This window comes from Ovis canadensis, chromosome 18 (genome assembly GCF_042477335.2).
Source record: "Ovis canadensis isolate MfBH-ARS-UI-01 breed Bighorn chromosome 18, ARS-UI_OviCan_v2, whole genome shotgun sequence".
NCBI lineage: Eukaryota > Metazoa > Chordata > Mammalia > Artiodactyla > Bovidae > Ovis > Ovis canadensis.
Genome location: NC_091262.1, coordinates 38,343,708 through 38,415,245, shown reverse-complemented (window position 1 = coordinate 38,415,245; position 71,538 = coordinate 38,343,708). Strand labels below are relative to the sequence as shown.

Sequence of the window (71,538 nt, the reverse complement as noted above, 5' to 3'; positions counted from 1 at the left end):
TTCATTTTTCTTGTTTCCTCTCTGATTCATTTATTTCTACCATTCTATCTTCTATTTCACTAATCCTATCTTCTGCCTCCGTTATTCTACTATTTGTTGCCTCCAGAGTGTTTCTGATCTCATTTATTGTGTTATTCATTATATTTTGACTCTTTTTTATTTCTTCTAGGTCCTTGTTAAACCTTTCTTGCATCTTCTCAATCCTTGTCTCTAGGCTATTTATCTGTGTTTCCATTTTGATTTCAAGATTTTGGATCATTTTCACTATCAATATTCGGAATTCCTTCTCCGGTAGATTCCCTACTTCTTCCTCTTTTGTTTGGTTTGGTGGGCAACTCTCCTGTTCCTTTACCTGCTGAGTATTCCTCTGTCTCTTCATCTTGGTTATATTGCTGCATTTGGGGTGGCCTTTTTATATTCTGATAATTTGTGGAGTTCTCTTTATTATGGAGCTTCCTCACTTTGGGTGGGGTTCTATCAGTGGCTTGTCAAGGTTTCCTGGTTAGGGAGGCTTGTGTTGGAGTTCTGGTGGGTGGAGCTGGGTTTCTTCTCTCTGGAGTGCAGTGGAGTGACCCGTAATGGGTTATGAGACATCAAAGGTTTTGGGATAATTTTGAGCTGCCTGTATATTGAGGCTCAGGGGGGTGTTCCAGTGTTGCTGGAAAATTTGGCTGGTATGTCTTGTTTTGGAACTTGTTGGCCCTTGGGTGGAGCTTGGTTTTGGTGTAGGTATGAAGGCATTTGATGAGCTCCTATTGCTTAATGTTCCCTGAATTCAAGAGTTCTCTAATGTTTTCAGGCGTTGGGTTTAAGCTTCCTGCTTCTGGTTTTCAGTTTTATTTTTACAGTAGCCTCTAGACTTCTCCATCTATACAGCACCGATGATAAAACATCTAGGTTAAAGATGAAAAGTTTCTCCACATTGAGGGACACTCAGAGAGGTTCACTGAGTTACAGGGAGAAGAGAAGATGGAGGGGGTAGTTAGAGGTAACTGGAATGAGATGCGGTGAGATCAAGAGAGGAGAGAGCAAGCTAGCCAGTAGTCACTTCCTTATGTGCGCTCTATAGTCTGGACCGCTCAGAGGTATTTACAGAGTTATACGGGGAAGAGGAGAGGGAGGAAGTAGACAGAGGTGACCAGGAGGATAAGGGAGAGGAACGAGTAGGAGAGAGACAAATCCTGCCAGTAACCAGTTCCTTAGGTGTTCTCTACCGTCTGGAACACACAGAGATTCACAGAGTTGGATGGAGAAGAGATGGGGGAGAAAAGATACAGAGGCCACCTGGTGGAGAAAAAGGAGAGTCCAGAGGAGGAGAGAGTGGTCAAGCCAGTAATCTCGCTCTCAGGTAAACTTGGGTAGTGAAGTTTGGGTTTTTAAATGTACAAAATTGACAACAAATACCTAAGAGCAAAGATTAAAAATCTGGAGTAGAGGTTGGATTTTCAAAGATACAATATTAAAGAAAAGCAGAAGGAAAAAGGAAGAAAGAAAAAAAAAGAATTATTAAAAAACAAACAAACAAACAAAAAAAACCACCAATAACCATCCAAAGAGTATATATGGTGTTTGCCTTAAAAAAAAAAAAGTCTTTTTTTTTTAAAAATAGTAATAGTAGGTTATAGAAATAAAAATAGAGGAGAAACAGAAGACTTAACAATTAAAAAAAAGCTCGGAAAAAAAAGAAAAAAAAGAAAAAAAAGAAAAAAGAAAAAAAAGAATGATTTTAAAAATATTAAAAAATTAAAAATATATCTGGCTCTTCTCTGATGTTATGGGCCATGTGGGCTCACTTCCAAGGTGGTTCCCTCTGTTTAACTTCTTCTGTTTGCTGGTTTTTAGGCTCACTAGTTCAGTCGCGCTGTGGGGAGGGGGGATGCTGCAAACAAATAGCACTGTCGTGTGTACACAGTATCTCTGCCCCACTTGACCTGTCCTTTCTCGCGGCGCACAAACCGCTCCGGCTCTACAATGCTCAGCCGGGAACCGTCCTGGGCTGGCCCTAGGCTGCGTGCACTTCCCCGGTCCAAGCCGCTCAGGTTCGGCCCTCAGGCAGCCCTCAGAGGCACAAATGCGGCTGGGACTGCGCTTTGTGCCCTTCCCAGGTCCGAGTAGCTCAGGAGTTTGGCGAGCGCGATCGCCGCAGCTTGTCACCTTTTCCGCCGCTGCCGCTCAGCTCTCTGGGTGGACCGCTGGCGCACCCCGTGAGGCAGACTGTGACTGTCCAGCACCCCCAGAAGTCTTAGCAAAGGAGCCTGCTTGCAGTTAGGTAAGTAAAGTCTCTCCGGGTCTGCAATTGCCCCTTTCCAGTCCTTACGGCTCTGGCTGCCTGTCCCCGGCGGGGAATGGTCTGCAGCCGGCTTTTTCCGCTCTGTCCTTTGTTCTGTGCTCAGTCCTGGCGGTGTCTTATGTTCGAGCTTTTCGCGTGGTAGCTATCCCACAGTCTGGTTTGCTAGCCCAAGTTAGGTCGTTCTGGTTGCGCGTGGGGCGTTCCTGCCCGATTCTTACAAAGCTCTGCAGCCCGCGCCTCCCGCGCGTCCCTGCACTGCCCCCACTTCCCAATGGCGGATGCAGGCGTCCGTGCTGCTTTTCCGCTGGGGGAGTTACTGGTGGGCTTGTAATCTCTTGGTTTTAATTATTTATCTATTTTTCCTTCCTGTTATGTTGCCCTCTGTGTTTCCAAGGCTCGCCACAGACTCGGCAGGGAGAGTGTTTCCTGGTGTTTGGAAACCTCTCTTCTTAAAATTCCCTTCCCGGGACGGGCTTCCCTTCCCGGGACGGAGCTCCCTCCCCACCTCCTTTGTCTCCTTTCTCGTTTTTTATATTTTTTCCTACCTGTTTTTGAAGACAATGGTCTGCTTTTCTGGTTGCCTGATGTCCTCTGCCAGCCTACAGAAGTTGTTTTGTGGAGTTTGCTCGGCGTTGAAATGTTCTTTTGAGGAATTTGTGAGGGAGAACGTGATCTTCCCGTCCTATTCCTCCGCCGTCTTTCTGATCTTCCCTCGGGTTCATTTTAATACTCGTGGACAAGGGGGCAGGCTGGGACTGCCCTGGGGGCTGACCCTGACTCGCTCAAGCCTGCCTTCCACCTGGATGACTCCCGAAGCAGACAGCAAAGTGCTCAGTCGCTGGGAAAGGGTCTGCAGGGAGGCATTTCTGAACCGTGGTTCCTGCTGACCATGTCTGCACCGCCAGAAGGAGTGGTCACATGGGGTGCTGGCATAAGCATGCTTTCTCCACATCCTGGACATCGTACCCTTGACTGTCTCCAGTGAGCCAGGACCCAGAACGCAGTCTCTCAGATAGCGGGGGCTGTAGGACTGGCTGGGGCAGATTTACCCCTCAGCTTCGGCATAGGGTCTGGCTCTAAGGCCTGGCTTGTTGAAGGAATAAAAGACATGTATTCATTCACAGTCCTGCTTTGATGATTGGTGGGCAGGTTACTCAGATCCACCCTCTCATAGAAAACAAAAACAATCAAAAAGTGTCACGCCTTAAAGTTACTGAAGACCTGAGAAGACCCAGAGCAGCAACTGCCCAAGAGAAGGAGTCCAACAGAAGACCCCTCTCTCCCCATGGAGCTGGACTCCCAGGAGACGACGCTTTCAGGTGACCCAGAAAGGACCTCCCTCCTCCAGCCTCGGGAATGACAAGGAAGGTGGTTCTGGTGCCGAGCAGGAGAAGGAGCAGGTGAGGACCCCAGTGGGTCCAGGCATGTCAGCCCATGACCTTGGTTCAAGGTGACCCTATCCAGAACACCCTCAGATGAGTGGAGAATGTAAGTGCCAAGTCTTTCCGGATAAGGACACCTTCTTCCCAGGCTTGGGAACTCCCACGGGTTATGGAAGAGCGTGGCCGTTATGGAAGAGCGCCAGGCACACCAGGATGAAAGACACCTGGAGGAGAACCAGCAGAAGTGACCCCCTCAGCTTTGGGATTCTGAGAGGATTTGATGGATAATAAATCTAATAAATCAGCTAAGCTCATCTCATTTAGAGAAATGAACCTCAAGATAGAAAGGTCCTGCAAAGGACAGGAAAGCATTAAAGAAAATGACACAGCCAACTTGGAAAAGAACCAAACAGAATGAGCAGAAATAAAACAGTGTCATAATGAGAAGCGAAAATACAACAGACACATTTGAAGACACTTGGCCTCTTCAGGAAAAGGAGACACGTGGCCACTCAGCAGGGGCATGCTGGTAATGTATGCAGCCCCCTGCCCAACCCCCTGCTCTCCAGGAAGAAACCCTGATCTGTAGCTGCATCATTTGCCAATTTCCGTGGTGTAAATACTCTCGCCGTGGCCTGTTTCATGTACCAAAGGGTTAACACCCGGCTGGCAGAATTCCCGATGAGCCAGAGAGAGCTGACTCTGGCACACAACCGGCCTAGAGACATGGGAGGACATCAAAACCGCAACCAGAGGGACACAGATTTCAGCCCGACTACCTGGCACCAGGGAAGAGCTGTCCTTGCGGAACTTTAAAGACAAGACTCTTCAAACATGTCCAGAATTCACTTGATAACTTTGCCATTTCCTTCTCCAGTTTAGAACAAGTACGCTTCCACAAAACCAAGAGAGGCCCAAAGGGAGCCAGGTGGGGTGTAGAAAAGCCTCAACACTTAAGACTCAAGAGACATAAAAACTTTACAGCCAAAGAAATGAATGTGCAATGGTGGAATTATGACTAGAGATATGAATAGCTTCGGGACTAGACAATGGCCCCTGACACCTTACTGAAGGAGAGGCTCATGGCATAGGCACTAAGCCTGGGGGTAGGAGTGAGATGGCGGCTGAAGACCACATTTTGTTGTTGTTCAGTCACTAAGTCACATCCGATTCTTTGAGACCCCATGGTCTGCAAACACACCAGGCTTCCCTGTCCTTCACCACCTCCCAGAGCTTACTCAGACTCATGTCTATTGACTCCATGATGCCATCCAACCATCTCATCCTCTGATGCCCCCTTTCCCTCCTGCCCTCAATCTTTCCCAGCATCAGGGTCTTTTCCAATGAGTCAGCTCTTCACACGGGTTGGCCAAAGTATTGGAGCTTCAGCTTCAGCATCAGTCCTTCCAATAAATATTCAGGGTTGATTTCCTTTAGGATTGACTGGTTTGATGTCCTTGCAGTCCAAGGGACTTCTCCAACTCCACAGTTCAAAAGCATCAATTCTTTGGCACTTAGCCCTCCCAACAGTCCAGTTCTCACGGTTCAGGGAAAAGAGTCTGACATGAGAACCCAGCACCCACGTTCAACTGCCCCTGTTGGGCCCAGTGGCCTTGATCTCCTTGCCCCACCTCTCAGAGCCTCAGTTCCTTCCTTTGGTAAAGGGATCTGACCCTTTTACCACAAGCCAGTTCAGGATACCCACAGAAGGTGGGGTGGGGATGGGGCTTTGCATCCAGGCTGACAAGTCCCTGAGAACATCTGTTGCTGCATTATCCTTACATATGGAGTTGTTGAAACTAGACCTGAGGTGCCTCTAAGTCGAGAACCCCCACCCCAATGTCCAGGCTATGAGGAGGGACCCCCACCCCTCAACTCCATGCTCATCACCACACTTAGCCAAGTCTGGGAACTGTCTCAGACACCAGCTCATGCCCACAAAGCCTCAGCTGGAAACTGCAAGAAACATGCCCCTCTCCCCTGTCCTGTGTCCATGGCAACCCTGCCCACCCCCCAGCAGGTGAAAGCCCCTCCATTCTAAGGTGGAAAAACCAAGGTCCCGAGTAGGGAAGCCACTTGCCTGAGGCTGCTCAGCCTTCAGGAATTGGCCGGGCTGGGTCTGGACCTGCACACATGGCCACACGGGCTGTGTGCAGTCTGAGCCTCTCTGGGAGCTGAGGTACATTCACCGCCTGACCAGCCATCCTGGAGTCTGGTGTGGAGGTGGCTCCCATCCTCCAGCAGGCAGTTGCTCGCTTGCTTTTCAAAAAGCAATATCCACGAAGACGCGAAACAGATACCGCCCCAGCCCACACCAACTCCAGGAAGCAATGAGGAGAAACTACACCCCCCAGCCCTGGGGGGCGGTGGCGAGCCCTGAACGGCAGCTTGAAAGCAAACTGACCTTGTAGGGTTCACATGTCTGCAGCCTTAACAATTCTGCCAAATCCGGAGTCAAGTTCAACATCAGGGAGGTGTGGGCTTGGTCACCCCCAGTACACAGCCGGAATTTTCCTGTGTGGCCTTTTCGGCAATTACCAGTGGACATAAATAATGCCCTGGCTTTGAGTTTGCCCTTGAAAAATGCTGATGGGTTTCAGTTACAAGGAAACATGTTGGCCAACAAGCTGCTCTTGTCCATTTCCTGGGAACCCTGGCCGCTAACCCCACAGCCATCAGAGGGCCAGAGCAGTGGGGGATGGGCGGAAGAGGCGCTCCTGCAGAAGGCAGGCCTGGGCCACCTGCCTCCAGGACCTTTTCCTACCATTTCCATCCTGTCTGCTGTCCCAGGGGTCTCTGACATGACACCCCTCCTGGACCATCATGTGTGAAACTGACTTCGGGGGTCGTCTCTGGATCAAGGGGCCTGATTTGACAATGAGGGCCCCTCTTGTGGGTGGCTGGGGAAGCAATTTTTAAGCTGAGGTCCTCTGGGCCCACGGTGGCTGGCGGAGGGTTGGGGGGCAAGTGGGTCACCTGTGGTCACAGCCAGTTGGCCAGGCTCAGCCTCCATCCATCCTATATGCAAAGTTATTAGCATATTTCTTCCAGACCCACCACTTCCCCTTCCACTGGGTTCCTGAACCAGGCACACAGTGTTGTGTATGGGTCTCTGTCTGGGGTACATCTGGGGCACTGGACAGGGGATTGGGGACTTGAGTAGACACTGGAGGAGGGGGGACTTCCTTGGGGAAGTTTCTGACAGTTCCTGGGAAATAGGCCTGCATGCTCCTCGCACCTCTAAGCATGGACCAGGGTCAGCAGTTCATACACCCTGGGAGCAGGTGAGAAGTGCACTGTGGGGCACTCCTGGACCTGCTAAAAGTCAGAACCTGCATCTTGACGACCTCACGGGCTTCTGTGCACACCTCGGGAACCTACACCGAGTCAGCCAGGCCAAGGCTTGGTCCCCACCAGATCACCTGCCCTGCTCAGCTCTCCAACCACATGCCATGCCTTCCCCACCCATGGCTGTACTCGAGGGGTCCTGCATGAGCTCCACCCACTCCTGGGATAATTGCTCATGTGTAAAGGCTCAGCTTTGTGGCGGGGTGAATGGTGCCCTCCAAAAGAGACACCCACATCCCAACTCCCCATATTTGCCAGGGGGCCTTTATTTGTAAATGGGGTCATTGCACATGAAATCAAGTTCGATAAGGTTACAGTGGATTAGGTGGGCCTTATGCAGAATGATGGGTGTCTTTATAAGAAGAGGAGAGACACACAGAGAGGAGGAGGCCATGTGAGGAGGAGGCAGAGGCTGGGGGGATGTGGCCACAACCCAGGAACACCTGGAGCCCCAGAAATGGGAAGAGCTGGGAGTGACGCTCCTCCAGAGCCCAGGTCGGGGGGCCGGGTCCTGCTGACCCTTGACTTTAGACTTCTGGCCCCCAGAACTGGGAGAGAATCGATTAGTATTGTTTTAAGCCTCCCCACCACCCCAGTTTGTGGCCGTCGGTATCAGAAGCCCCACCTGGGACACTCAGTGTTCTGTGTCCCTAAGATCCACCAATCGACTGCTACCTCAGCCAGGCCAGTCTTTCCCCGGTCATCACGGGATGTCTTCTCAACAATAAACCTCCTGACTCGGGAGAAAGGCTCACGCTGCACACAGGGGCCCCATCTGTGTGGGGCCAAAGCGCATGTTGCCTCAGAGCGGCTCAGCCTCACACACCTGCTGGCCCAGGGGGAGCAAAGAGGGTCACACACCTCTGAGCCCCTGTGCCCTCCACACCCTGCCCAGTCATAACTGCAGACGACCAGGCCAGCAGACATTTCAGGAGGGCAGACTTGCTTATCTGCCCCCATTGCTCTTGCTTCACTGTCCTTTTGCATTCCCCCACCCCTGCTTCTGGGCTTCCCTTGGGCCTCCCTTGGAGCTCAGCGGGTAAAGAATCTGCCTGCAATGCAGGACACCTGGGTTCAGTCCCTGCGTTGGGAAGATCCCTGGTGAAGGGAAAGGCTACCCACTCCAGTATTCTGGCCTGGAGAATTCCATTGACTGTATAGCCCATGGGGTCGCCAAGAGTTAGACATGACTGAGCAACTTTCATTTCCTTCATCCTTGCTCCTGGTCCAGCCTGTCCAGCTGGCCCTCATGTTTGGGCCCGGGGGACACCGGTGACATCTGGGGACATTTTCAGTTGCATTTATGAATGCTGCAAGATAGTAAATGCCAACAACACCAAGGCTGAGAAATCCCACTTTAAGACTCTTCATCTTTTGGGGGTCATTGCTTGAGTATCCAATAGAGTCCATGGATTTCTTTCTCCCTGGGGAAGCACGCAGAAGCCCCAATTTTGTTTCACAGTGGGCAAGGTAGTGTGGCTGGGCTCTCTCTGAGGCTATCTTGTTCCCCAAACCTTCTCACTTCTTGTAATCTGAGCATCCCCAGGAATGAGTCTTCCTGACATCTCTCCACTACTCAGGCTGGTGTGGACCCGCACACACCCTGTACGCTGCCTGTGCCCAGTGGCCCCTGAATAGACTCTGGTCTCGAGCAGGGGCAGGCAACAGGCTTCCTGGGGCCTGACTCATCTCAGGGGAAAGCTCAGGGTTGCAGGGGCCATGGAAAAGTTGGTAACGATCTGAAGACACCACAGGAAGATGGCTCATGCTCAGCTCCAGCGTTTTGAAATCTTGAACCGTTTAGTTTATGCCAATAACACTTTCACCTGAAAAGGGCCCAATCAGAGACTTCCCTGGTGGTCCAGCGGTTAACACTCTGCCTTCCAATGCAGGGAGTGTGGGTTCAATCACTGGTTGGGGAACTAAGATCACCGCATGCCTCGAGGTGTGGCCCCCCAATTTTGTTTAAAAAAGCCATTCACTCATGAAGGCAGCTCAGGTGCTATCGAGCCCTGCCTGCCTGTCTGGCTCGTCCATGAGCTGTGACCACCTCCAGGGAAGGACTTCACCTTCTCTTCTCTCTGCACCATGAACCTGCACACAGGGGGCCTTCAGAACCTCAGGAGACTCACCCCACCCGCACTATAGCCAGAACCCTCCCCAGGCATTAAAACAGCTGTGGAGTCACTTTGGCCCAAGCCCTGGTTACGGATCCCTGCAACCTACTACAGCCTCTACAGCGTGAATGATCAGGTCCTTTATACACAGATTCCCGGCTGTGAGATCCGAGCTTTGAATTCATTGTCAGCTCTGTCCCTCCCGTGGCAGCCCGGTGGGCCGGGATGCAGACAAAGGAGCTCATGAGCTGAGTTTCAAGGGAGGCATTGAAAGGACAGCGATGGATGCAACCTGTTGCAAACCTAGGCAGGGTCCCTACATGTCTCAGAAAAGGCCTCTGGTGTGCAGGTGTGGAGGAGGGCTCCCACGATGCAAAGGAAAGAAGGTACTCAGGGGCAAAGGCTCATGGCCTCTCCTGTAGCAGCTCCACTTGGTAGCTCGTGAACAGTGGACAGCCAAGTGGTCACATGAGTGTGACTCTTATTCCCTCACAAAGCAAGAGAAAGGGGGCAGGGTATGGGAGTGCCCTGAGGGTGTGGTGGGGCGGATGAAGGGAGGTGTCCTTCCTCTCTTCAGTGCAAATTGCTTTTGTGAGTCTCGGAGCTTCCAGATGGCAGTTACCAAGTCAGGTCCCCACAGGATCCAGTGTGGGCTGGGTGCCTTAGCCCCTGTCACATGGATGAGCCACACCATATGGTTTCCCTGGGTTCTAACAGCAGGATCTGGGGATTTTGTCTAGGTACACACTTCCTTGCTGTAGCTGTCTTACCTGTTACCCGCTTCTCTGAGCCCCAGTTTTGTCCTCTAGATAAAAAACATCGATTGCTACCTTAGCAGGTTGCTACCTTAATCCTGTGAAGACTAATTAGGGTAATCCTACAATTAATAGCTGGCCTTAAGAGATATCAATGAATAGCTGGCCTTAAGAGATACTGGGCTTCCCTGATAGCTCAGCTGGTAAAGAATCCTCTTGCCATGCAGGAGTCCCAGGTCTGATTCCTGGGTTGGGAATCCTGATCCTGATCCACTGCAGAAGGGACAGGCTACCCACTCCAGTATTCATGGGCTTCTCTTGTGGCTCAGCTGGTAAAGAATCTGCCTGCAATGCAGGAGACCTGGGTTCAATCCCTGGACTGGGCAGATCCCCTGGAGAAGGGAAAGGCTACCCACTCCAGTATTCTGGCCTGGAGAATTCCATGAACTGTATAGCCTATGGGGTCGCAAGAATCATACACGAATGAGGGACTTTCACTTCATTTTCAAGAGATATGACCTGAATCCAGATTAAACTGGCGTCTCCAAGTGTCATCTGGCATTTCTTCCCTGAAGCCAGCCAAAACCCACACAGCTGCATTTCCAGGGTCTCCACTTAGCCAGCTGGACAGAAAACCCAACGTGGTTCAAGCAAGCTGACAGACAAGCAAGAGAGGACTCACAGGCATACCACTTCCCTCCGGTTTCAGAACCGGCACTCTCAACCCCTGGGCTCAGGAACGCCCTCATTCTCAGGCCAGCAGCTCTGCCCTGATGGGCTCAGGAAGGTCACCAACTGCCCCAGGCTGACCTCACGCCCCTCCCACTGCTGGAGCCTGACCTCACCCAGCTCCACCCCTTCTGGCAGAAGGCGAGCTCCTCTTCCCTTGATTCCAGCGAGAGGCCCAGTCCTGGGCCCCAGTTGGCCACCGCACCAGTCCTGAGCCAATCACGGTGGCCAGGAGGGAGAGAACACACCGATTGGCCAGGTTCAGGTCATGTGACCATACTCTCCAGGACACGGGTGAGCTGCTCCCCCTGTGTCAGCGGTGGAGACAGTGCGATGCCCAAGAGCAGGGCTGAGAGTCCAGTCACTGTGTCCGTGTGCTCAGTGTCCTGGGACGTGCCTGCGCATCCTCTCTACACACCACTTTGTCCTCCGCAGGCAAAATATTCATGACACACCTCTTTCCTTCCCAAGCGCTGTTTCACATACCCACATTCCAGGGAGCAGGGCCTCCTGTTTGAAGATAGGTTAGGAGATCCTCTCTTGACCTCTGGGCTTATTTCTTGTATCATGTTAGAATAATTTATTCGGTCTAAAAACCCCTACAAGCACCACCACATGCTGCTTTGCGTATTCAGGATTCTTAGCTGTTCTGAGTTGAGGGCATGGCCCACGGGCCTCCCAGAGGGAATGAATTTTGTCCAAGGATGCACCTGAGAGGCTGAATCACTGAATCACTTTGCTGTAAATGTTAAACAAACAAATTATTGTAAATTAACAATACCTCGACTTAAAGAAAAGATATTCCTTCATCCAAAATTGTTCAAAATTTTGTAAAATTTCTCTCTCAATCGTTGGTTCTTCAGTTCAGTTCAGTTCAGTTCAGTCGCTCAGTTGTGTCCAACTCTGCGACCCCATGAACTGCAGCACGCCAGGCCTCCCTGTCCATCACCATCTCCCGGAGTTCACTCAAACTCACATCCATCGAGTCAGTGATGTCATCCAGTGATCTCATCCTCCGTCGTCCCCTTCTCCTCCTGCCCTCAATCCCTCCCAGCATCAGGGTCTTTTCCAAAGAGTCAACTCTTCGCATGAGGTGGCCAAAATACTGGAGCTTCAGCTTTAGCATCATTCCTTCCAAGGGACTCTCAAGAGTCTTCTCCAACAGTCTTCTCCCCAGTTCAAAAGCATCAATTTTTCAGCTCTCAGCTTTCTTCACAGTCCAACTCTCTCACCCAGTACATGACTACTGGGAAAACCATAGCCTTGACTAGACGGACCTTTGTTGGCTAAGTAATGTCTCTGCTTTTGAATATGGTATCTAGGTTGCTCATAACTTTTCTTCCAAGGAGTAAGCGTCTTTTAATTTGATGGCTTCACTCACCATGTGCGGTGATTTTGGAACCCAAAAACATGAAGTCTGACACTGTTTCCCCATCTATGTGCCTTGAAGTGATGGGACCAGTTGCCATGATCTTCGTTTTCTGAATGTTGACCTTTAAGCCAACTTTTTCATTCTCCGCTTTCACGTTCATCAAGAGGCTTTTTAGTTTCTCTTTACTTTCTGCCATAAGGGTGGTGTCATCTGCATATCTGAGGTTATGATATTTCTCCCAGCAATCTTGATTCCAGCTTGTGCCTCTTCCAGCCCAGCGTTTCTCATGATGTACTCTGCATAGAAGTTAAATAAGCAGGGTGACAATATACAGCCTTGACATTCTCCTTTTCCTATTTGGAACCAGTCTGTTGTTCCATGTCCTATTGCTTCCTGACCTGCATATAGGTTTCTCAAGAGGCAGGTCAGGTGGTCTGGGATTCCCATCTCTTGAAGAATTTTCCACAGTTTATTGTGGTCCACACAGTCAAAGGCTTTGGCATAGTCAATAAAGCAGAAAGAGATGTGTTTTTTTGGAACTCTCTTCTTTTTCGATGATCCAGTGGATGTTGGCAATTTGATCTCTGGTTTCTCTGCCTTTTCTAAAGCCAGCTTGAACATCTGGAAGTTCACGGTTCACGTAGTGCTGAAGCCTCACTTGCAGAATTTTGAGCATTACTTTACTAGTGTGTGAGATGAGTACAATTGTGCGGTAGTTTGAGCATTCTTTTCCTTGCCTTTCTTTGGGATTGGAATGAAACTAACCTTTTCCAGTCCTGTGGCCACTGCTGAGTTTTCCAAATTTGCTGGCAACTTGAGTGCAGCACTTTCACAACATCATCTTTCAGGATTTGAGATAGCTCCACTGGAATTCCATCACCTCCACTAGCTTTGTTCATAATGATGCTCTCTAAGGCCCACTTGACTTCACATTCCAGCATGTCTGGCTCTAGGTGAGTGATCACACCATCATTTTTATCTTGGTCGTGAAGCTCTTTTTTGTACAGCTCTTCTGTGTATTCTTGCCACCTCTTCTTAATATCTTCTGCTTCTGTTAGGTCCATACCATTTCTGCCCTTTTTTGAGCCCATCTTTGCATGAAATGTTCCCTTGGTATCTCTAATTTTCTTGAAGAGATCTCTAGTCTTTCCCATTCTGTTGTTTTCCTCTATTTCTTTGCATTGATCCCTGAGGAAGGCTTTCTTATCTCTTTTTGCTAATCTTTGGAACTCTTCATTCAGATGCTTATATCTTTCCTTTTCTCCTTTGCTTTTCACTTCTCTTCTTTTCACAGCTATTTCTAAGTCCTCCGCAGACAGCCATTTTGCTTTTTTGCATTTGCTTTCCATGGGGATGGTCTTGATCCCTGTCTCCTGTACAATGTCACGAACCTCAGTCCAGGGTTCATCAGGCACTCTATCTATCAGATCTAATCCCTTAAATCTATTTGGTTCTCAGTATGTGTCTAATTGGTTTGGTGGTGTTTTGTGAGGTAGGGATCCAACTTACTTTCCCATATGGATACCAAATTGCCCCAGTGGGGTGATTCTTTTGTCCTTTCTCCTGGAAATGTCCTTTCTGGGTTTACCTATTAAAAAGCTTTTTTAAAAATGCCAAGTATCAAGCACTTCAGATCTTCTTAATTTATAGAGCTCCCCAGAGGCATGTTTCCATTTCTGTGTCTTCTTTGCATTTCACCATTGCCAGTTTCTAGTATACACAAGTACCCTCAGAGGGTTCTCTGTAGTGAACCGTGTATGTTTCTGTGAGAGCAGAGGATGTGAGCATGGAGGAGGGTCTGAATCCATAGTGACCATGTGACCATGCTCAGCAACCCCAATATTAAGTCTGGCTGAGACCTCCTAAGACAAGGTCTGTGTTTCGTCCTCTTGGTGTCTGGATATGCAGAACGATGTCGGTGGATTGGGACTTGGATCTCTGGGTCCAGCAGTGTGGAGATATATCCATAGCCTGCTTTTCCATTCTATTTTCCTCCTATAGGCTCTGCTGAGCTGGTGTGGAGATATTTCTGCTAAAGGTTGAGAGGTCGTCAGTCCTTCTGCTTCTCATCCCCTGCCTCGTCTGTACTTCTGTCACTTTTTAAAAATATAGCTAGTTTTCAACGTTGTCCATCCTTGTGTCATTCTGACCCTCAGGCCCCTGTGGTTTAATAGACCTCCAGCTCCCAAGAGCTCTTTGCCTGGTGGAGACGTGGAGAACTCAGGGAGCAACACTACATCACACTGGAGCCTGGACCAGAGAGAAGGTTCTTGCCAGGAAGGCTCCATCCCTGCTGTGGGGGGTTCGGAGTTATCACTTCTGACTGTGCATGGCCCTCGGTGCAGGCCCCACTCTGAGATCTGGAAAGGAGGTGGCTTCCCTCATTGACACAGAACTAGTATTTTTTTGTCCTTGTCCTTGTCCAGTCCTGCTTGGCTCCCAGGCTCCACCTTTGACCCTCGCCCACAGGATCAGGAGAGCCCAGTTCTAGAGGAGTTTCATACAAGGAGAGGCTCCTGGAGACACTCCAACCCCTCGGCCTAAATAAGCATTTCCTTGGAGTTTCACAGCCCTGGGAGGAGACACTGGTTTTGTGTTCACTTTACAGTTGAATATGTTGAGCCTCAGATCATTGTGTGATTTGCCCTGGGTCACTCTGCAGGTCAGAGGGTGAGCTGGGATTTGAACCCAGACTCTAGGTCTTGGAGCCGTGACTGTACAGGTATTTCTGCCCCTCAGTTAAATTCATTTCAGGGTTTGTTGTTTTTTTTGCATGCCTTTGTATATGGGACTGTTCTGTTCTCTCTCTGATGGTTCATATCTTGCTATATTGCTGAGTTTATTGGTTTTAATAGTTGTTACTTGGTGGAGTTTTTAAGGTTGCATATAAATCCTGTTGTAATCGAACAGTGACAGTGTAACTTCATCTGTTCTGATGGGGATGCCTTTAATTTCCTTTTCTCGCCTAGTTACTCTGGGAAGGACACTTCCACTGCTATGATGAGCAAGATAGGTGAGAGTGGGCATCCTTGCTCTTTCCTGATCTTTTAGGAAAACCTCTGGTGGCTCAGATGGTAAAGCATCTGCCTACAATGTGGGAGACCCAGGTTGGATCCCTGGGCTGGGAAGATCCCCTGGAGAAAGAAATGGGAACCCACTCCAGTACGCTTGCCTGGAAAATCCCATAGACGGAGGAGCCTGGTAGGCTACAGTCCATGGGGTCGCCAAGAGTCGGGCACAGCCGACAGACTTCACTGTCACTTTTCACCTCTTTACCACTGAGTTGGATGTTACCCGTGGGCTTGTCTTGTATACCCTTTAGTATGTTCCATGCATAGCCACTGTACTGTGAGATTGTATCCAATGATGTTACCCTTTGCCGAAAGCTTTTTCTGCAATTATTGAGAAGATCATGTGATTTTATTCTTAATTTTGCTCATATTGTGTATCACAGTGATTGATGTGCAGATCATAAATCATGCTTGCAGGCACAGAATAACTACATTTTATTATAGTGTATGATTCTTTTAGTGTATTCATCAATTTGGTTTGCTAATCTTCTTTTAAGGATTTTTACATCCATGTACAGCTGAGTCAGGGTTCTCTGGTGGTTCATATGGTAAAGAATCTGCCTGCAATCCAGGAGACCTAGGTTTGAGCCCTAGGTCAGGAAGATCCCCTCGAGAAAGGAATGGCTACCCACTCCAATATTCTTGCCTGGAAAATTCTCTGGACAGAGGACCTGGTGGGCTACAGTCCATGGGTCACAAATAACTGGACATGACTGAATGATTCACACTTATAAGACTACTTCTTGACATTCGTAATATCTAAATTTAAGATTTTATCTCAGTCAAAAATTACAGTCAAATGCAAAATGTCAAAGTCCAAGAGTCCTTAGAAATAGATGACAATAAGGCATAACAGATGAAAGCAAAAAGGACACCACATAATTTACTTTTCATGAGAATTTTAGATCTTCAGAGGAATTCTCATTAAGCGAAATTAAAATGCAAGCTTTAGTTTAGACTGGAAACCTTTTTTGGTATTATGTTTCTATCTTCAGACTGAAATTTCATTATTTATGTATGATGTATTAAGCAATACTGTGTGGATATTAAAATCATATTTTCAAAACCTTTAATGATATTTATAAGTACTTATAGTGGAAAAACAACTAGGAAGAGAAGATGATCCCATAAGGTTTAATGACATTGCATATGTGTTGAATGATAGTTTTCAGATTGTATTTATTTATTTTTAATTGAAGAATAACTGCTTTACAATGTTTGGTTGGTTTTCCTCATACAACAACACAAATAAGCCATAAGTATATTATCCACTCTTTGGTGAGCCTGGCTCCCACTTCCCACCATCCCACCCTCTAGGTCGTCACAGAGCTCCCTGCTGGGCTCCCTATGTTATACAGCAACTTCCCACTAGCTAGCTATTTTGCATATGGTAGTGGCTATGTTTCAATGCTACTCTCTCAATTGGTCCCTCCCTCTTCTCCAGCTGAGTTCACAAGTCCTTCCTCTACATCTGTGTATCTATTCAGTTCAGTTCAGTTCATTTCAGTGGCTCAGTCGTGTCTGACTCTTGACAACCGCATGAACCCCAGCACGCCAGGCCTCCCTGTCCATCACTAACTCCCGGGCTTTACCCAAACTCATGTGCATTGAGTCGGTGATGCCATCTACCATCTCATCCTCTGTCATTCCCTTCTCATCCTCTGTCATCCTCTTCTCCTCCTGCCTTCAATCTTTCCCAACATCAGGGTCTGTTCAAGTCAGTCAGCTCTTCACATCATGTGGCCAAAATATTGGAGTTTCAGCTTCAACATCAGTCCTTCCAATGAACACCCAGGACTGATTTCCTGTAGGATGGACGGGTTAGATCTCTTGCAGTCCAAGGAACTCTCAAGAGTCTTTTCCAACACCACAGTTCAAAAGCATCAATTGTCTGCTCAGCTGTTTTTATAGTCTGACTCTTACATCCATACATGACTACTAGAAAAATCATAGCCTTGACTAGACAGACGTTTGTTAACAAAATAATGTCTCTACTTTTTCATATGCTGTCTAGGTTGGTCATAACTTTCCTTCCAAGGAGTAAGCATCTTTTAATTTCATGTCTGCAATCACCATCTGCAAGGAAAGATAGAAGCATCTGAATGCAGAGTTCCAAAGAAGAGCAAAGAGAGATAAGGAAGCCTTCCTCAGCAATCCATGCAAAGAAATACAGGAAAACAATAGAATGGGAAAGACTTGAGGCCTCTTCAAGAAAATTAGAGATACCAAGGGAACATTTCATGCAAAGACGGGCTCGATAAAGGACAGAAATGGTATGGACCTAACAGAAGCAGAAGATATTAAGAAGAGGTCGCAAGAATACACAGAAGAGCTGTACAAAAAAGAGCTTCACGACCAAGATAAAAACGATGGTGTGATCACTCACCTAGAGCCAGACATGCTGGAATGTGAAGTCAAGTGGGCCTTAGAAAGCATCACTATGAACAAAGCTAGCGGAGGTGATGGAATTCCAGTTGAACTGTTTCAAATCCTGAAAGATGATGCTGTGAAAGTGCTGCACTCAAGTTGCCAGCAAATTTGGAAAACTCAGCAGTGGCCACAGGACTGGAAAAGGTTAGTTTTCATTCCAATCCCAAAGAAAGGCAATGCCAAAGAATGTTCAAACTACAGCACATTTGCACTCACCTCACAGGCTAGTAAAGTAATGCTCAAAATTCTCGAAGCCAGGCTTCAGCACGTGAACCATGAACTTCCAGATGTTCAAGCTGGCTTTAGAAAAGGCAGAGGAACCAGAGATCAAATTGCCAACATCCACTGGATCATCGAAAAAGCAAGAGAGTTCCAAAAAACCCCATCTATTTCTGCTTTATTGACTATGCCAAAGCCTTTGACTGTGTGGACCACAATAAACTGTGGAAAATTCTTCAAGAGATGGGAATCCCAGACCACCTGACCTGCCTCTTGAGAAACCTCTATGCAGGTCAGGAAGCAACAGTTAGAACTGGACATGGAACAACAGACTGGTTCCAAATAGGAAAAGGAGTCTGTCAAGACTGTGTATTGTCACCCTGCTATTTAACTTCTATGCATAGTACATCATGAGAAACGCTGGGCTGGAAGAAGCACAAGCTGGAATCAAGATTGCTGGGAGAAATATCAATAACCTTGGATATGGAGATTTGACCACCCTTATGGAAGATAGTGAAGAGGAACTAAAAAGCCTCTTGATGAACGTGAAAGAGGAGAGTGAAAAAGTTGGCTTAAAGTGCAACATTCAGAAAACGAAGATCATGGCATCTGGTCCCATGACTTCATGGCACATAGATGGGGAAACAGTGGAAACAGTGTCAGACTTTATGTTTTTGGGTTCCAAAATCACTGCAGATGGTGAGTGAAGCCATCAAATTAAAAGACGCTTACTCCTTGGAAGAAAAGTTATGACCAACCTAGATATCATATTCAAAAGCAGAGACATTACTTTGCCAACAAAGGTCCGTCTAGTCAAGTCTATGGTTTTCCCAGTAGTCATGTATGGATGTGAGAATTGGACTGTGAAGAAAGCAGAGTGCCGAAGAACTGATGCTTTTGAACTGTGGTGTTGGAGAAGACTCTTGAGAGTCCCTTGGACTGCAAGGAGATCCAACCAGTCCATTCTGAAGGAGATCAGCCCTGGTGTTCTTTGGAAGGAATGATGCTAAAGCTGAAGCTCCAGTATTTTGGCCACCTCATGTGAAGAGTTGACTCATTGGAAAAGACTCTGATGCTGGGAGGGATTGGAGGCAGGAGGAGAAGGGGACGCCCGAGGATGAGATGTCTGGATGGCATCACTGACTTGATGGACGTGAGTTTGAGTGAACTCCGGGAGATGGTGATGGACAGGGAGGCCTGGCGTGCTGCGATTCATGGGGTCACAAAGAGTCGGACACGACTGAGTAACTAAACTGAACTGAACTGAACTCAACGGGTCTAGAACAAGCTTGACTTTCGGTCAAAGCACCTCATGTTATTTTCAACTATTATGAAAGGAAATGAAAGGGAATAAGATGCAGTGTTCTGGTGCTATACTCCGTTTTTTAAGAGCAGGATGGTGATGCTGAGTCTTTGAGCACAGCAAACAGGTTTATTTTTTTATTTGTTTTTCCTCCTCCTATTTATACACAGATGAAATTCTTGAGAAATCTAGGTAAGGGGCCGAAGTTGAGGTTAATTGGTGTTAAATCCAGGAGAACTGGAAGAAGCCAGGAAGATGGAAGAAGAGGTGGATGGGGCTGCCGTCAATAAAATCGGCACCTTCCCTGCATCACACCCCTCTGCAGTGTAACCCATGGCACTTTGTCTTCAGTCAGTCCCTCCCGCTAGCCCCATGGGGACAGGAGAGCGACTCAGCTTTGCCCACTGAGCACAGGGGTGGTGGGCCCAGTTCATCTGCCCTGTGTTAAGAAATTGGGCCTGCAGCCCAGCACACAGGGCACCAGACCCATCCATTCTGTGTGTTTAGGCAAAAGTGGCTGAGGATCACAGTCCAACAAATATCAAAGCTGCTTCTGATTCCAGACTCACTCCTGAGTGCCTTTTCTTTTAAAGTCTAATCAGGCTCCCTCCTGATTGCACTTTGTCTCAGATTGCATAATAAACATGCTTTTGTTTAAAAATTTGTTTTGCATTGTCCCTTCTGAACTGTGTTGATGATATCGTATCTGACATAGCGACAGAGTTTGGTTTTTTGTTTTTATTTTCACTCAAGCAGGGTAGAAGACAGAAGAACGATCTGAGAAGTGTCACTCTTTCGGAGGCCAGCGCTCAGGTGAAGGATATCGCAATATCCAGGGAGAGGATAATTCTAAAAGGTGAACTTCAATAAGGTGTTTTGAGCATATTTTCCATGGGATCTTAGTAGATGAAAAAGATCCAAATATGGAGAAGGGATGGCAACCATTCCAGTACTCTTGCCTGGGAAATTCTTGCCTGGGACAGAGGAGCCTGGTGGCCTACAGTCCATGGCATCACACAGAGACAGACACAGCTTAGCGACTGAACAGCAACAGTGCACAGCCAGGCAGACTGTGATTCGGGGAAACACTGCTTGACGGAAGCGTGGAATAAAACGGAGAGTGAAGCGACTAGCAAACGCGGAGCATAGAGTTTTGGAAGACATTAAAAGTGTATAGAATAACAGCTGCACATATTCAAACAATAAAGTCTGTGGCTAAAGGAGAAAAGGAAAAAGATCCAGATAAAGAAAAGCAAGGATTTGTAAAAACGGATAAAGATCAAGCTTCTGAAATTCGGGTGACAACGATGCTCACTGAGAGCTGTAAGCTGTGCGGTCTTCATCACAGAAATCTTCTTCCTGTCACCAGGGTGTGTATAGAAGGAGAAAAGCCCTTGGGGATATTGGCTTACATGAACTGGGGGAATCTTAGATTGTTTTTACGGCAGCGCCAGTTAGTAGAGGCCCATAATCCACAGCCGGTGTCTCAACAAGCCTTGGTTCACATGACTGTTCAGATTGCCTGAGGAATGAGCTATCTGTCCAGCAGGGAAGTCATCCACCAAGATGTGGCTGTTAGGAACCGTGTCGCTGAGGACACACTTCAAGTTAAGATCGCAGACAATGCTGTCTGCAGAGACGTGTTCCCCATGGACTCTGTCATTGCCTGGGGGACAATGAGAACAGGCGGGTTTGGTGGACGGCCCTTGAAAGTCTGGTTAATAACGAGGTCTCCAGTGCCAGTGACCTGCGGGCCTTCAGAGGGAGGCTGTGGGAGCTAGCTTTTGACTCTGGGCCAAATGCCCTACGTGGACAGGGACCCCTTTGACATGGCTGCGTGCCCTAAAAGACGGTTACCGCACTGTCCTGAGGAACTGTTTGCTGTGATGGCTTGTTGCTGGCCCTTCGATCTGGAAGAGAGATCCCAGTTTTAGCAGCTGGTCATGGATAGCCACCTCTGCCATGTCCTAATGATTACAGATGGCTCACTAATTGCACCGCATGTTCAGCTATGTATCTTGAAAGAAAAAGATCAAAGAATTTGTGCACCTGCCTTAAAACCACCACAGGTAACTACTATTAATAATCTTGTTTTTCCCTCTAAACATTTTTAAACACCTTTTTTTAAAACATTTTTTCATTTCACTAATTATTTTGCTACAATGTTACTTTTGATAACTCCCTAACATACTGTATGGGTCTAACACCAGTAACTTAACCAGAATCCCACTGGGAACATTTTAATTATTTTGAAGTTTTCGACATTTGAATAATACTACAAAAACATTTTGTCACATAAATGTCTATATGTGTGTTAGTCACTCAGTTGTGTCCAACTCTTTGCAACCTATGAACTGTAGCCTGCCAGGCTCCTCTGTCCAGGGGATTCTCCAGACAAGAACATTGGAATGGGTTGCCATTCCGTTCTCCAGGGGATCTTCCCAACCCAGGGGTTGAATCCAGGTCTCCTGCATTGCACGCAGATTCCTCCTCATCTGAGCCACCGAGGAAGCCCAAATGTCTCTAAAATCCATGATTATTTAACAAGGCTAATAGGTAGACTAAAATGATCGTTCGTGTGGAAATGGTTTCAGCAACTCAGAGAATGGAGCAAAAACCAAGTGCTTAATAAGACATTGTCTGGACACTGTCCAGGGAGGAAGAGGTGGAAATCCTGGGAAGTGGTTTGCATCAGGAAGATTCCAGACTCCTGTGGGATGGTAGCATAATGGAGGAAAGACACAGCTGTCAAAGCCAGAGACCTTTTGCTGTGATTCAGCAGGGAGAGCATGAGGTGTGCCCAAGAGGACAGAAAAGACAAAAGAATCCAGAGGAAGACAGTCAAGTGCTGAGACACGGTAAAACCCGAGTCTGAGGAGTCAAGAAAAAAAAAGGCCAAGATGACTCAGGACCCAGGAAAGGGATGAGTGAAAAGTCACTTCACGGTTTTCTGGAATCTATTCCAAAAACTGAGTTTTGTATTTTCTATTTGTCCAACTCAAACTATTGGGGGATGTCAAAAAATCTTTAAAAGTTTATATGTATTTAATGAAATTCTATAGAGTGAATGTTTATCATCCAGGCAGAGAGACTGTGCACCCTGCTTATCCTTACTACTGGGGACAAATTTCTGGCCTTTAATCCTATTATTTTCAATTTATAAAATGGACATGACATTTTTCAGATTTGCTTAAAGTTTAAGTTCTTTGAGCAAAGATTGTGGCCAACTTTGCTTAAAGGCTGTTTGAAGGGTTAACAGGACTTTTCAGGTGGTGCTAGTGGTAAAGAACCCTCCCTGACAATGCAGGAGACCTAAGAGTTGCTGGTTCCATCTCTGGGCCAAGAAGAGCCTCTGTAAGAGAGCATGGCAAGCCACTCCAGTATTCTTGCCTGGCGAATCCCATGAACAAAGAAGCCTGGTGGGCTAAGGTCCATAGGTTGCCAAGAGTTAGACATGAATGAAGTGACTTAGCACGCAACAAGCACAAATAGTTGACATGCCTTAGAAGGGAGAGGTTGGCTACCGCCCTGTAGCGGCTAGAGGTTGTCCCCTGCCGATCAGGGCCACGTACTCACATTCTAGGCTTCTTTCCTCCGAAAGGGACTTTGTTTCTATTCCAGAAGAAAATACAGGATCTTTCCTACTGAGGAGGAGAGCAGGAGCAGATGCGTCAGCCATCTATTTAAGCTCTGAGTTTCATAACCTGGAATTTATGCATAAACCCCATTGCACACACAGGTACACATGCCTCTACCCTCTCCCCCTGTGGGGAACCAGGGCTAAGTTTACTCGGCAACGAAACAGTCTGATGCTTGATCCAGAGATCTCATGATGGGCTGGTGTGTATACAGTTGGCTAGCATGTATGTTTGTATGCATACATATACACTTGTATACTGGTATAAATACATGCTACCCAGGTATACGTGCACACTCATAAAGACTCATATAAATAACTGTGGTAAGGTAACTCATTAACTCAGAAGTAGGATCTCAGACCTGTCAGAATTTCAGACAAAATACCGAGAAATGGATCAACAGAAGCAGTGGGATGTCTCAAGATCAGGGTAAAAGGATGCTGACTTCCCCCACCTCCTGTCACTCACTTGATCTGATGAAACAAGCTGCCATGTTTTGTGCAAACCTATGGAGAGGCCTGAGCTTCCCTGGTGGCACTGGGGGTAAAGAACCTGCTTGCCATTGCTAGAGACCCAAGAGATGCCAGTTCAATCCCTGAATTGGAAAGAGCCCCTGGAGGAAGGCATGGCAATCCACTCCAGTATTCTTGCCTGGAGAATCCCATGGACAGAGGGAGCCTCGTACAGGGTTGCCAAGGGTCAGACACAGCTGAGGCGACTTAGCATGTACACACACACATATGGAGAGGACTGGGCTGCCCTGGTGGCTCAGCCGTGAAGAATCCGCCCGCTAATGCAGGAGACTTGGCTTTGACCCCTGGGTTGGGAAGATCTCCTGGAGAAGGAAATAGCAGCCCACTCCAGTATTCTTGCCTGGAGAACTCCACGGACATAGGGGCCTGGTAGGCTACAGTCCATGGGGTTACAAAGAGTCTGACATGACTGAGTGACTAACAAACAATAAATGGAGAGGCCCTCATCACAATAAACAATAAACGGAGAGGCCCACGTCACAAGGACAAAGGACAGCCTCCTGCCAACTGCCCCCAAGAACTGAATCCAGCCCCCACCTCATGTGTACGCTTGGAAGCACGTCCTTTCCATTCAGGCCTGTAGGGACCACAGCCCCAACCTGGTGAGACTCAGTATCAGAGAACCAAACTACACTGAACCATTAGAAATGGCGATGTAATAAAGGCTGTGACAAACCTAGATGCCGTATTAGAAACAGAGACATCACTTTGCTGACAAAGATCCGTCTGGTCAGCGCTATAGTATTTCCAGTAGTCAAGTACGGATGTGAAAGCAGGACCATAAAGAAGGCTGAGCACCGAGGAACTGATGCTTTGTTTAACTGTGGTGCTGGAGAAGGCTCATGAGAGTCCCTTGGATAGCAAGGAGATCAAACCAGTCAATCTTGAAGCAAATCAACCCTGAGTATTCATTGGAAGGACTGATGCTGAAGCTGAAGCTCCAATACTTTGGCCACCTGATGGGAAGAGCCGACTCACTTGAAAAGACTCTAATGCTTGAAAGATTGAAGGCATGAAAAGAAGTGGTCGACAGGATGAGATGGTTGGATGGCATCACCGACTCAGTGGACGTGAGTTAGAGCAAACTCTGAGAGAGAGTGAAGGACAGGGAGGTCTGGCATGCTGCCGTCCATGGGGTCACAAAGAGTCAGACATGTCTGAGTGACTGAACAAGAAGAATAAGGCTGTAGTTTTAAAACACCAAGTTTTAGGGTAATTTCCACTAATACGTGCCCTTACCTATCCTGTAAAACATGGCCCGGTCTCCCTCGCGTCCGTGCACACGGGTGTCCCTCCCACAGCAGCAGTGCTGCTGGCCATGCCCTGCGTGCACGTTCTCGGAGGGAACAGGGCCCAGAGCACCAGGGGTCACAGGGCTGCCCTGCCCTGGGCCTCTTCATCCAGAGGCCAGTGTTTAACACAGAAGTGCCCTGGCATCTGGGGGTCAGCCACCACTGAGGGGCCACCCTCCCTTGCAGGAGCTGCTCTGGGCGGTCCTGTGGTGGGTCCAGCCTGGGAGCCCAGCCCTGCTCGAGCCACTCTGAGAGCAGGAGGCTGTCTGCTCTGTCCTGTTCACGTCTCAGCTAGAAAGCTGGATTGGGTTTTCAGTTTTTTTACCAGCAGCTTTTAGCTATATGTCAGAATAAAGTCAGCCACAGAGTTCTCTCCTTGATCTGCTTGGTCCTTCACGTTTCTCTGAATTCTCAAAGCAGCTGGAGCCCACAATGGGGAGGGGTGGGGTGTCTGGAGAGGAGGGGCTCGGGCACCAGCTGCCTGGTGCCCAGGACTGACTCGTCTATGTGTTTGTTTCCAGTTTACCCGCACTACTTCTGTAGGTGATTATACAGCGTCCAGAATACGACAAAGGCTACATTTTGAACTTGATGCAATCTTTAATCTGTCGATACTTGTTATATGGACCATAAGATATTTTATACAGAGTTTTTAATTAGTGAAAAATTCATGAATACCAAAGAAAAAAAATGTTCCTTATATTAATGTAAACTTATGACTTCATTTATATACTTCCTTTTTCTTGTATATCCAGGCTATGAATATCCTTTCAGATCAGTTCATGTTCTGATACCTGATTTTAGTCTTTCAAATGATTGTACTGTAATACTTGTCTGTATAAATCCTATGAACAAATATAGGGCTTTTGCAAATGATGCATTTATTGTCATTATTTTTGTTTAATTTTTAAATGTTAAGCCATGAGAGAAGGGGTTTTACTGCGATTGTAAAATCATCATGACATGGTGTGCATTATCCTTCCCGAATGTAACCAAGCTCTCCAACAATCACTCTGAAATGAGCGAACTTAATTTCAACCAATTGTTGTATTTTAACGACTGACCTAAACTGTACTTTGTTTCTGGGAAGAAATGCTTTTTGTCTGCAGCGTGAAGCGATTTAAAAGCACTGGGTGTTAAATGTGAGCTTCTAATGAAATTTGGGCTGAAAGGATAACTAGAAGACGACTATGAAAATCTCTCCTGTAACCTAGTCTCTGTGGACCCAGATCCCTCCTCTCCGGTGAGACTCTTCGAGGACCAATTGCGATGCCCTGCACCCGCTGCGGAGCCATCCAGCTGGACAGTGAGGGCGCCACATCCCCGACAGACAGACAGCACAGTGCAGCTCTGACAAAGGCCTTATTTTTCTGATGTAAATCATCTCTTTACATCTGTTTGTAAACATGTTTAAAGAATGGACCTAGGCATACATGTTTAGATTTTGATGACATAGCCATTTTGGATAGTATAAGTAGCAAATATAACTTTTACTTTTTCAGCAGCACATTAAAGCAGCCAGCAAGAGATGCGTTCAGATCATGGTGCCTTATTATGCAGCTGATCTCTCAGCAGACACAGATGGCACGTCTCTTTACATGTGTGTTCTGCCTTTCCTTGTACAATTCATTGTTAACATTCTGATTTTCTATTAATGTTTTGTGAACTTCCTGAATATGTGACAAAGTATGTACAGTCTACTTTTGAACTATTTCTTATCACAGTATTATTTATTGCTTTCCTTCAATAAAGGACTGAAGCAAAATTCCCACTGCCAATAAAGAGTGCTGAGGGTAAGCTGTACTCTCAATGAGAACAGACCAGAGCTGGTAATGGGAGCCCGTGTCATCACACGGACATTCTGTTAAGAGAAACGGATGGATACAATGGCAAGGCTAGAAGGTGGAAGTATAGGTGTCCCCAAAGACCTGGTATTCATGTCCTTGGCTCCGGAGACAAGGGACTCCATCACTTCAGCACCTGCGGGGACAGGGCCCCTCTGCTGCTGAGGCATGGGCAGCAGGCCGAGGGTGGGAACAAAGTGCAGGTGTCGAGGCTCACCGTGGATCCCAGGGCGGGGAGGCCGAGGGCAACCCTGACGTGGACCCGAAAGATGCACTAGGGAGTGTACGTGTGCACACTTGTGTGTGGGAGCTTTTCATGTTATTTTAGTCAACAGTCTTTATTATTCATATATCCATAGAAACAAGAATGTAGCAGGGGGAGGTGGGAGGGAGATTCAAGAGGGAGGGGACACACGTACACCTATGGCTAATTCATGTTGCTGTCCGGCAGAAATCAAACCGATATTGCACAGCAATTATGCTTCAGAAAAAAAGAACATAGCAAGGTGGTCAGGAAGTATGAAACAAAGATTTCTCATAGAGATTTATAATCACAACTCTGTGTACATCTGGGAGCAGGCTGCCCACCACCATCAGACCTTCCCACCAGCATCAGACGCTTAACCCCCAGCATCAGACCCTAGTCCAGCATCAGGACCTCCCCCAGGATCAGACCCTAGTCCAGCGTCAGATGTTCTGCCCCCAGCATCAGGGCCCTCCCCCAGCATCAGGGCCCTCCCCCAGCATCAGGCCCTCCCCCAGCATCAGGCCCTAGTCCAGCATCAGGCCCTAGTCCAGCATCAGGCCTTAGTCCAGCATCAGGCCCTCCCCCAGCATCAGGCCCTCCCCCAGCATCAGGCCCTAGTCCAGCATCAGGCCCTAGTCCAGTATCAGGCCTTAGTCCAGCATCAGGCCCTCCTCCAGCATCAGGCCCTCCCCCAGCATCAGGCCCTAGTCCAGCATCAGGCCTTAGTCCAGCATCAGACCCTCCTCCAGCATCAGGCGTGGCAGCCCCACTTGTCTGACGCTCCTGAGCACACTTAGGCAGCCCCAGAGCAACAGGACAATAGTTCTTGCAGGATGTGCATCTTTAGGAATCACCTGCGGAGCAGCAGCAGCTGGGGTCTGTTTCAGGCCAAGGAGAGGCAAAGAAGAGGCACTTGTGCCAGAGGCAGCGGTGGGTGTGGGCACGTTCCCCAGCTCTGCTGCCTCCCGGAGGGGGCTTTGCTCTCCTGCTCTTCTCACATGCTCACTCCAGGGCCCCAGGGCTGTGTCCTTCCAGATTCACGGTCTCCTTGATATCTCAAGCCCAAGTCCTGAGTTGCGTCCCAGTCCGGGCTGGCAGAGGGCTGGGAACACCCAAGCTCAAGGGCTGAAAGGATCCCAGGGGGACAGCCGGGCCCCAGCGGGTGGCAGAGCAGGCGATGAGGGTGGCCGCCCACAGAGAGCCCCACAGCAGCACTGGAAGGAGAGCAGGGATGCCTTAGCTCACTTGGGGACGTTGCCTGGCCTCAGCACTCAGATGTCACCCCCAGCAGCTCTGGGGACACAGGAAGCCGGTGAGTGACACCACACCACTCAGGCCGTGTGGGTGGGCACTGCTGACCATGGCCTCGGTTTTTGTTCCGGTTCCAACTGTCCCTCCAAGGGCTGGCGGGCTCCTCCTCCGAATGGCACAGATATTTTCTTTGTGGGTGAACACATCCCAGCTTGTTTCTGTTGGCACTGTTGTTGCTCTTCGTGTGTTTTCCTCTTTTCATCCTGTGCTTGCTGCTCTTCTAGTTTAACTTAGGAGCAGCCCCCTTATTTTCTGCATTTCCTAGTTGTCAGCGTTCCCTGGGGCTTTCCAGGTGGCGCTAGCGGTAAACATCCTGCCTGCCACTGCAAGAGATAACGAGAGATGTGGGTTCGATCCCTGGGCTGAGAAGATGCCCTGGAGAAGGGCATGGCAACCCACTCCAGTATTCTTGCCTGGAGAATCCCATGGACAGAGGAGCTACTGGGCTTCAGTCCCTGGGGTCACAAAGAGTCAGACACGACTGAAGCAGTTTAGCACACACGCAGGTTTTAGTTCAGTCACTCAGTTGTGTCCAGCTCTTTGCTGCTCCGTGGACTGCAGCACTCCAGGCTTTGCTGTAAGTCACTGTCTCCTGGAGTTTGCTCAAACTCATGTCCATCGAATCAGTGATGCCATAGAACCATCTCATTCCTGCTGCATCCACCAGAGAGGTGGCTGGGGCTCGGCAAAGTGCATGGTCCCACTGCATGGATGTGAACCGGCCCTCACCACTGCCTCACCGCGGGACCATCACGGTCTCCTCCCCTGTAAATCGGGAGGTGGCAGCACCTGCTTGGTAAGGGGCACACACAGCATCTGGTATACAATCAATGCACCATCCATCTCAGTGTTGTATTTACTAACAAGAGGGATAGCACTGAATAATCTGCTCCTTTTTCTCTCTTCTCCCTTCACTGTGCTCCAGACCACATTGTTTTACTCACCCTGTAAATCCCACACCCAGCAAAAAGAAGACACTCAACAAATATCTGGCTGAAGAGGCAGGAACATACCCTGTCCTTAAGGAGATGAAGCCGAGAGAGACGGGGGCCTGATGATAACACTGTGTGATGAGGAGACCCCAGGAGGACCTGCGTGGCTGTGGGCTGGGGTGGGGGGCATGGGCAGAACCCCTCATGAGCTCCTGGGGATGGGGAAAGTGGCAGGAAGGAGGGGATGCTGTTCCTTGTGGGGTGCCCACAGATCGTACCTCACTCCTCTCTGATGAGCACTTAGGCCGTTTCCAAACACTTGTCACTGTTCTGGAGGAAACAGTCATTGCCCGGCTCCTACTCAATCCGTTTCGTAGAATACGTTTCTCATCGGAGTAAGCATCTGCTTTACTCATTCCACGCTCCGTTCATCCACCCATCCAGCCAGCCCTCTGTTCATCCACCTGTCCACCCATCCACTCATCAACTGATCTGATCATCTCGGACCCTAGAGAAGACAGACGCCTCCTCCACTCCTCCCAGAAGGACACCTAGCGTGAGTGACAGGAGCCTCATGGGGACAGCGGGGGAGACACAGAAGGGACATACACGCAGACCCTCCTCCCTCTGAACGGTGAAGCACCCACCTGGTCCTAACGCCTCCTTGCTGGTGTGTCCAGGCCGGCCCTTTTCCTTCTTGCCAAACCAATGACCGATGGATGACTTGATGCCCTTCTTCTTTGGGGCTTTCTGGCTGCTGTTGCTGTTGCTGGGGTTGCCCCTGGGACCGTCCTGAGAGCCTGTCGCACTTCAGGGAGAGAAAATGACCTTTAACAGGCACCCTTGTGCAAACACACACCCCTTCATAAGACCTACTGATAGAACCAGCCACCCAGCAACACCCACGCCTCAACCTCGCAGCAGACAGTGGAGTCTCCTTCACCACCCACACTCCACACGAGCAATGCAGGCTTCCGGCCACAACCAATGGCCCAGGAAGCTGAGATTCTCTGACTGGAGCCCTCCCCCAAGGAGGGAGGTCTTCACTCCAGAAGAGCTGGTGCAGAGGGCGCCCAGACCCTCCCTCAGGGTCTCTGCTGGGCAGGTGACGACGCTCCCAGAGAAGGCGAGCTCCCCAGTTCTGGGCAGTTCCCCCCGCCTCCTGCAGGGTGACCGTCCTCGGCCGTGGCAGGAGAGTGATGGTCACTGTGCAGGGCTGCTGGTCAGGTGACCACATGTGCCCTCCATCGAGTGCTGCCTGGCTCACGACGGGAGCTCAGCAGGTGGGGGTCTGAATGAGAACAGTGTCAGTCACAGGAGGGGACAGACAGTCTCCTGAGAGGAGACCCCTGAGGAAGAGGGAGGGACCCTCAAGAGCAAAGCCGAGAGGCATGGAGCCGTAACCATCAGGAACTCGCCCCAGGCCTGGCAGACCTCTAGCAAGAGCTGGAAGAGACCTCCCACAGGAGTCAACACGTAGAGACAGATGTTTTCTAAAATCACTGAGGTCACTGAGCTCTTCTCCCCCAGCACCTGAAGTTCACCACTAAACACAGGCACCGAATCCAGTGGGATTCCTTTACAACCCTCCTTGCAACTCTTTCAAGACAAGAGCCACAGGGCTCCTGAAACTGACGACGAGGCGAGCAGGCGCCTTACTTGTGGGCGTCCCTGATGTCCTCATCGCTGGCTGTGCGCAGTGAGCCCGTGAGCCGGTCCAGATGAAAGGACCGCAGCGAGGCGGAGGTCGAGGTTTCACATTTGATGGTGTCATCTTCTACCTCTTCCTGTATAGCTGGCAGCTGAGGGAGTGAGGTAAGTGTAAAATTGGCTAACAATAGACTGTGTCGAAAAAGGCAATCACACAGGCTTTATGTTATAACCAGAAACTTACTTGAAAATATATTAGCTATGCTATCCGCCAAATACAAAAAAAAGCCTTGTTCCAACTTAATGCCATCTTAAAGGACTGTTTGTTCAAGAGAAGCGGGGCCGTGGAGCAGCGAGAGCACCCCACTGAGTGCAGAGACCCCGGACGGGAGCCTCCCTGCAGCCGGGCTCTGCACTCCCTGAAATCCAGCGAACAGATGGCCCTGCCAGGCAGGACAGCAGAGCCACGCCAGCACCGAGAACCCTGCATCGCATGAACTGCCCTGATGAAAGGACTGTGCTCATCGCCAGATGCTGCTCGGAGGCACCACTAGCAAGAGTAAGAAACCTCTCAGCAAAGCCGTCCAGACCTTTCTATTTGAAGGAGAAAAGGAAACAGCTTGTACCACTACCCAAGATCATTTGTAGTGATGATGCAGGTTACTGAACCCATGACAACAAGTCAAACACAGAAAAGGTACCTAAGCCCTCCATGCGAACACCATGTGTCTGGCTTGTATTTCTCAGTAACATACAGACTGGGGGCTACACACTGAAGTGCTTACACCCAGTTGGAGTGTCATTTGCTCCCGGTGGTTTACATGAAGCTCTCCTAGGTCTTCACTAAGAAATAATCTTGTATCAACCTAGAAGGGGTGGGGTGGGGAGGGAGATGGGAGGGAGGTTCAAAAGGGAAGGGATGTATGTGTACCTATGGATGGTTCATGTTGAGGTTTGACAGAAAAGAACAAAATTCTGTAAAGCAATTATCCTTCCATTAAAAAATAAACTAATTAAAAAAAAGAAAATGATGATCTCGCCTGGACTCCCAGCTCTTCCGCTAGTCCTGGGTCTGAAGATAGGAAAGACACTGGTGGCAACAGTGTGGGGAACAGATGAACCCCTCGGGGTCCAGACAGGTCTCACTTATACATTTGGGTGTGTGGTTAAGCAGGGGAGCTTTGAGGAAACATGCATGGCAAGTATTTTTATAAACAATGAGTGTGTTGTTTTAATCAACTAACCAGTCCTTTTTTAATGGGATTCTGTAAAGAACACTGGTCCCGTGCAGCCCCACAGGAGCTTGGTGACAACAAAGTGACTTAGTGCAAAATACAGCTGAACTCATTTAACAGCAGCTGGATAAGCTGGGCACCCTCCCCTGACCTCTACCAAGAAACCTCAGACAACAGAAGGCTACAAAGGCTAGAAATTATCCACATGGAACTGAACGGGTATCAATCTCAAATTCAAGTTACAATAAGCACTTATAAAAATCAGAAAACAACAAAGAACAGAGCAGGGAAGTGACACACCTGGGTTGACTGTGGACTCAGTGGAGACAAACACCTGCCTTAGAGTCAGGGACCATGGCCAGCCCCTTCCCCCGGGCCTCCTCCTAAGGAAGGCTCTGGGTCCGCAGCCTGGCCGCCCTCCCCCAGGATGGGAGCCGCCCCACTGGTGCCCACGTGACTAGGATGGGCAGTGCCGTGTCCTCACTTACCAGGAGGGCAAAGCAGGCCACAGAGCGGGTGAGCGGCACACCCAGGGCACCAACCCCAGGGTGATGGCGCTGCTCTGCTGTGCCCAGCAGAAGGGCTCCTGGACACTGAGCTGCCTGAACTGGAGCACGGCTGCCCGAGTCCTGCAGGAAGGCCCCAGGAGTGCTCCATCAGCGGGCTGGGAGTGGGAGAGGGACAAGGAAGGCCAGCCCTCAGGGCACTGGACTCCAACAACAGGGGCTCAACCAAGTGACCAAACGGGAGAGGCAGCGAGCTCCCTCCTGATGCTCCCTCCATCAGGGATGCCGTGATGGACACGAGAACCTCTGGAGCAAAGCGGGCTGGACGGCACCACAGGAAGTGTCCCGGCTCTGATCTGACCAGTCCGAACCACACTGCTGGGTGTGGGAGCCTGGGCACGGTGCTCGGCCTCTCTAAGCCTCAGTGTCCCTGTCTGCTGAATGGGGATAACAGCAGCCTGGACCTCACCTGGCGTCTGCGGGATTAGATGACAGACTCGGAAAGCACTCGACACGGTGCCTGGCACACAAAGTCTCCTGCACACTGCTACCCACTGTCATTAAATTGGCTTCCCCCAAATCTAACTTCTATGGCTCTGATTCAGTCATTTGTTTAAAAAAAAACTCTAAGCGGAAATTCCACGGTGGTCAAGACGTTAGGACTTGGCACTTTCACTGCCAGGACACTGGTCTGATCCCTGGTTGGGGAATTAAGATCCCATAAGCTGTGCACCATGGCCAAAAAAATAAGTAAAGGAAAATTTTAAAATAGTAAATAATACTGTGTCTATTATAAATAAGCATGAGATGATTAGAAGGCAGACAAATGGGAGACCGGCAAACTGTTACAATTGTCCCAACAAATGACCTATTTCCAACAGAACCCTCAGCACCCAGTGGTGGGTGAGTTTCATTACTTCCATTAAAATGTCAATTATTCACCAGTACATAACCACACAGTGTTCATTCATGTAAAATGATAAGGACTCTCTAATACTTCACAGAGAAACAGAGGCATGCTAAATTACTAAATAGTTCACCTTTCGACGATGCTTCCTTAAATCACTAGGCTGATAGACGCATGCAAAGAAAGGAGAGAAACCAGATTTCTTGCGATTTTGAAGCTAAAAATTCAAGACTCAGTACAGACAAACACAGTATAGCAAAAATGATGGCAAACATATAAGTGAGATGAACATTTAGAGAACATGTAACTGGAAACAGAACATTTCTTTTGACCACAGAAATTAGATAAGCTATTCAAGATTTACTAGAGAAACACTATAAATTATTACTCAGGAAGATACAATTCTATTACAACATCATGATCTATTAAAGCACAGCATTCTGTACAATAAAGGCCCTTAACAGTTGTCTATTCTCAGCCAAACTTCTCTATAAGTTAGTTTCTCTTCATAGAAAACATGTTATACTTTAAAATAGTAATTTAACTGATGAGGAAGTTACCATAATACCTATTTAAACACTGAACAAATCAAACCATCTATTGGACATTAACACAAAATTCTTACCTAGAATTTGATTTAAAAGTTCTCAAAATAAATGTATTAAAGCAGGTTCCCTGTGAAAATATGTAAGAAAGAAAGCTAGCATAATAGCAGGTGCAGTCTTTATATTTTATTAACCATAGAAGATGCTTTTTAAAGAGTCTAGCAGAGACATTAACTGTGCAAAAGGTGATGAGATTTATAGTCTTAAAAACAAGCACCAACACAGAAAGGATTTTGTGTCAAAAGTCCATTAATTCTACACTGAAGAAGATCATTTCTTTAGGTAAGGATAATCTCATTTATGAATGACACATGATATGCGGTTTAGGATCCATCAGCATTACGCTTGTAACTGCATAGTGCTATGCTAATTCAAACTTACTGCTATGGGGGAAAACACCATTTGATGAGACATGAAGACAAAGCACAAACCCAACTAAGGGGACACCGGCTGTGGACCACAGCACTGCTATGACCAGAGCAGGTGGGAGGACGGGGAAGGGGAGATGGATGGGTTAGCCGCAGCCTCGGGGGCGAGGCGGGGCAGTGGTGGGAAGCTGGGGTCTGGATTGACAACCACTGAGCAGACAACAGGATGAGCCAGGAAATCAAAACCACTGATGAAAGCAGACACACCGTCAGAGAACTCCAACAGCAGGACAAAATATACAGAACTGTTCTTTTACAAATACTCGGAAAGAAATCAATCGTGAAACTACACAGAAATCGTCACAGAATTTTAAATATCAACTAATTAGCCAACGAAGCAAATTATAAAAAGTGTCTCCAAAGACCACAAAATGGACTAGTTACCACTTCACATGCCGCTAAATGATTCACAGTTAATTTAATTATATGCCGACTAACAATGCAGCTAACATGAAACGGGTGGTAACCAAAAAAAAAGTGAAAATACAAGCGCAGTTACAAAGCAGAGTGTTGTAAACATGAGTTCATGGGGTAAACAGCAATGCACTCGCAAAACCTAAGCTAAACATGGAAGAAAGCTGGAACATATGCTTTAGAGCCGCACACTCTCTCACCAAAAGCCCTAGGTCGTCATCCCGTTTTCAGACTCGGAAGAGTGAGGAAGCCAGACTTCTTCACTGGGGCCGTGGGGCACCGGGCTTTTAACCTGGTTTCACACACAGAGCTGGCCTCACCGCGCGGCCAGGCCCATCAGCAAGCAGACCAGTTGAGATTCCTAAGCCAGGGGTCCAAATATCAAGACTCATTTGTCGCTGTGTGATTATGGAATGATTTCGCTCAGTCGCGTCCGACTCTTTGCGGCCCCAATGGACAGTGGCCTACCAGGCTTCGCGGTCCATGGGATTTTCCAGGCAAGAATACTGGAGTGGGCTGCCATTTCCTTCTCCAGGGGATCTTCCCAACCCAGGGATCGAACCCGGGTCTCCAGCATTGCACACAGACGCTTTACCGTCTGAGGCACTAGGGAAGCCCGATTCATGACTAGGCAGTTTTAAAAATCTTAGACCTCTGAGCGAGCAAATGTACCTGATTTTCTTCTGGGTAAAAAGAGAAAAAACAAACAAACAAAAGAAAACCAGTGTGCTCGGGGAGGGACGCGGCAGGGAGGAGGCAGACACACACCAGAGTCATGAAGCCCAGCTTGTCTTCTTCTGGCTCAGGGCTGGGCTGCCTCCTTTCGGGCATGGAGCGCCCTCTGCTGGGCGGGAAGGAGCCGGCATGCGAGGAGGCGGGATCCAGGTTGAGGGAGTTGGAGGATTCAAAGCGCCGAAGGTTGCTGAAGCTCCCACTGCCCACCCTGCTCTCAATCCCCTCCGCCCGCTGATCCGTGTTCTCCTTGTCTTTTTGGATGAACCTAAAACAGAATAAAATCATCACCTGCCTTTGTCAGCAGAGGAACATGTCTGGACAGCAAATGTGGGCTTGCATTCTGTGTCACGATTAGCAAATTCCAGGAAGAGTTGCTCAATTAACATCTCAGCAAAAAGGTTCAGCTTTCCCTCTTTGGAATATTCTCAAACTTAGAATCACTTATCATTGAGTCTTACAAAGTGGCCCCTCATCATTCACGTTTGATTTGACTTACTGACTCTAACATTCTGATGGGGCCTGGGTGGTGACTCTCCCTGTGAGGAGATACCTGAAGCTGACCACCTTTACCTTCCCTGCTCTCAGGGCAGAGATGCACGTGAGTGCCTCAGAGCTTTTCCACTGGGAATCCGGAACTCCGTATAACCAAAACAGCCATTCACGAGCAAGCTGGAGTTTCTACACACGTCTCCAGACCAGATGAAGTGCTGAGTTGCACGTTTCATTCTGTTTTCAGCTTGTGTATGTGCAAACGCATCACTTGATGAAGTTCTCCACCAGCTTTGTGTGAGTTTCTGGATTCAGGTCAATGTGCTGCATTGACCTAGAATTCACAGTTACTGCTCTTCTCCCCTAATGTGTCATGGATGATTTTATATACAGATTCAATGCATGATTATGCAAATAAAATGATTTTCCAATTAAAATACAAGATCCTTACAGGTAGTAAACTCTCCAGTTTCACTTCTACTTATACATCTTGAAAGTTTTTCACTGTTGACAAGTTGATGGACAGAATTTACCATTTACATCAAGTCAACTTGTTGCATAAGGAAAAATCATTTTTACCTGACAACTTGCTCTAAAAATAAAACTATTAATACAGAAGTGTTCCAAATTTCCTACAGGGATGAGGAAAGACGATCTTTCTGAGATTGTCTGTGCTCAAACACGGCCCACAAAGTAGTCTGTCTCGGCGTCAAAAGTACAGGCGGCACCATCTGCGTTTGCTGGTTGTGCCATTCACCCCGGCCTTTTCCCCGAGCCCCTCGCACTCAACCCGCAGGAACGGGCACCTCGCCGGGGGTGACGGGATGAGAACAATCTGAGCAGCAGCTCTGCCAGGTCCTGTGCAGGGTCACCGGCCTGGGGCCACTCTGAACGTGGACTCGGGACAGGAGGCACAGCTGTGCGGGTGTGGCACCAGGCAGGCCTCGGGGCCCCAGCCACCCGGCTGCACCCAGACCCAGAGCCCCCTGCTCACCACGAGGCGGGCCTTTGGGTTCTATCCTGTTTTGTAAACTATTCTAACTGCCAAGACTGGGTCTAAAGAAAACATTTTAAATATACTGATGAGATGAGAAAAATTCAAACACATGTCCTTGGATCACTGTCTTACAACAAGCCAATCTTCACAATGTATTAAGTTAAAAAGGAAAATGCAGATCTGAGTGGGAATTTGCCAAGCCCAGAACCCCAGCTTTTCTGTTCCAGGTGGCTTTTCACCAGAACGTAGAAGGCTCCGAGGGACACACGAGGGCAATCCCTCAGTGCTAGAGGGTGCACGGGCCACAAGGGGACACCGCCTCGGCACCTCATTCACCTTGGGGCCCAGAGCTGAGGGGGGGACACCCCACAATGCCCCCCCACAGAGTGCTGACACCACACTGTGGACAGAATGCCCCGGCTGACTGAGCTCTATAATCAAGGGCAATCTCAGAACTGAAAATTCTCGAAGCAGACCTGAAGTCAGTTTTCTCACTATGGCACACTCAGACTTCTCTAAGCAGAAGACAGCTCCTCAGAGAAGCCGAGCCTCCGGGGAGCTGGGCTCAGGCGCACCCACCAGATCTCTTCGTTGATCCTGTCCAGCTGCTCCTGAATCCTCATGGCCAGAGTCTTGGCTACAGCCGGCCCGCTGGGCGACAGCAGAGCGGGCGCGCTGAAGAGGGTGTCCCGGTCTCCCTCGCCATCTGACACGCCCTTGTCACTCTCGAACAGCTGGCCAAGGTTGGCCAGCACGCTGGCTTGCTGCTCGAGCGTCCGGTCCTGATCTTTCAGGGGCTGCACCTGGGCACAAGAGGACCAAGTCTCGTCAGCAACATTCTGGGCACCTCAAGTCTATCAGGAACTGAACACAATTTTACATGGAAGCCCTGACTTTGGACAAATGGGCCATGCTTATGAGACACTGCCATCTCTTAAGTGAGCAGTACTGAAGAAACGGGCAGGAGGAGAATCCAGTTCCTAGATGGCCTGGTGACATTGAGGTCTCAGCGTGGATGGAAGGCAATCCTATGAGGTTATCCACAAGGGTGCGCTGATGGAGTCAGAGACAGAAACCGAAAATTACAAAATATATCCTTGCTTCCATCAGCCAGGCTGAAGGACAATTAGAAAATAAAACCCTTCAGCTCCGCAGCCGCTGGGTCCACCCCACCGGTCATCACTGGTACTAGTTCGCCGAGGATTCCTCGCGGGTTCCCAGCCCTCTGTTTTCCAGGCTGGTCTGAACACGCACAGACAGGAGTGAGCAGGGCAGCCAGGGGACGGGAGAGCCAGCCTCCCGTGGCTCTCCTCTCAGGGCACAGGCCCTCGGGCTGTTCTGGGGATGGCCCCTCACACCGCAAGGGCGCCTCTGTCATCTGAGACGCATGCAAGAGTGCCTGCTGGGCCCCGTGCCGCCCTCCCGCTCTCACACCTCACACCCTTCTCTCCGCAAATCTCCCCCCTGCCCCACTCTCACCCAGGTCCTGCCTTGTTTTCCCAGACATGACCTCAAAGCAACGGAGGGGCAGCCTCGAGCTGCTGGCTTGCCGGCTCCCTGTCCCCCGCGGCCAGTACCTTCGCTTTCTGTCTTTGTCACGACCCCTCCCCAGGGCTGGGCCTCCCCTTTCCTGGCTCTAGGACCACCTGCCATCATTCCTGCTCCGCTCTGGTGAACTAGCTGCCTATGGGTTCACCCCCATCAGCCCGATCAGCACATCCTCTCCATTCCCTCGCCTTAAAATCGCACATTTTTGAACTTTTTCATTCTGAGAAATTGTACTTTAAGTGTTCCATAGCAAATAGAAACACTCAGAACAATACTAACCCTTATAAACCATAATAAGAAGTTACATCTCAGGTGTAGAAAAGCTTCTGGAGGAAACATGGCAAGCCATTGACGACAACGAAGTCTATGGAGAGAAGCTGGACTTGGGCTCGGGGTTCGGGTGGTGGGGGACAGGACTCATTCTATTGCCCTCGCTCCTCTCATTGCTTTAGACTGTCTCAATGGACCTCACATGCATTCCTGGGCATTCCTCACATTCATTCCTCTACACCCCACTTCACTTCCTCACGGGGTAAAACAGGTCAAACGGGCCAAGTTTCCGAGTCACTCGACTCAACCTGGCAGCTCTGTGCTGTCGGCCACGGCAGTCACTCACCTTGTGCAGCCACTGAGGATGTGACGCAGGCCGGTGCAAAGCTCGATGTGGAAATCACACAGATTTCAAGACTCGCAGTGAAAAAAGTGAAACGGGCACACTCGCAGCCCGCTCATTTTTAGGAAATTTTAGATTGTGTATGTGGTTCCTATTATCTTTCTGACGGACAGCACTGTCCACGTGAAAGGCTCATGCTTTGTCTCAGCTTTCAGGTGAACCCAGAAAGGACTACTTAGAATTCTGAACCACACACAACGGCCACACACTCTAAATCCACCTATAATGCAAATCACATTCAATGTTCAAAACCAAAAACGCTATACACGTTACAGCAGTGGACTAGCCATAAGGAAAATGTAACTCCACTTCCGCTAAGCATCTGCAATAACTGTGACAATGAACTCAGCTCAGTTCAGCTCTTAACACATTTCTAAAGGATTTAGAGATTGAAGGACCTTGTCGTTTTGCATTTCTTCTAAATGCTTTTTTGCATTTTCAACTTCCCATAGGAGAGAATTCTGAAAAAGATACATACAGTGCTTTAGAGTCAATTCTTAACAGACGTTGCTTGGACTGCCGGATGGCTACTCTCCTGTCTGAAAGCATAAAGCACCTTGGGATGAGGGGCGGACCTCGCGCCCAGAGTGAAGTGTCGGCACGAAGCCGGATGACAACTGTTAACACTAACTTGTACACAGAAAAACTCCTCCTTCCCCGACTGATCTTCTAGATCCAAGGAGGCCAGGTCCCTGGGGTAAGTGAAACTGCTTTATACTTGCTTTCAGCTTTTGCAGTTCAGTGGTCACTCAGGAAACTGGCGCAGGTTTCACATGTAAAATTCAAACCTGAGATAAAACTATCCCCACCCTCAGGGCCAGCCCACAGGTCAGGGTGAAGTGAGCTCTCTAGTGAGGTATGGGTATCATCTTGGGTTTTGTGGGGGAAAAATGTGCCGCAGAACTTGTAGTGACCGTGGGTCTCTCTCAGACAAGCGTCGCCCAAGTGCCGACCTCGGCGAAGGTTCTGGGCCTCGTCTTTAGGGCACTGGTGCAGCTGGGACAGGTTTTCCCTGAACCTCCACCAGACTGTTGCCCACTGAGCTGCTCTGATAGAGGTTCTCAGACATTTTCCAAAGCAAATAAAAAGAGAGATGGCTGGAGTTGGAACATGAGAATGCTTGCTTTTACTTGCTTCCATCTTTTCTATCACATTATATAAAAGATCCTGAACTAAACTTATTGATTTGGCTGCATCGGGCCTTAGCTGCATCATGCGGGATTCCTTTGATGTGATTGCCGCGTGGCATGTGGAATCGTAGCTCACCAACCAGGGATCGAACCTGCGTCCCTGACCTTGCAAGGCAGGCTCCCAGCCACTGGACTGCCAGCAAAGCCCCAGAAATAAACTTCTAAGAAAGAAACGAAGGGGTGAGGGTGGACCTAGAAGAATGTTCTAGCACAGCGGCTGGTAACATCAGGGCCACTGGTGATGCCGCCTCACTGATGCTTTCTGGAAGGGTTGCGGGCACACATCTATGTCTGTTCCTTTACACACTGCCTGTGGATGCTGTCACGCTTATTGACTAGCATGAAATGCTGCTACTCTAACCAGTAAAGACATTCACTCTGGGGCCGTCTATGGGAGTTTTCAAACTCCTGTCCTGGAGATTTTCCCCCCACACAGACCGGGCCGAGCCAGGCCAGGCCACATGCGCCTCTTGTAAAGGGGCCGTGAAGCTGGCTCACCTTATCCTCCAGAGCAGCCATTCTCTCCTTCAGATGAAGCTGAAGCCTCTCATCTGAAACAGACAGAAGCTTATCCACGGTATCTGATGAGTGTTCGTTGTGTTCTTCATTCATTTTTTCTCTTTGCTTTGCCTAAAACAGGAAAAACGAAAACTCATAAACTTCAAGAGCAAGTATAGTCGTTCTTTTAAAAGCACCAGGGAGCCGCGACGTGAGCGGCCTGTGCCCTGGTTCCCGAGGCGGTCCCCTCCCACGGCCACCTCTGGTGGGCTCTTGAGCATCCCCAGAGCAGACGGGCGGGTGCAGAGGGAGGCAGGGACTTCACTGGTCAAAGGTCACTCCCAACACTTCTCTTTGGCAGAGCACCTGGGGGACCTCAGTGTCACCAGCCATTTCCTGTCGAAGCGGCTCGAGGAGCAAGCAGATTTACACTCAGAAACAAGTACACTTGAAAGGGGATCGGCTTACACACACGTCGGTGGAGGCATTTCCCAGTATATAAAAGAAGCTTGATTCTGGAGTAAGGGTGTAACATGAATTCAATTTATAAAGCAAAAAGTGAGAAAATTCATTTTGGAAAAAAAGCCAGTGGAGATAGACTTTCACATATTTTTCTTTACATGAAACATCACTTGAATTCTTTGTAATGATTGCTCTTGTTCAGTCCCTCAGTCATGTCTGACTCTTTGTGACCCCATGGACTATAGCACGCCAAGCTTCCCTGTCCTTCACTATCTCCCAGAAGTTGCTCAAACTCACGTCCTTCGAGTCAGTGATGACATCCAGCCATCTCGTCCTCTGTTGCACCTTCTCCTCCTGTCTTCAATCTTTCCCAGCATCAGGGTCTTTTCCAGTGAATCAGTTCTTCGCATCAGGTGGCCAAAGTATTGAAGCTTCAGCCTCAGCATCAGTCCCTCCAATGAATAGTCAGGACTGATTTCCCTTAGGACTCATTGGTTTGATCTCCTTGCAGTCCAGTGGACTCTCAAGAGTCTTCTCCAACACCTCAGTTCAAAAGCATCCATTCTTTGGTGCTCAGCCTTCTTTACGGTCCAACTCTCACATCCATACAAGACTACTGGAAAACCCATAGCTTTAACTAAGTGTTCCTTTGATGGAAAAGTAATATCTCTGCTTTTTAATATGCTGTCTAGGTTGGTCATAGCTTTTCTTCCAATGATAATTCATATTCAGTTCAGTTCAGTTGCTCAGTCATGTTTGACTGTAGGACCCCATGGACTGCAGCGTGCCAGGCTTCCCTGCCCATCACCAGCTCCCAGAACTGCCATCCAACCATCTCATCCTCTGTCATCCATGCTCTTCTTGCCTTCAATCTTTTCCAACATCAGGGTCTTTTCCAATATGAAAATTCATATTAAAAAGCTGAAAATAAATGCCTCAAGCAATTTTTAAATGTAATAACAAAGTTGGAAAGTCTGTGATTTATAAAATGAGCATCAATTTCATGGTTTAAAAAGCTGTTTTAGGACCTACTGTATAAAAAAAATGGAGAGAAGACAAAAGAATGCTATATTTGAGATTGGCCCTGTGTTAGAAATTGCTGAGGCCAATTGATTGGTCATGAGCATTTATTACACTCTTCCGTCCACTTTTGTGCATGTTTGAAATATTCCATCATAAAAAATTAAAAAACAGGTTGCTGCTGCTGCTGCTAAGTCGCTTCAGTCATGTCCGACTCTGTGCGACCCCACAGATGGCAGCCCACCAGGCTCCGCCATCCCTGGGATTCTCCAGGCAAGAACACTGGAGTGGGTTGCCATTTCCTTCTCCAATGCATGAAAGTGAAAAGCGAAAGTGAAGTCACTCAGCAGTGTCCGACTCTTGGCGTCCCCATGGACTGCAGCCCACCAGGCTCCTCTGTCCATGGGATTTGCCGGGCAAGAGTACTGGAGTGGGTTGACAGGTCATTTTCTGGTAAATATTTTCTGTTAAAACAGAGTCTTCTCCAGCAACACAATTCAAAAGCATCAGTTCTTCAGTGTTCAGCCTTCTTTATGGTCCAACTCTCACATCCATTCGTGACTACTGGAAAAACGATAGCTTTGACTATATGGACCTTTGTCGGCAAAGCAATGTCTCTACTTTTCAATATGCTGTCTAGGTTTGTTGTAGCTTTCCAAGGAGCAAGCATTTTTTAATCTCATGGCTGCAGCCACCGTCTGCAGTGATTTTTGAGCCCAAGGAAATAAAACCTGTCACAGCTTTCCCAATAAGGCTTCGGCATTCAAATCTTTTTAAAGCAAAATGAAAGTTTACTTTGAATTGGCTTAGTCATGAACAGCATCCCAATCTCAACAGCCTCTGAGCAGCAGTTCTGAAAGTAAGGAAGTGCACCCCGATCAGGAGACATTGAGCTCTCTGCTTAAGCAGAGAGGGAGCCTCACCGAGGTCTCATGATGGGAGTCAGAACTACAGTCCCCTGGGAGCCCACAGAGGCTCTGCAGTCCAAGCACAAGAACACAGCTACGGTGGGGACAGTACTGACCCCTGAGGCTGGACCTGGGATCCCCACTCCATTTCCTGGATGGTCGGTACCGCTGTGTGGCCAGCCCTTCCGGGAAACCTCTCTCAGGGCTCTCTAATGCGAGCCTCCACCATCGCCCTTTCCTGGCGCGCCTTCTGTCGCAGCGCAACTTCCATTCTCCTCCTGTCTAGGAGCAGCCATCCTACACACACACCCCACGTCTGGACCGGCAGTTTGGCATGTGGGACTCCAGCGCCACGTCCGAGGCAAGCACCTCCACACCTGGGCACCATGCCCTCCGTTTCACGGGCCTCGGGCTGGCTCGCTCAGGTTTGAGGGCCACTCGTAAGGTCCAACTGTATGCTGAGCAGCTCCCCGGCCTGGCTGGTCAGAGCAACAAGCGTCCTCCTTGAACGTGGGGACCCCCTGGCCACCTGCCCACCACCTACGAGAGACCACATCTGGCCCTGCTCCCGAGGTTGGGTCCCTGAGGCAGCAGACAGGGCCACACATGCACACTGGATGGCAGAGACAGGAGCGGCAGAGAAAGGCAGCGCCGGCCCTGTCCAGCCGCGTCTCCTGCCCACACGCCCCTCTCCTCCATGCTGCTGGGTCTCTCTCCTGCCTGTCGGCCAAGAACAGCGTCAGCTCCACTCGCAGCGACCCTGTCCAGATGGCACGCGGGCTGTGACCCCAGGGGCGGCAAGGGGGCCATGCTCTGTGCAGACCACTGGCCCCGGGTTCGCGGGGGGCACACCCGCACGCCTGCTCACGCAGCCAGCGCAGCTTCGTGTGTGACACGTGGGTGACGGAGGGTGCTGGTGACCGGCTCGTGAGAGGAGAGGTGCTCCCCTGGCCCCAGGCCCCCTCCTCAGACTGCCTGGGGCGAGCCAGCGCGGGCAGCAGGCAGTGGCAAGCACGGGACACACGAGGGCACACGTTCTTCCTTCCTAAGCTGGGAGGTCAGTTCCAACAGTTTCGCCTCCTTAGTGGCAGAGCTTCCGGAAGACAAAAGTTCAGACTACAAGGCCGACCGGGGACAGACAGCAAAGATGCCAGGGGAGAGAAGAAACCAGCCCTTGAGGGGAAGATCACAGGCAGAAGGGCGCCGCCGGGCGGCTGTTAGTGACCCTGCTCGGGGAGGGTTTGAGAGCACAGGACACCACCGGCCTCTGGAAACAGGCGGCCTCTCAGGTGATCCCTGAGCTCCAGGGAATGCTCCCACAGCCAGGCCAGCACAGGCCCGGCCCGCCTCTCCATGCCCAGCCAGTGGCCACCAGCAGTGCAAGACAACACCTTTCCCACCAGAAGGATGGGGTGGCTGGCTGTGGGCACCTTCTCCCCAGCAGCGCCAAGTCTCCTAGACTCGGCCTCTCACCCCTGGGCTCCTGGGGACTGCAAGCTGGGAGAGGGGCCCTGGGTCTGCACCATGCCCCGCTGTGACTTATACAACAATGTATGAATAAAGACTGAAAACTGTGTTCATGACAGAGCTATTTTGGCCGTCTCTTAACGAGAATGGGATCTTTCTCGTTCTTTATCCTGCTAGGCTTTGAGTTGCTGACTGAACTCTGAGCAGCAGTGACTCGGAGCTGAAGCATCCTGGGGACACACAGAGCACAGGACAAAACTGCAGGGAAGTTAACGCAGGGATGACACGGGAGCGGGGACTGTCTGACACTCAGGGAGCGCTCCCATCGCAGACGGGCAGCACGACCCCGGTGTCTGCGCTCCTTTGTGGACTGAGCAGCACGGGGAGGGGCACCGTGGGACAGCAAGGGAACAGGCCCTCCCCGCGCCCGCCCCCCGGGAACCAAGAGCAGCACCTCGGAGAGCACAGCCACCCGCGGAGTCAGCTCAGCCACCACTTCTGTCAGCATCTGCTGCAGCTTCTGCTCTGCCAGCTCCAGGCACTCCTGCAGCTGTCGGTCTTTATCCTCCTTCTACAAAGGGAGAGCAGAACATCAAAACAGGCCAAGCGGTGTAGCCTCTGCCATTGTTAGTAAGCTGAGACAAAACCTAAACGCGTGTGTCTACAGGATTAGTTCTGTTTCGGAAGCCGCGTCACGGTAATTTTTCTCTCAGTGTTCCTGGGCTTGGTCTCAGTGGGCAGAACACCTCTTGCCAGAGTATTTGGTCTTCCTAAACGTCTCCAAAGAAGTCTTTAAAAAAAAAAAGTTCTTATATATTAAAGAAGATCAGGTTTCTGTAGAAGCTTATTCATTCTTATTGACAAGTTAAGGGTCAGTACTGACCCTTCTTAAAACATCACCAGAATCATCATTTGAAGGGAACCCTACCGACCGCTGACCGCCATGGGCTTGTAAGCCAAAATATGGCTTTCATCTCCTCTGAAATACAGACCTGATCAGAGTGTGCCTGGGGAAATGCCAGTCAACTAATATTTGTAAATGCATGATTATTCTTTTAACAGATCTTCTTACACGGAAAACTTTCAGTGTAGAACATTTAGACAGATTCTTTTGTGAAAAAGAAAAAAAAATGAAATGATCTATACACTCGGGTTCCTGAGAGGTTAGCATTTATTTCTAAGCAGCTTTCTTATTTTTTCTGTGTGTGTATTACTCTATGTACATACATAAACAATAAGATGTGCTTTAAAACCCTCAGAAAACAACAGCATATGGTACGTAGTATTTTCTGATCTGCCTTTTACAGCCATTATTTTGTATATCGCAATGCTCTTAATTAGCATTCCACATCATACATTTCAATGGCTTTCTAGTATTTTATTTTTGTAGTGGGGCCAATGATACACTTTGTCACACACCAGACTGACTCACTTTGTTTTGGAGAAGCCAGATTTGGTTTTCCTGATTAAGTCCTGATTCTGTGAGACCACACAGGAACAGGAGCAAGTAAAGCTCACCAAACCACAGGAAGTACAAACCCTAATCAGACTGGAGCTCTAATCCTGCCTGTTGTCACAGTGACCCCAGTTCCCAACAGGCAGCCAGCTGCTGTGAAGTTCCCTGCTGCTCTCTGCTCTTTCAGTAAAAATGCTAACAAGCCAACAGATTCAAGTCAAGTAAAACAAGAGTCAGGAGTGGAATTCCACAAAATGGTTAACCCAAACCCAAATAATTCAAACCTCGAAGTTGCAGTCACCCTCAAGTTTTAAAAAATGTATTTCCTTTCAGTACAGCTGATTTATCATGATGTACATCCACACTTTTGAACGCAGTGTTTTAGAGTCATAAGAACTTTACACTGGGACTTGATTTCCAACATGGGAGTCACATGAAAAGGTCTTTACCTTCCTTCCTCAGTATTCACTACTACAGAAGTCAGACTCAGTTCAGGAAAAGCCATTACCTGTCGATGCATAGAATCCTTATTTGCGATTTCATTTTCAAGTTTATCATGGAGGTTGTGCACAGAGATGGCTTTGCACTGTGCAGCGAGGTAGCGTTTCTCAAGTGTAGTGATTCTCTTCTCCATGTCCTCCTTCTGGGCCATAGCCTACACCAGGCATTGCAGAGGAGAAAAGGTAAGTCATTATCATAGAATATTCTGATACACTTAAGAGTAAAAAAGCGGGACTAAATCCTAAGTTTCAAATCAAACATAAAATTAGCGTCCTCAAAATTTAAGTCCTAGACATGGCAGTTTTCTGAGATGTGAGCAAAAACGCGCCTACCTCAAATGTCGCATTTGCCGTGATGGCACCCATCTGTCTTAACGTCTGTCTGGCCACTCAATTTACCAAGCTTCTTTTCTACATCAGAAACCCAACCAGCAAACAAAAAGTACACTAAACTACTCTGTCATTGCAAGAATTCCAGGAGGGAAGGTATCTGGCATGAAATGAGGATCTCTGTCTCCACACTATACAGGCGGGCTTGACCCAGAACAGGGAGGGACCTTCAACAGATCCTACAGGCAGCTCTGAGGCTCATTTCCTCAGGTAAAAGTTGAAAAAATCTCATGCAATTTCCTCAAAATTAAATAAGAATATTAATGAGTAGAAACAGAAGTCGAAGTGTTACACAACTGGGAGCAGCCTTCTCAAGCCTAGTTCTTCTCAAGCAGTTACACCCCATGTAGGAAACGCTCAAACCAGGAGCAGAGCTTGCTGCCGATGCCACTCCTGTCCGCCGGCTCAAAATCCATGCCAGGTCCCTCTGTGCTCACTAAGTAACCGATGTTGTCCTAACATTAAAAGTGAAAGGTCTTAAAAATGCTTTTTCCAGAATTCTCTGTGTATTAATCTCTGCCACCTAATCTCCTCCTGTTGCCAAAGAGTAGTGTGAACACGTTATACAAACATGTGCAAGTATTTCTGTTTTCAGTTCTCACACCGAGCTACTAAACAAGTACACCTGCTGTACCACATGTTGGAGGGGTGCACTCTGAGAGGGTCTCACGGGGGAGGGGTGGGGCAGGGTGGGCGCTGTCTGTCTGCGCAGAGAGGAGAGGCGAGGCTTAGAGGAGGAGGCCTGAGCCCCCTGCTCTCTTCTGTTTTTCACAGTGACCGTTAGGGAGCTTCTCATAAATCACGACACCCGCAGACATGTCTGCCAGAAACATCCTGATTCTGCATGGTTACACAGCACGGGCCTGAGGATCTGAGGGTGAGCAAACACCACTCGACTTGTCTGACCACTGGTATCACTGTCACACATCCTTTCAAGGAGCGGAACCTCAGAAAACTAGAGAAGATGGCCAGGCAAGCTGCCTCAGCAGAGCCCACACAGCATGTTCCCATCTCTTCGGGAGAGAGGGCTCCACAGATGTTCAGACTCATCTGAGTGAATCAGAAGGAAATTTCAGCATCATTGGGAATATATTCAGCAGGCAGGTAGGGGGATGAACTGGGATACTGGGGTTGACAGATATACACTACTGATACTATGCATCAAGTCAACAACGAGTAAGGACCTACTGAACAGCACAGGGAACTCTACTCAGTGCTCTGTGGTGAAGTTAACGGGTAGGAAACCTAAAAAACAGGGATATTTGTGTGTGTGTGTGTGTGTGTGTGTGTGTATATTGGTTCACATTGCTGTACAGCAGAAATTGACACAGCAGTGTAAATCAACTCCAATAAATGAATGAGTGGATGAATGAATTTTTAAAAAAGGAACACACTAGGCCCCCTAGAACTTGTGGAAATGAGGAGTCCACACCCAGGGTGCAGCACAGCGCTAGGACTGCCCTCATGTTGGTCCACTGCCAACGGACCGCCTGGACCAGGCCTCTTCTACCCCAGAGACCTCGACGCAGAGGCGGGAAGGCAGCCAGTGGCGGTCTCGCCAGTGCTCTGCTCTTGCTCACGCAGCCATGCCAAGCCTGAGATCACGGGGAGAACAAGGGACCCACATTCCGCCTCAGGACAACAGACACGTCCACTGTCACTCACTTCACGGACGTCCTGCTGTAATTTCACGTTTGCTTCCTTGGACTTGAGGAGGTCCTTCCTGGCCGTGTCCAGGTCCTTCTCCAGCTCTGTTACGTGGGCAGAGAGGGCTGCCAGGCGGTCCCTCATCTCTCTCTGCTCCCGTGACTTCTTCTCGATGATATCCTGGAGCTCGATCACCTGAGCCAGGTCTTCGTCGCGGGTTCTCTAAGGGGGAAAAGAAACCTTAGACAGCCTTGTTTCGGGAGGGAGGGAACGCAGCACTTCCGGGAAATCGGTGAAGTCAAAACTGCCTTCTGCGCTCTGGAGCTCACATGACCCTCACGGCCACTCAGACCTACATGATGCATTGGTGAAAGGTCTCAACAGCCCCACACAGACTGGATAGTAAGATGAGAACCAGACAGAGAGTGAAACCGAGGACATGCCTTTCCATTGGCGCTTGGCATGTTTTCTTGTTTATTATTTACATCAAGCACCCTGTCCATTAGTATCTTTTTCAGGTTATTCTTCTCTTTAAGAATCATCAGTGAAAACCAAAAAATTGCATCAGAATAAAGAAATAAGTAAAGACAGCAAAACTCCATTTGGAAAAACTCAACTCAAAACTGAAAATACAGCATAAAAAGAAAATACATGGTGATGCTATCCATCCCGAATAGAACCAGGTGATTCGAGTCAGAATTTGTCTCCTCCTGGACAAAGGTGTGCTTAAGAGATTCTGCAGCTCTGAGCCACATGTCTAGTTTACTAGTCATTAAAATAACCCAGGTGGGCTGGTCCTCAATCAGAAAGATAAAGAACATCTGATGTCCACCACGACAGCCTTCATCCTTTCTTAAAATGAAAGGATACAAATGACAAACCTTTGGACTGCAAGGAGATCCAACCAGTCTATTCTGAAGGAGATCAGCCCTGGGATTTCTTTGGAAGGGATGATGCTAAAGCTGAAACTCCAGTACTCTGGCCACCTCATGAGAAGAGTTGACTCACTGGAAAAGACTGATGCTGGGAGGGATTGGGGGCAGGAGGAGAAGGGGACGACCGAGGATGAGATGGCTGGATGGCATCACCAACGTGATGGACATGACTTTGAGTGAACTCCGGGAGATGGTGATGCACAGGGAGGCCTGGGGTGCTGCGATTCATGGGGTTGGGAAGAGTCGGACACGACTGAGTGACTGAACTGAACTGAACTGAACTAACTGAAATTACACGATGAATGATCCAACTTACCTTGTTATGCGTGGCACCTAATTCTTCTAACAAACTACACCTTTCAAGTGCTCCTCTTGTGTTGATGTGTGTATATACGTGAGTGCACTTCTTAGTGTAAGCTGCTGCTGCTGCTGCTAAGTCGCTCCAGTTGTGTCCGACTCTGTGGGACCCCATAGATGGCAGCCCACCAGGCTTCCCTGTCCCTGGGATTCTCCAGGCAAGAACACTGGAGTGGGTTGCCATTTCCTTCTCCAGTGCATGAAAGGGAAAAGTGAAAGTGAAGTCCCTCAGCAGCGTCCGACTCTTCGCGACCCCACAGATGGCAGCCTACCAGGCTCCTCCACCCATGGGATTTTCCAGGCAGGAGTACTGGAGTGGGTTGCCATTGTATAGTCACTCTAATACGTGGCTACTATAATGGAATACATTTAATGTATCTCATTGATCTTAACATCAAAAAAATCTGCTTATTAACAGCTTTAAATTCTAAGTTTGAGAGGAAAAAAAATGTTATCCTATCCTAAAATAATTCTATGACTTAGTTTTTAATTGCAAATTGATATACAGAATACAATAAATCTTGAGACATTTATACCAACTAATACTTTTTAACTGGCAGCTTCCCAGGTGGACCAGTGGTAAAGAATCCACCTGCCAATGCAAGAGGGCAGGTTGGATCCTTGGGTCGGGAAGATCCCCTGGAGTAGATGATGGCCACCCACTCCAGTATTCTTGCCTGGGAAGTCCCAGGAAAAGAGGAGCATGGTGGGCTACAGTCCACAGGGTCACAAAGACTCGGACATGACTGAGCATGTATGCAGGCAACACTTTTTAACCATATAAAACTCTGACTTCTTACAGAAAAAAAGTATTTACAAGAATTCAAGAAGCTCAAAAGTCAACTAGTTACATAAATACATGCATCATCCACCTAACAAGGCTGCAAGTGTACAAATCCAGGATGGCCGGGTGGCTGGTACCTTCTTGTCCAGGGCCTTGTGGTGCTCAAAGAGTGACTTCAGCAATTTGAGCACCTCCAGCTCGTTGGTCATGCCGTCTGGGGACTGCGCCTGCCACTTGCCCGCCGTCGTCTGGAGGGATGGTATATACTGGGAAACCCGCCACTCCAGGTGCTCCATCAGCAGCTGCAGGGCAGGGCCAAAGGAGCACTGTCAACCTCATGCTTGAATTCAGGGCCGATAACCCCTCTCAGCCTCATGCTACAGCCGGAAACATGCTAAGGCAAGTCGGAATCCCGCCAGTTCAGTCTAAAGTTAGAGTGGACTTCCCCAGTGGCCCAGAAGTTAAGACTCCACACTTCTGCAGGGGTCATGGGTTTTAATCCCTGGTCAGGGAACTAAGACCCCATACAAACTTAGCATGGACAAATTGTAGGTTAAGAGAACTCCCCCGTCAAATGTACTAAAATTATAGTAGCTCTCATCATAAATTTGAAGCAAAGTATGAGAACTCCAAACTGATCCACCCTGGTCTGCTCAGTGGGAAGATGTGAAAAATGACTTGAAAACCAGATAGAGTTTAAAGACAGCAACAAGGAGCCCAGCGGTGACCCCCGCGGGGCAAATGTCAACACGTGAGAATTCCCCTACTGACCATAATGTTATTCCGCTCTGCGTTCAGCAGAGCTATTTCTTCTTCTCTTGCAAGAAGCTGTTCCCGGCATATATTGAGTTCTTCCGTAGATGTTGCCAACTCCTAGAAAACAGTGAAATGAGTAAGTAACTAAATGCAAACACAAATTAAAAGAGCGAGACTCTGAAGACTGACCCTGTCAAGTCTCTCCAGGCTCCACGCAAAGGGTCTCCCTGCCCCTCCAGAGAAGAGGGGGTCCACTGACCCCAAGACCACACAGACCACCACAACTCAGACCGGCCTTCAGCCTCCACCTCGACCTGGCAGGCACGCGGCAGGGGAGAACCCGGAATCCAAGCCTGCCTTCTCAAGACCCAGGGAAGTCTGAAAAACTTCCCTAAACATGAACCTAACAACAAAGTGGATAAAGAGATTCTTAAACGACACACAGACAAATAACCTAGAACTGCTGGGAAGAGTGAGGAAGAAAGGTAACATCTACAAGGCTATCAGGCTTTGGAGTGTTCCTCTAGGAAAAAGGCTGATGGCACACAAAGGCCATCTGTTAGCCTGACTCTACTGAAGTCACCCAGTCTTTCAGTAAATTGGAGAAAATGTTAAATTCATGTTTTATGTATTTTGTCACAATTTTCATGCACGCGGTGCCATCCACGTGGTGAACTTGCTCAAAGTGAACCACATGGAGTCTTTCATTCTTCTAGTTTTCTTTACACAAATAAAAATATCCCAGGCTACATATCCCCTACTACATACTGAGTATTCAGCACCTAGAACGCTGCCCAACACTTGTTAAGAGGCATGTAGTAGACATGTGAAGCTATGAGGGTGTATGTTATACACATAAGCAGTAGGTACCCGTCATTAAGATACTGGACACACCGTTCTGTGCTTTGTAAGATGGGAGAGGCTAAGGGGCTTAGCCTTTCTGCTTCAAGGACTGACTCTAGAGCTCAATCCACATGCCCCAGTGACTCCTCCAGACAGTGTTTCCCTTCTTGTGGGGCCCCCGCCCGTCCTCCACTCAGCCCCTGCACAACCACTTACAAGGTCAACCTGCTGGGGTCCATCTTGCCCAGAAGGCCAAAACGCCCTGGCCGGCAGGGCCCACAACCATGCTAACAAAATGAAACACAACTCCAACGCTTTGCCGGGTGAAGGCCAATCCGACGGGCCCAGCCCCCGGCTGCTCTCACCTCAGGCCGCTCTGCTTCCAGGACTTGGGCCGAGGCCGAGTTCTTCCTTGTCTTGGCCTTTGCCTTGGGGATGCAGCACTGGAAAAGTGCCCATAGGCGGGCCCTCCTGCGACCCATCCTCGCGGATGGGGGCAGCCCCCCACTCAGGGGCAACTGCTGTTTCACTGTTAGATACCTCAGCACCCGAGCTATCACCACCGATCTCACACTACGACCACAACTATTCACACTACGACCACCGCTCTCACACACACCACTCTCACACACCACTCTCACACACTACTCTCACACGACGCTCTCACACACCACTCTCAGACACACTGCTCTCACACTAGGACCACCACTCTCACACCACGAACATCAGCACTGCTGTCTCTAGAAGAAATGGCACGAAGGCTCTGCCTCCAGCACATCTCCCGGGAGCCTGGCACCTGGAACCCACTCAGTCACAAGGGGCTCCGTGGTAACAGGGGGGCTGGGCTCAGGCCCACCATCAAGGGTGCAGAGAGGGGGGAGGGGCTGCCAAAAAGACGACAGATGAGTGTGGGGTGCAGGAGAAGGAAGGCTCTGCCCACAGCTCAGGCCCACCATCAGACTTGACCCTGCAAGGATACTGGTTCACAGTCGAACCAAATAGTAGAAACTGCTTCAGAAACCACCACCACAGGGAATGAGCACGTCTTCTAAGTGGGCTTCTGCCTCCTCTAGCCCCCAAACAAGCCTCCAGTGAGGCTACTGAAAGGGCACCACTGAACTCAAGGGTGTCCCCAGAACCCACCCGGGTGATAAGGACTCACCGCACTAGCTGCCCCTCACTCACCCTGAACTCCGTCCTCCCTGACTGACTCCCTCACTCGAGCTCAGCAAGGTCTTGACCAACGTCGCTCCAGGCACTTAAAATGAATTCACAGTGGGTACAGGGCTTCCGTCAATCTGCTGCGAACTCGCCCTCTTCACTTTGACCCTGGGCTGCCAGACAACTCTGCCCCGTGGGGGCTGTACGGTGGAGGTTCAGGGGTGTCCCTGCCTTGAGCCGCGACAGCCAGCGCCTCCCAGACCCGCCAGGTGCTGCCCCTCCCTCCACGCCCGAGTCTCCCACCCCCTCTCCTGGCCCCACTCCCAGCCTTGCGGCTCCCCCCTCGCCAGGGCACAGGCCATACTGCTCCTGGTTCAGCCGGGGCCTCTGCTGTCACTTGAGGACCTCGGTCCCCCGGGTGCTTGAGGCCCTATATCCACCCATCTCAGCAGTTACAGACTCTGGGAGAGACACAGTACAGTTTGGGGTCCCGCCCGCAGTTCACCCTGAGCACGTTCTCTTTTTTTCGCTTTATCTGCTGGAGTTCTCTGAGATGTCTTTTGAAAAACCTCAACTATTGTTTACAAAAAGACTGTCAAATCACTGTGCTCAACTTTAAGAATAAAATCTTCATTTTCAACCTTAAAGGGAAACTGGAGAAAGAGTCAAATCAGTCATCTTTTCACACTGAAAAAGAAAACCTGCACGTGACCGCATCACAGAATACAGTTCACGCAACCCCTTCCTCCTCAGCCTTCTCCTCCACTACCAGCCGCCTGTCATCACAAGGCCTGCCCTGGGCCGGCAGGGGCAAGGGAAGAGGGCAGACTGGCTCCTCTGTCCCCAGGCCGCATGGGCCGCTTGCCCACCTTCTTCCCAAGTTCAAGTGGCCCTGAAACAGCCCAGGCAAGCGGGGGATTCTGATCAGAAACACAACCGTGGGTAATAAGCAAGGGCCCCCGGTTCTTGTTTACCCCAGTACCAAAGATGATCAATATAATTACTGGGAGTTTTACATGTGGCTTCAGATGAGAGAAGACACCCGGGGCTTCCCCACTTCCAGTTACAGATGCAAGCAGCTTGTGGGTCAGCCTACCAAGAGCTAGAGAAGCTACATACTTTTCAAAAGAGGTCCTTAGGCAGCCACAATCCAAGATTTCAAACAAAAGCGCCCAGTGAGGGAGCTGGAGACTGAGAGGGCCGCTCCTTCCCTCGGGGCATCAGAACAAAGCTGACTCTGGGAAGAAAAGGCAGGGAAAAAGTCAAGCAGAGGGGACTGGCTAACAGCTCTGGACAGTTCCTTGGGCTGGGAAGACAAAAATTCAACCACAGGCCTGACAAGTCAGTCCAGATGGTAGAGACTAAGCTCCCCAAGAAAAAGGAGGCACAGAAAACATACCCAGCACTCTGCCCAAACCGGCTGAGTGCTGAGTATCAATCACTTTGTGGTGCTTGGGAGACAGACGGTGGGCTTCAGGACCGGCCGAGAAGGGAGGGGGCCATGGGAGGCACCCCAGGCTTCCAGATGGAGACGCTGGAGGGCTCCTCCCTGGGGTCAGCGGGGGAAGATGGGTGAAGGCTGCTGAGACTCAGCTTACAAAGACACCCCAGCCTCAAGTAACGCAGACCCTGAGTGAACAGACAGCTCTGTCCTCACTAGAGGTCTGCATCAGAGGAACCTCTGGAGAAGACAGCATCACCAGAAACTCTAGGGGTTTCCATAGATAATGTCCACCATGCAACCAAAAAAGCAAATAAGGGTGTAACAACAAACAAGACCAAGAGAAAAAGAACGGAACCAGATCCAGAGGTATCAGATGTATATCAGCATATCAGAGGGATGCTAGAGGAATCAGATGCAAACTTCACCAGTTCAAAAAGATACTTGACAAAAGGAAACCTTTCTGAGACTCAAAACCGATTCTAGAACTTTCAAATAACAGTGACTGAATTTAAGAACTCAGGCTCTGGGCTTAACATCAAGTTGGATGTAGGTGAAGAGAGGATCAGTGAACTGAGGAATGGATCGGTTAAAAATATATATATGAGGGAAAAAAGTATAGAATATATCGAAGGAACCCGTTGTTAAACTACATTGTTAAAAACTATAAATGGGGCCCCTCATGGTGGAGAAAAGACAGTCAGGGGAATAAGAAATGCCTCCAGGGGCTGAAACGAAAGAGCCTCCTAATGAAAGTGAAAGAGGAGAGTGAAAAGGCTGGCATAAAACTCAGCATTCAAACAATGAAGATCATGGCATCCGGGCCCATCACTTCATGGCAAATAAATGGGGAAACAACGGAAACAGTGACAGTCTTTATTTTCTTGGGCTCCAAAATTACTGCAGACGGTGAAATGAAGAGACGCGTGCTCCTTGGAAGGAAAGCTATGACAAACCTAGACAGCACTTTAAAAAGCAGAGACATTACTTTGCTGACAAAGGTTCATTCAGTCAAAGCTATGGTTTTTCCAGTAGTCATGTATGGATGTGAGAGTTGGCACATGAAGAAGGCTGAATGCCAAAGAATCGATGCTTCTGAACTGTGGTGTTGGAAAAGACTCTTGAGAGCCCCGTCGACTGCAAGGAGATCCAACCAGTCAATCCTAAAGCAAATCAGTCCTGAATATTCATTGGAAAGACTGATGCTGAAGCTCCAATACTTTGGCCACCTGACGCGAAGAACTGCCTCTTTGGAAAAGAACCTGATGCTGGGGAAGACTGAAGGCAGGAGGAGAAGGGGAAGACAGAGGATGAGATGCTTGGATGGCATCACCGACTCGATGGACATGAGTTTGAGCAAGCTCCGGGAATCGGTGATGGACAGAGAAGCCTGGCGGGCTGCAGTCCATGGGGTCGCAGTGGGTCAGACACTGAGCAACTGAACTGACTGACAGGGACAGTGGCAAGAGTTGGTTCAAGAATCAGAGCATTGACTCAAAGATGAAAACCACACATTGGTTTCAGCAGCTCTGCAGGTGCCTAAGGCAAGAAGAAAATGTTCAAGCTCTCAGAGGAAAAAAGGTGTGGCTTTTAATGGCACAGCAACACTGAGAGCTGACTTTTCAAGAAAAAGGAAGTCAGAAGATAATGGACTGGCATCTGTAAAATGCTGAAAAACAAATAACCACCAACCTGGAATTCGATACCCAACAAAAACACTCTTCGAAAGTGCAAGCAAAATAAAGACTTGTAGGGCAAATGGAAATGAGACAATTCATCACCCACGGACATGAACTAAAAAAATATTAAGGCAGTGCTTTGGAAGAAAGAAAAGTCGTCTCTGACTGAAGTATAAAAAACAAGTAAACACCAACAATGAAGTAACTGTCAGGGTAAATATTAACGCTACAATGATGATAACACCCAAAATATTTCTAAAATTTTAAAGGATAACAGTGACAAGGAGGAAACAGTCATGTCAAGGAGGCAGTAAAAGTACTAAGTTAGACTTCAATGTAAAACACAGGCTGTGTCTGCGAATGTGCACCCACCAACCTGGCAGAGGAGCACAGAACTAGAGAAACACCTCATCCTTCTAAAAGCAGGCAAGAGAAAAGAACACGGAACAGGTGGGACAAACAGAAAACACACAGCAACACGGTATCTACAGACGGAAACATCAAAGTTATAAACAGAGCAAATGTCCTCATTAAAAGATGAAAGCGTCACCCTGATTAAGATTAGAGCCACACACTGTTCCCAGAGGCACATGTTAAGATGGAAGACCACAGACAGGGGAGAGTAAAAGATGCCCAGGCGAACAAGGACAGAAACCTGACGCGGCAACATCACTGTCAGAGAGAGTCTAAGGTAAGAAGCATCACTAGCGATAAAGAGGACCATCTCATGCTCACACAAGTTCAGTCTGCCACCACGATGAGGATTCTAAATCTGAATGTCCCTAATAACATAACCTCAAAACATCAATACATACAAACTGACAGAAATAGAAAAGCAGTCACAGCCAAGTTCATAATTGCAGTGGGAGACGTTAAAGACACATCTCTCGGGGAACTGGGCTCCCTGGGACGTCGTCACCTGCAGCCACGAAGTACCTGAAATGCGGCTGGCTCTACAATGAGATGTGCTGCAAGCCTGAAACACACACTGGATTTTAAAGACTTAGCATGAGAAAAGGAACGTAAAATATTGCATGAGGTTTTATCAGGTTGATTACACACTGAAATGACAATATTTTGGGAATGTTAAAATAAAATATATTACGGGTAACTTCACCTACTTCTGCTTTACTCAACGTGGCTACCGAAACCTGAATTATGATTGACAAATCTGATCTAACTGATACGCACAGAACACTGCATTCCCACTGACAGATATTATTTTCAAGAGCCCAAGGAACATATAACAAAATGAATATATATTGGGTTCTTAGGAACGCTCAAATTATTTCAGAGGACTGAGATAATGCAGGGTATACTTACGGATTGCAATGGGCTGATGGCTTATGTGCCCTCAAATTCACCGTGCACGTGGTGATGATACCAGGAGGCAGGGACTCTGGGAGGGCTCAGGTCAGGAGGGAATGGGCTGCCATGCTGCCAGGACAGGGAGAAGAAGCAGGCAGTCTAGGAACCAGGAAACAGGCCTCACCAGACGTGGCACCTGCTGGTGATCTTGGGACTTCCCAGGCTCCAGTACTGTAAGAAACAACTTTCTCTTGTTTATCTGCTGGTCTACGGTATTTATAACAGTAGCCCCAAAAGACCGAAATGGGGCTCTTCATGGAATTCACAGAGATCAAAAAAGGGTCACCAGAAAAACCTCCCCAAACACTGGGAAGATAAATCACATACTTCTTGTAGAATTTCATGAATAATAATTTTAAAAAGCACAATGTAAATTAGAAAATACTTTCACATAAAAGATAATGAAAATTTGGCTTATTCAAACTTGTGGGACCCAGCCAACTGTGTTTAGATGGTAACCTAAAGCCTTAAACACATATACTGGAAAAGAAGGAAGGCCAAAATCAGTTGAGCCTCCACCCAAGAAACCAGACAGAAAGCACAGAGAGTGGAGCACAAGGTGGATGGGAGAAAAGGGGCAGGAAATGAGGGAACACAGGGCAAACAGGGAATTGTTTAAACAAGCCAGACGTTGGCTCTTTGAAAGGACCGATAAACCTGATAAACCCCTAGGGAGACTGGTTAGAGAAAGAGACAGAGCACAAATCACCAGTATCAAGGATCTTTAAAAGGGGGGACAACACATCTTACAGAAAAGAAAGATAGTATGAACCACAGTTCACTTACTAATAGGAGAGTCTACGGGCCTAGCAAAGGGGAAATGCCTTACCTAAATATACCCAAGAAGACATACAAAATCAGAAAATGTTATTTGCATGAAAAAAACGAAATCTGAAATTAAAAGCCTCCCCACAATGAAACCAACTGGTTTTGTCAATCAATTCTTCCAAAAATCTAGGGAAGAAAACAGCAATCTCACAGGAACTCTCAGGGTAAACAAGGAACACTCTCCACCTTGTTTTCTAAGACTAGCATACTGCTACTGCTGCTAAGTCACTTCAGTCGTGTCCGACTCTGTGTGTCCCCACAGACAGCAGCCCTCCAGGCTCCCCTGTCCCTGGGATTCTTCAGGCAAGAACACTGGAGTGGGATGCCATTTCCATCTCCAATGCATGAAAGTGAAAAGTGAAAGGGAAGTCGATCAGTCCTGTCACACTCTTAGCCATCCCATGGACTGCAGCCCACCAGGCTCCTCCGTCCATGGGAGTTTCCAGGCAAGAGTACTGGAGTGGGTTGCCATTGCCTTCCCCATGGATTATAGGAACATTAAAGATACATACACACACACACACACACACACACACACACACACAGAGTTCACTGTGTGAGGTGATGCGTATGTTGAGCAATCATTCCATGATGTCTGTGGGCATCAAGTCATCACAGTGGAGACCTGAAATACACAAAAACTGTCTCTGTCAATGACTGCTTAGTGAAGCTAGGGATCTAAAATCAGGGCCTGGCACCTTAGAGCTGGCAGGTGTGGGAACTCGGGTTCATGTGCAGGCTGTACACACCCTTAATCACAGGTGAGACCTGAAGCAACCAGGCAACTCTCCATTTTTCTTTTTCTGTTTTTCTCTGTTCCCCTTGCCATTTGTGTTTAACAGATTCCCAGCATCGAGTGAGCAGCGTCAATGCAGCAATAATGTTTCCCCATTAAGGCAGGAGCATGTAACACCAGTAGACTTCCCAATCGCCCCTGGGTGCTGCATCACACAGAAAAGCAAAGAAACTCGACATTCCTGAGACAGAGTTGCCCGACGGCAGTGGGGACTATGGTCCACCAGATGTCCCAGGGGGACCCCCAGGAGCTAGGAGCCCACGCTGGGGCCCCCAGCTTGAGGCCACACTTGCCTTTCCACCATTCTGAAGGTCCTGGCAGAAGAAAGCCAGGCCATGGAAGGGGAATGGTGTGGGCCTCAGGGCAGGACTGACTCGGGTCTGTGCTGGGCTCCACACCCAGTCACCACCCTTGGAGTGTACAAAGATCTTGGGATCATTCTGGGTTTCTGGCAAAAAGCAATGGAGCCAAAGTCACTTAGGATGGTTTTTAAGGAAAAAACCTCACTGAAGATTCACTTAGCGCCAGCCTCGGCCCCTCCTGAGATGCAGACTCCTGGTCATCCAAGGCTGTGCCCGCACCCCACCAGGGCAAGGGGAGCCTCCCGGACACAGGGTGACACATGGCATTCTTCCCCCACTTTGAATGAAGGGCTGCACCCCCGTGGATGAACCCGGCTCACCCCTACACTTCTGATGCTGAGGCCACCGTGACTCCCACGACCAGAGGATCCAGCCTCTCCCGGGGCCTCTGTGTCACTGCACAGGCCTTGTCCATGTGTCCCCAGCAGGCAGGGTGAGTCCTGTGCGGAGCCTCCCAGCTCGTTGGCCTCGCTGCCCACATCAGGGCCATGCAGGAGCACTGTGGGTCCACTGAATGAATGGATGAGGGCCCCTAACAATGACAGTGATGACGACGGGGAGGAAGAGGTGAAGGGGGCTGAGGTCCAAGTGTCAGTCCCTGATTCAGGCATCTGTGCGTATTAACTCATTCAACCTCATGACAAGGTTGTGTGTCTGTGTGTGTGGGGCAGGGGCCGGTCCTGCCACTTTTCTCACCTTGGAGCCGGCAAGTTCACTCTCAGTGTCCAGGGGTGGCGGCAGCCACTGGCCACAGACTGGACAGCTTTAACACAAACTCATTTGCCCCCAGTTCTGGAGTCAGAAGCCTGTGATCAAGGTGTGGGCAGGGCTCAGCTCCCTCCAGAGGCTCCAGTGGAGGGTCCCTCTGGCCTGGTCCAGCTCTTGGGGGACCCCAGGCCTCCCTGGGCTTGTGGCCACATCACCCCGACCTCTGTGTCCATCTGCACAAACCTTCTCCCCTGGGTGGCTCTTGCTTCAGATCACTCCCTCTTCTCTTCCAAGCACACCTGCCATTGGATTTAGGGTCCACATGTGTCCCGGGTGATCTGGTGCAGAGGTCAGTAACTTATTTCCATCTGCTGAGACCTTTCATAGGAATAAGGTCACCTTTGCAGGCTGTGGAAGGATGGATGGCTTTCGGGGCGACTACTCAGCCCACCATACTTGTCATAAAGCCACCGGGCAGAGCCTCCCTGGGCTTGGTGCAGGGAGCTTCGAAGAAGCAGGGCTCTAGGACTTCAGTCCTAAGGCTGCCTCAAGAAGACAGATAGGATCAGGACACTCGGGCACAGGGAACAGATGAGCAGAGCTCCAAGGTGTGCTGGTGGGCGTGGGGCTCACTCTCAGGGAGCCTGGAGCCTGACATGATGGCCCAGGGACGGGGGAAATAACGCATGGGTTTGGGAATGGACACATCTCAGCACGGACAAGGGGAGGCAGGCATGGGCGCTCAGGCCAGGGGAGCCCAGATCTTCCTGCTGCCCTCAAGGGGCAGGTCAGATGGGCCCAGGAGGGAGCCGTGCTTTAAACGACCGGGGTCGGAGTTCTGGTCTGCTGCTGTGTTGTGTCTGGCGATTGACTCAGCCTCTCTGAGACCATCTATTGCTCCTCTGCAAATCTTCGCCATACGTGACTTGCTTCAGAGTTGGGGGGAGATCTTGGTGCTCTCAGCACCCCCGCCCAACCTCGAGGCTGGGGCTATGCCACCTCTCCATGACCTTGAGGCCGCTAAGACCACCCCTGCACAGACTCTTTGCAAAGAAGCTGGAAGCTGCTTCCCCTACCGAAGGAAGCCCTGAGGCACCGAGACCCAAGAGGCAGCAACGCCTCTAGCCTGGGGCTCCCGGGCACAGGGTTGACCACATGGGGCACTGGGAATGACCATGGATGGCCCCATACGGCCAACCCCGTCTTTCCTGTTACAGCTCCCGTTTATTTCTGTGCCCTCTGTTCAGCCACATACAAAGAAAGACCCAAAATATATTCCTCCGAGTCCATGGAGATTTCTCTCGATGCTGGTCAAGAAGCAGTGCCTGGGCCACATCCCTGGGAAAACACGCTCCGCTGTTTACGTGAGCGAGAGAGTCCCTGCAAGAAAAACATCTGGCAGGATTGGGAAAGGGTGGTGGGACTCAGTGGACATGTGGGATGTCCTCGTTCTTACACATATAGGATGTTTTAAATCCTGGTGCCTGGCCTGAAGCAGTCTGCTCCTGGCAGGAAGAAACCATAAGATGCTGGTCCCCTCTGCCAGCAGGACGCCCCAGAGCGGTGGCTTCTGTCTGGACTGGCCCCTCGGGTGGGGAGTCTGGAGGCCACAGAACTGCAGGGGCCTCGAGCCTTGGTGTGGGCATGGGAAGGGCCAAGGGGCTTGGGGAGAGGACAGGGTCAGGGCCCTTGCAGTGGACCGCCGCAAATGCTGGACAAAAACAAGAAATAACAAATGTCATACCTTAAAGTTCCTAAAGAGCCAAGAAGGCCCAGAAGAGTGACCAGGTCTGTGCCATCCGAGGTGGGGGAGGGGAGGGGGAGGCTCGCCCAGCACAGACTGGACTGGTTTAAACCTCCACTCCCAGCTCAACTCACAAGAACAGCGACCTCACCACAGTTGTTCCCGGCACTTTCCTTTTAGAAGGAAGAAGGGAATCACAGAACAAGCAAAAATGTCCCCATGGGGGATTCCTGGTGGTTGAGGATGCCAAGGGCCCCTCTTCGTCCCCACGGCTGCCTGAGCCGGCGTGTTGGACATCACAGTCACCCATCTCCGCTGAAGGGCAGCCTCCTAGGTTGTTGGAAGGTTGGCCTCAATGAGGCCAAGCCTGGGGTCCTTAGCTCCCCACAGAGGGCTCCCGGGCAGCACACCTCCCCAGCCCACCCTGACCCCACAGCTGCCGCCTACCCCAGTGGGCCCCATCACTGCCATCAGGGAATTAGGGGTGCCACGTCTCAGGCCTGATGGTGGTGGGCGCGCCTCCACGCAATCTTGTGTGTGCACCCCAACTGGTTCATGGTCCAACAGGAGCTGTGGGAAGCGTGTGTACATGGCAGGGACACACAGGACGGCTTCCAAGCACGGCTGAGCCAGGAAGCCACAGAGCCCCGGTGGGAAGCCTAGGTCGGACTCTGACCGCCACAGGGGACTGGTCAACTTCCTCCCTGTGCCCTCGGCTTCCTCAGCTCTAAGGATAATACCACCACTCAGAGGGCCTCTGATGCCAGGGCCGCTCTGTGGGAGAGGTCGTGTTCTTCTCGAATGTGTTCAAGGCACGTGATGCCTGGTCAGTCCCTAATGACCGGGTGCATTCTTGGCAGCCCTGGGTCCTGTCTGCTCTTCCTGTTGGCACCGGGGTCCCACGTGGGTGTGAGCTGAAAGGCTGGTTCCAGGCTGAGTCTCTCTGCTTAGGTGACAGATGTGCCCCCCGGCGGGGAGAGCATCTGGCATGGGGTGGGCCTCATCCCCTCCTTCTGATCAACGCCAGGACCACCCTCCTCCCAGTTCCAGGAGTTGGAAGACAGGGGCCCTTTCTGGGTCACCTGAACGTGTCATCTCACAGGAGCCTTGATTGAGGATATTTGCTGAGTGATCCATGGGCCAGGGGCACAGTCCTGCTGAGTTCCTACTGGCTCCACACCCAGTCACCACCCTTGGAGTGTACAAAGTTCTTGGAATCATTCTGGGTTTCTGGCAAAAAGCAATGGAGCCAAAGTCACTTAGGATGTTTTTTAAGGAAAAAACCTCACTGAAGATTCACTCAGCGCCAGCCTCGGCCCCTCCTGAGATGCAGACTCCTGGTCATCCAAGGCTGCGCCTGCAGCCCACCAGGGCAAGAGGAGCCGCCCAGACACAGGCAGGTGTTCTTCCCCCACTTTGAACGAAGGGCTGCAACCCCGTGGATGAACCCAGCTCACTTGTCCACTTCTGATGCTGAGGCCCCTGTGACTCCCGGCACCAGAGGATCCAGTCTCTCCCGGGGCCTCTGTGTTAAGCCCGTGACCTTGGTTCAAGGTGACCCTATCCATAACACCCTCAGATGAGTGGAGAATGCAAGTGCCAAGTCTTTCTGGATAAGGACACCTTTTCCAGGCTTGGGAACTCCCGCGGGTTATGGAAGGGTGGTGGCCATTGTGGAAGAGCGCCAGGCACACCAGGATGAAAGACAGCTGGGGGAGAACCAGCAGAAGTGAGCCCCTCAGCTTTGGGATTCTGAGAGGATTTGATGGATAATAAATCTAATAAATCAGCTAAGCTCATCTCATTTAGAGAAATGAACCTCAAGATAGAAAGGTCCTGCAAAGGACAGGAAACCATTAAAGAAAATGACACACACACACACACACACACACACACACACACAGAAAGGAAATGACACAGCCAACTTGGAAAAGAGCCAAACAGAACGAGCAGAAATAAAATAGTGTCATAACAAGAAGTGAAAATGCAACAGACGCATTTGAAGACATTTGACCTCTTCAGGGAAAGGAGACACGTGGCCACTCAGCAGGGGCATGCTGATAATGTATGCAGCCCCCTGCCCAACCCCCTGCTCTCCAGGAAGAAACCCTGATCTGTAGCTGCATCATTTGCCAATTTCCGTGGTGTAAATACTCCCACCGTGGCCTGTTTCATGCACCAAAGGGTTAACACCCGGCTGGCAGAATTCCTGATGAGCCAGAGAGAGCTGACTCTGGCACACAACCGGCCTAGAGACATGGGAGGACATCAAAACCGCAACCAGAGGGACACAGATTTCAGCCCGACTACCTGGCACCAGGGAAGAGCCGTCCTTGGGGAACTTAAAAGACAAGACTCTTCACACATGTCCAGAATTCACTTGATAACTTTGCCATTTCCTTCTCCAGTTTAGAACAAGTACGCTTCCCCAAAACCAAGAGAGGCCCAAAGGGAGCCAGGTGGGGTGTAGAAAAGCCTCAGCACTTAAGACTCAAGAGACATAAAAACTTTACAGCCAAAGAAATGAATGTGCAATGGTGGAATTATGACTAGAGATATGAATAGCTTCGGGACTAGACAATGGCCCCTGACACCTTACTGAAGGAGAGGCTCATGGCATAGGCACTAAGCCTGGGGGTAGGAGTGAGATGGAGGCTGAAGACCACATTTTGTTGTTGTTCAGTCACTAAGTCACATCCGACTCTTTGAGATCCCATGGACTGCAACACACCGGCTTCCCTGTCCTTCACCACCTCCCAGAGCTTACTCAAACTCATGTCCATTGACTCTGTGATGCCATCCAACCATCTCATCCTCTGATGCCCCCTTTTCCTCCTGCCCTCAATCTTTCCCAGCATCAGGGTCTTTTCCAATGAGTCAGCTCTTCACACAGGTTGGCCAAAGTATTGGAGCTTCAGCTTCAGCATCAGTCCTTCCAATGAATATTCAGGGTTGATTTCCTTTAGGATTGACTGGTTTGATGTCCTTGCAGTCCAAGGGACTCTTAAGAGTCTTCTCCCACTCCACAGTTCAAAAGCATCAATTCTTTAGCACTCAGCCCTCCCGACAGTCCAGTTCTCACGGTTCAGGGCCAAGAGTCTGACATGAGAACCCAGCACCCACGTTCAACTGCCCCTGTTGGGCCCAGTGGCCTTGATCTCCTTGCCCCACCTCTCAGAGCCTCAGTTCCTTCCTTTGGTAAAGGGATCTGTCCCTTGTACCACACGCCAGGTCAGGATGCCCACAGAAGGTGGGGTGGGGATGGGGCTTTGCATCCAGGCTGACAAGTCCCTGAGAACATCTGTTGCTGCATTATCCTTACATACGGAGTTGTTGAAACTAGACCTGGGGTGCCTCTAAGTCGAGAACCCCCACCCCAATGTCCAGGCTATGAGGAGGGACCCCCACCCCCCAACTCCATGCTCATCACCACACTTAGCCAAGTCTGGGAACTGTCTCAGACACCAGCTCATGCCCACAAAGCCTCAGCTGGAAACTGCAAGAAACATGCCCCTCTCCCCTGTCCTGTGTCCATGGCAACCCTGCCCACCCACCAGCAGATGAAAGCCCCTCCATTCTAAGGTGGAAAAACCAAGGTCCCGAATAGGGAATCCACTTTCCTGAGGCTGCTCAGCCTCTAGGAAGTGGCCGGGCTGGGTCTGGACCTGCACACATGGCCACACGGGCTGTGTGCGGTCTGAGCCTCTCTGGGAGCTCAGGTACCCTTTACCGCCTGACCAGCCATCCTGGAGTCTGGTGTGGAGGTGGCTCCCATGCTCCAGCAGGCAGTTGCTCACTTGCTTTTCAAAAAGCAATATCCACGAAGACGCGAAACAGATCCCGCCCCGGCCCACACCAACTCAGGGAAGGAATGAGGAGAAACTATACCCCCCAGCCCTGGGGTGCGGTGGCGAGCCCTGAACGGCAGCTTGAAAGCAAACTGACCTTGTAGGGTTCACATGTCTGAGGCCTTAACAATTCTGCCAAATCCGGAGTCAAGTTCAACATCAGGGAGGTGTGGGCCTCGGTCACCCCCAGTACACAGCTGGGATTTTCCTGTGTGGCCTTTTCGGCAATTACCAGTGGACATAAATAATGCCCTTGCTTTGAGTTTGCACTTGAAAAATGCTGATAGGTTTCAGTTACAAGGAAACATGTTGGCCCACAAGCTGCTCTTATCCATTTCCTGGGATCCCTGGCCGCTAACCCCACAGCCATCGGAGGGACAGAGCAGTGGGGGATGGGCGGAAGAGGCGCTCCTGCAGAAGGCAGGCCTGGGCCACCTGCCTCCAGGACCTTTTCCTACCATTTCCATCCTGTCTGCTGTCCCAGGGATCTCTGACATGACACCCCTCCTGGACCCTCATGTGTGAAACTGACTTCGGGGGTCGTCTCTGGATCAAGGGGCCTGATTTGACAATGAGGGCCCCTCTTGTGGGTGGCTGGGGAAGCAATTTTTAAGCTGAGGTCCTCTGGGCCCACGGTGCCTGGCTGAGGGTCGGGGAGCAAGTGGGTCCCCTGTGGTCACAGCCAGTTCGCCAGGCTCAGCCTCCATCCATCCTATACGCAAAGTTATGAGCACGTTTCTTCCAGACCCACCACTGCCCCCTCCACTGGGTTCCTGACCCAGCCACCCAGTGTTGTGTATGGGTCTCTGTCTGGGGTACATCTGGGGCATTGGACAGGGGATTGGGGACTTGCATAGACACTGGAGGTGGGGGCCTTCCTTGGGGAAATTTCTGACAGTTCCTGGGAAACAGGCCTGCACGCTCTTCACACCTCTAAGCATGGACCAGGGTCAGCAGTTTATACACCCTGGGAGCAGGTGAGAGGTGCACTGTGGGGCACTCCTAGACCTGCTAAAAGTCAGAACCTGCATCTTGACGACCTCAGGCGTTTCCGGGATACCCCGGGACCCTGCACCGAGGCAGCCAGGCCAAGGCTTGGTCCCCACCAGACCACCTGCCCTGCTCAGCTCTCCAACCACATGCCATGCCTCCCCACCCATGGCTGTACTAGAGGGGTCCTGTATGAGCTCCCCCCACTCCTGGGATAACTGCTCGTGTGTACAGGCTCAGCTTTGTGGCAGGGTGAATGGTGCCCTCCAAAAGAGACACCCACATCCCAACTCCCCATATTTGCCAGGGGGCCTTTATTCGTAAATGGGGTCATTGCAGATGAAATCAAGTTAGATAAGGTTACAGTGGATTAGGTGGGCCTTATGCAGAATGATGGGTGTCTTTATAAGAAGAGAAGAGACACACAGAGAGGAGTGGCCATGTGAGGAGGAAGCGGAGGCTGGGGGGATGTGGCCACAAACCCAGGAACACCTGGAGCCCCAGAAACTGGAAGAGCTGGGAGTGACGCTCCTCCAGAGCCCAGGTCAGGGGGCCCGGTGCTGCTGACCCTTGACTTTACACTTCTGGCAACCAGAACTGGGAGAGAATCGATTAGTATTGTTTTAAGCCTCCCTGCCACCCCAGTTTGTGGTCATCGGTATCAGAAGCCCCACCTGGGACACTCAATGTTCTGTGTCCCTAAGATCCACCAATTGACTGCTACCTCAGCCAGGCTAGTCTTCCCCCAGTCATCACGGGATGTCTTCTCAACAATAAACCTCCTGACTCGGGAGAAAGGCTCATGCTGCACACAGGGGCCCCATCTGTGTGGGGCTCAAAGTGCATGTTGCCTCGGAGCGGCTCAGCCTCACACATCTGCTGGCCCAGGGGGAGCAAAGGGGGTCACACACCTCTGAGCCCCTGTGCCCTCCACACCCTGCCCAGTCATAACTACAGACGACCGGGCCAGCAGACATTTCAGGAGGGCAGACTTGCTTATCTGTCCCCATTGCTCTTGCTTCACTGTCCTTTTACATCGCCCCATCCCTGCTTCTGGGCTTCCCTTGGGCCTCCCTTGGAGCTCAGCAAATAAAGAATCTGCCTGCAATGCAGGAGACCTGGGTTCGGTCCCTGCGTTGGGAAGATCCTTGGTGAAGGGAAAGGCTACCCACTCCAGTATTCTGGCCTGGAGCATTCCATCGACTGTATAGCCCATGGGGTCGCCAAGAGTTAGACATGACTGAGCAACTTTCATTTCCTTCATCCTTGCTCCTGGTCCAGCCTGTCCAGCTGGCCCTCATGTTTGGGCCCGGGGGACACTGGTGACATCTGGGGACATTTTCTGTGGCATTTATGAATGCTGCAAGATAGTAAATGCCAACAACCCCAAGGCTGAGAAATCCCACTTGAAGACTCTTCATTTTTGGGGGGTCATTGCTTGAGTATCCAATGGAGTCCATGGATTTCTTTCTCCCTGGAGAAGCATGCAGAAGCCCCAATTTTGTTTCACAGTGGGCAAGGTAGTGTGGCTGGGCTCTCTCCGAGGCTATTTTTGTTCCCCAAACCTTCTCACTTCTTGTAATCAGAGCACACCCGGGAATGAGCCTTCCGTGACATCTCTCCGCTAATCAGGCTGGTGTGGACCCGCACATACCCCGCATGCTGCCTGTGCCCAGTGGCCCCTGAATAGACTCTGGTCTCGAGCAGGGGCAGGCAACAGGCTTCCTGGGGCCTGACTCATCTCAGGGGAAAGCTCAGGGTTGCAGGGGCCATGGAAAAGTCGGTAATGATCTGAAGACACCACAGGAAGATGGCTCATGCTCAGCTCCAGCTTTTTGAAATCTTGAACCGCTTAGTTTATGCCAATAACAGTTTCACCTAAAAAGGGCCCAATCAGAGACTTCCCTGGTGGTCCAGCGGTTAACACTCTGCCTTCCAATGCAGGGAGTGTGGGTTCAATCCCTTGGGGAACTAAGATCATCGCATGCCTCGAGGTGTGGCCCCCAAATTTTGTTTAAAAAAGCCCACTCAACTGCTGAAAAATTTTAAGACTATAGAACCAAATTATCACTGATATTTGGAGTCACCATGACCTTGTGATTTGTATTAATAATAAGAAATACATTTTTGATCTTTGCCCCCAGTCCTGGCACAGAGCTCCTAAAACTCTGGCAATTACCAAAGTGGGGAGAACAGTCAAGGCGTCTCTTGTTAGGTGAATGAGGTGACTTTTCGGAGAGTGCCTCCTTTCCAAAGGGGGGCGCTGCTTGCCAGGGTAACTAAGCACATGGTTAAGGATTGGAATTTCCGGTCCGTCCCCTGACCCCCTCCTCCCCTGACCATGTTTGGGAAAGCCAGAAGGGCTTCTGTTTGAAGCAATCACCAACAGCCACTGATTTAACCAATTGTGCTTGTGTGATGACTCCTCCATAAAAATCCCCAAACAGGGTCTGGACAGCTTCTGGGTTGAGGAACACATGCAGATTTGGGGAAAGTGAGGCTCAGAGAGCCTGAAGTTCCATGCCTCCCCCACACACACCCTGTCCTATGTATCCCCCTCCATCTGCTGTTCCTGAGTTCATTATCTTTTACAATAAGGCTGTGATCTACTAGGCAACATGTTTCTCTGAGTTCCGTGACCACTCGACAAATTAATAGAATCCAAAGCCATTAGAACCTCTGAATGGGTAGCCAGTGGGTCAGAGTGCAGGTTACAATCTGGGCTTGCAAATGATGGCTGGAGTCGGGGGAGAGTCTTGTAGGGCTGGGCCTTTAACCTGTGGGGTCTGGAACTACCCCCAGATAGGCAGGGTCCACACTGAGTTAAGTTGCAGGACCCCCAGCTGCTGTCACAGAAGTGCTGGGTGATGCCGGGGAAACAACGCATGCATGTTGGAACTGGAAGAAGCCTAGTCACTTAGTACAACTCGATCTTTCCTGGTGGCCATAACCAATGTCTTTATGCTTGATGTTTATTTCAAAGTCAGAAGTTTTAAAGAAGATATGTGTAGCGAAGGATTTAACTGGACTTGGAAAGGCTCTTCTTTCTCCTTTGTGAGCGGGGCCATTCCATTATCATATGAGCAATAATGATATATGACTGAATATTCACATCACCAGTGAGAATTTCCCGAGGGCCAGACTCTAAGTGAAGTACTTTAGAATAACCCAGTGATGTAATGAGCTGTTTCCCAGACGGTTCAGCAGAAAAGAACCCGCCAGCCAATGTAGATTGTGAAATGCAGGAGACCTGGGTTCAGTCCCTGGGTGGGGAAGATCCACTGGAGGTGGAAATGGAACTCCATTTCAGTATTCTTGCCTGAAAAATTCCACGGATAGAGGATCTTGGGAGCTACAGGCCACAGGGCGGCAAAGAGTTGGACACGAATGAGCACCTGAACATGCACAGTCGTGCAAATACTGTTGGTTTCTCTGTTTGACAAATGGTGAGACTTCATTGCTATTGTTGTTTAGTCATCCGATTTTGTCTGATTCTTTGCGACCCCATGGACTATACACTCCAAGGAACTGTCTAGGCGAGAATTTGGAGTGGGTAGTGTTTCCCTTCTCCAGGGGATTTTTCTGACTCCCCACATATTGTAAGAGTCAACTTGAGAATTCCTGTTTTTTATTTCATTTCAAATAGCCTTTGGGTATCTGAAAGGACAGTGTAGGTACTTTCGAGATGTCTTCTGCAAAACAAAGCCCTTTTGGCAAATGTGGTCATGATCTCCAGGTCAGCATTGCTGTGGTAAGTGTCGCATCTCAGCCAGAAGCCAGATCCTAAGGCCTTCCTCTGGCAGAAACAAATTCACAAAATAAGCCAAGAAAGGGAGCTGGAAAAACAAACCACACCAACAACCAGAAACTCATTCCTCAGGAGACAAAGCTAGACAAAAAGCCAACATGCCTGTGGCCCCAAAACCCTCTTGGTAATGAATGTTCAGTAAGGAAGAGACGAAACATATCAAGTTCTAAGGAGAGGCAATGCCCATGGCTAGTGTGGTTTAGAGACGGCCTGACTGCTCAGATGTAGACACACACCAAAGTAAACCCTTTGCAGACAGCAGGGATGGTCATCACCATAGTAAGTGTTTACTCTGGTGACAACCTGCCCTGGGCACCATATAAGGGAGCAGACCTGATTCTCTTCCTCTGCCCCCACACCATTCACTCATGAAGGCAGCTCAGGTGCTATCGACCCCTGCCTGCCTGTCTGGCTCGTCCATGAGCTGTGACCACCTCCAGGGAAGGACTCCGCCTTCTCTTCTCTCTGCACCATGAACCTGCACACAGCGGGCCTTCAGAACCTCAGGAGACTCACCCCACCCACACTATAGCCAGAACCCTCCCCAGGCATTAAAACAGCTGTGGAGTCACTTTGGCCCAAGCCCTGGTTA

The 71,538-nt window shown here is 49.6% G+C and overlaps 1 protein-coding gene across 1 annotated transcript; it reads right to left on the bottom strand.

Moving 5' to 3' along the window:
• Positions 1 to 26,640: 26,640 nt before the first annotated feature.
• On the bottom strand, positions 26,641 to 52,695 carry LOC138423762 (liprin-alpha-1-like). The gene is made up of 13 exons (XM_069560052.1): positions 52,579 to 52,695; positions 51,386 to 51,487; positions 50,752 to 50,916; positions 48,557 to 48,760; positions 46,510 to 46,656; positions 45,000 to 45,116; positions 40,689 to 40,820; positions 37,359 to 37,582; positions 35,327 to 35,558; positions 33,245 to 33,274; positions 30,473 to 30,615; positions 29,461 to 29,621; positions 26,641 to 28,204 (listed from the first exon to the last, which is right to left on the bottom strand). Exons 1-13 carry the CDS (start codon positions 52,693 to 52,695, stop codon positions 28,143 to 28,145), a joined length of 1,836 nt encoding a protein of 611 aa, XP_069416153.1. The 3' UTR covers positions 26,641 to 28,142.
• Positions 52,696 to 71,538: the final 18,843 nt, after the last annotated feature.

Bases quoted from the DNA above. Each gene is read 5' to 3' on its own strand.
- LOC138423762 (XM_069560052.1), bottom strand. From the start codon at position 52,695: ATGGGTCGCAGGAGGGCCCGCCTATGGGCACTTTTCCAGTGCTGCATC. The intron at 50,917-51,385 runs GTCAGTAGGGGA...CCTGCCCTGCAG, and splicing joins CAGAGCGGAATAACATTATG to CTGCTGATGGAGCACCTGGA. The intron at 28,205-29,460 runs GTGGGTGCTTCA...TATCTCTTGCAG, and splicing joins CAAGGAGGCGTTAGGACCAG to TGGCAGGCAGGATGTTTACC.